Source organism: Sander lucioperca, chromosome 14 (genome assembly GCF_008315115.2).
Source record: "Sander lucioperca isolate FBNREF2018 chromosome 14, SLUC_FBN_1.2, whole genome shotgun sequence".
Lineage (NCBI taxonomy): Eukaryota > Metazoa > Chordata > Actinopteri > Perciformes > Percidae > Sander > Sander lucioperca.
This window is the reverse complement of record NC_050186.1, coordinates 26,918,813-26,990,901: the sequence shown is the minus strand read 5'-3', so window position 1 is coordinate 26,990,901 and position 72,089 is coordinate 26,918,813. Positions and strand designations below refer to the sequence as shown.

Here is a 72,089-nt window from a genome sequence, read left to right as displayed (position 1 = left end):
ATGGACAGCTCTGGCGCCGGCCTAGAGGACGAGGAGGCCGACGGCCCGCCGCACCTCACCCCCCTGCAGAAGCTCACCGCCGACATGTGCAAGGACGACACGACCATCAAGGAACTGACGATTGGCCGCAGGGTGGGCTTCTACAAGGTCCGCGGGGAGATCGGCTCTGGGACCTTCTCCCGGGTCAAACTGGGTTTCCACACTCTAACTAAAGGTAGGTGAACATGCTATCAGACTGTGCAAGGGAAGTTCGATTTTTGCAAACAACATTTCGATTCATTGCATATTACAATAATATTAAAAAGAATGAAGTCACAATCTGGCGTTGATTTGTTTTCTGTCTACTGAGTAATAATTCCAGCATAAGTTGTTAGTTATTATTTTAGCAGAACTCCTTGTTGGCATCCAGCCAGACGGATATTTATTGTCTCTGCATCCCTTCATCTGTCCTCCTCGTAGACAAAGTGGCACTGAAGATCCTGGATAAGACACGGCTGGACGGTCAGGCCCAGCGTCTGCTCTCCAAGGAGATCAGCAGCATGGAGTGCCTGCAGCACCCCAACGTGGTGTGTCTGTACGAGGTGGTGGAGACGCCGAGTCGCCTTTACCTAGTGCTGGAGTACGCAGGAGGAGGAGACCTCTTCAACCAGATATTCACCCAGGGAAAACTGTCCGACAACGCCAGCAAGGTCACCTTCGCCCAGATCCTTTCTGCCATCAAATATTTGGTTAGTAACATAGAAAGAAAAACAAAAATTTCACCAGCAAATAGGCACTGCAGATTCTGACCCTTGGTTCGATCCCCAGTCCTGGCTGGGCCTTTTTGTGTGGAGTTTGTATGTTCTTCCAGACTTTCTTTGACATACTATACTATGACTTTTTTTTTATCTCTTTTTTCGAAATACTATACCATGACTTTTTTCACTTTTTTTCCGATATACTATACTATGATTTTTTTCGACATACTATTCTATAGTCTATATCCACGGCGTACCTCTTCCGGGATTGCTCCATTGCCGCCGGAAATTCCGCCGGATTTCACTCTTTTCGGCCAGATGTCGGGTACCTTCCGCTTTCTCTGTGTTGTAATTCTAAAAACTCTGGTGGTTTTTCTGAGGACTATGGTTAACTGCTCCTCAGATCTCTGCAGGGTAAATCCAGACAGCTAGCTAGACTATCTGTCCAATCTGAGTTTTCTGTTGCACAACTAAAACAAACTTTGAACGTACACATTACTTCCCGAAGCTATTCTGCTATTCTCTAACACGATTGTGATTGGTTTAAAGTAGGGCTGTCAAAATAACGCGTTAATTTCGATTAATTAATCTGAGAAAAAATAACGCGTGTTAATCCATTCCAGCTGTTCTAGCCACCATTGGACTGTAAAATGAAGGAGGGAGACGAGAATGTGTTGCCTGGATCATTGATTGGACATTTACTTGTAAAAATCTTCTTCCTGCCAACCCTGACTACCGAGATCTGGTGCCACTGATATGTCTGCACTTTTCTCTCTGATGCTCTGAAGACGATACAGGCAACATAAACACCGCTGCACGTGACGCTAGTTAACACTATACTCGACAGCAGCTAACGTTAGCCTACCGCTAGCTAGTAGCTGGATTAAAAACGGTTAAAATGCTGACAGCTTAAACGGTGTAAAGTTAGACTGTGTTTTAGCCATCGGAAAAACAACACAGACGGTGCGTTCAATGAAACTGGTAAACTACAGCCTCGTGGTGCATTTGAAGTTATTGTAAATGTCCTTTTCCCACCTGGTGGTTGTTTTTGTCGTTCAACAGCAATTTACTAGTGAAATAAGTTATTGTTATTGTTATACATTATTATTAAATCATTTAATTTTGACCATATGGCCTTAGCAATAAACAAGCCGTTCTTTAATGTCACCGACTGTTGTTTAGTACCCTTTTTTTTTCTTTTCTTTTTTTACTTTCTTAAAAGATTAATTAATTACAGAGTATGTAATTAATTAGATTCATTTTTTTAATCAATTGACAGCCCTAGTTTAAAGAAATGCCCATAAACCAGAGCAAGTTTTTCTCCCATCCCGGAATGGCCCATCCCAACCTCCTCCGCAGCACTGTGCAGGAAGTTCTGGCAATGCGAGACTAACTATACTATGACTTTTTAATCACTTTTTTGACATACTATACTATGACTTTTTAATCACTTTTTTGACATACTATACTATGACTTTTTAATCACTTTTTTGACATACTATACTATGACTTTTTAATCACTTTTTTCGACATACTATACTATGACTTTACCAGACATTTTTTGAGGCATACCTGGCTTAAAACAGCAGCAGTCTCAGTTTTATAATTTAGAGGGAATTTCTATCAGTAGGGATTAGTTCTCTGGACTGGACTGGTTTAAAACATGTCTGATCACTAATTGAATTCTAATCAATCGCTATTATTAAGCTGTAAAGTTCCCGAAATCCCAGAATCTTAGCAATTTAGCTGATGAGGTTATCATAATCAATAGAAATGATGGCCAAGACTGTCAAATTACGATCCGGATTATAATCGAGAGGTAAAGCCCCTCCCCTTCCAGTGGACCCCATACAGTAGTAAACAACGAGAGACAAAACATTTGTTGATCTCGTTTAAATTGTGCCATGAATTACACATATGATGTATATACAGTATATATATATATATATATATATATATATATATAAAGTCCCAGTTTGTTGTAGGTTTGTCGTAGTACCACTTAGGTTTGTATGAAACGGCTTGCACAATCTACGTCATCTTGCTTTCTGCTCGGCTTGCTCGCTATTTAGCTAGTTTAGCTACGTTCCACAACACATGTAACGTTCATCTTACCGGATGGGTTTTATCCAGCGACTCTTTACCAGCCAGAAAAGCAAAAGAATGAGCAAGATGTCCGCTGCTCGTGTGAGTCACGTTAACGTGTGTTTTGTGTCACTTTGTGCCACTTGTGCGACTTTACAGCGGTTTTACGACAAACTAAGCCTTTCCTGACTTGCTGATTATTTATTTGAAATTGACAAACATCACAGGTGTTATTCATGGCTCAATTCAAACAGGATCAAATAATTATTTGCCTCACCTGTTCACTAGCGTTTATATTTTTTCTGAAAGAAGGTCTCATGGTGGTCCACCGGAAGGGGAAGAACTTTGCCTCTCTAGACACAGGAAATCTATCATGTCAGATTTGTTTGATATTTAGAAATATCCAACCAAGCTCGTGTGTTTTGCTGTGCAGCACAACAACAGCATCATTCACCGGGACCTGAAGGCCGAGAACGTTCTGATTAGCAGCAGCGGCTGCGTGAAGGTGGCCGACTTTGGATTCAGCACGCGGCTTTCGAACCGCGACGACACCCTCGACACTTTCTGTGGCTCGCCGCCCTACGCCGCCCCAGAGCTCTTCAGGGACGAGTGCTACCTGGGGCCCCCGGTGGACGTGTGGGCCATGGGGGTGCTGCTTTTCTTCATGGTGACCGGAACTATGCCGTTCCGCGCCGAGACCATGGGGAAGCTGCGGTGCTGCATCCTGAAGTGCGCCTACACCGTCCCTCCCTGGGTACCCGGCCCCTGCCAGAGGCTCATCAAGGGAATCTTGAAGGCGGTCCCCGCTGAGCGCTATGCCGTCGACCAGATGCTGGGCTGTGATTGGCTCCTAGCTGTGGAGTTTCCCTGGTCGTTGGTGGCGCCCGAACCGGCGAGCCCTCAGCAGAGCCTGCTGGACTCGGAGCGCGAGGACCTGGAGGAGGAGGTCCGGAGCTCGCTGGAGGAGCTCGGCTTCAGCACAGTGAAGCGGTGGAACGATCTGCCCAAAGAAAGCCGCAGCCCCGTCACCGGCGTTTATCGGATCCTGCTGCGCCGAGCCCAGAGGAGGAGGGGCTGCGACAGTCCCCCCGTGGTCCGAGGGATGGTGAGGGACCCCAGGAGGGAGGGGCTCCGGGCCTACAGGGGCCTCAGACACACCTCCAAGTTTTGTGTGCTTTCATGACAAAGTGGTAGAGTTCCGCACAGTTTTTATACAGACTTTTTTTTTTTTTTTTTTATACCAACATGATATTATTGGCAATAGGGATGTTTTTATTTTACATTTTTTTTATTTTTTTTACAGGAAAGTGTGTAGTTTTTACTGAAACATATATTTTTTTACAATTTTGTAGGATTTTATAAATATGTTTCACTTCCTTCAATGCAGCTTTTTGGGTTAACTAAGGTATACATGTATGTACTGTATGTTAAAGTGCCCATATTATGAAAAAATCACTTTTTCTGGGATTTGGGGTGTTATTTTGTGTCTCTGGTGCTTCCACACACATACAAACTTTGAAAAAAATCCACCCATGCTGTTTAGAGTGAGATACAGTTTCTGAATGTGTCCTGCCTTCAGTCTCTGGGTGAGCTGTTCAAAATCAGCACGGCTTGTGACGTCACAAGCCGAAACGAGCAGGCTAACCGCAACCATTAGCTCATAGCGTTAGCATGCTACCTCGTTCTCAATAGCAAAGCACTGCTACAACACACAAGTTCACCATAATCTACAAAAGAACTACTTACATGTGCGCCCTCATTTAGAAGTCTCCCAGCTAATCCTGCCTTGTAACTGAGCGAAGTTGTAGAAACAGCCTTTCTTTTACTGTCTATGGAGCTAGCTAGCTGACATGATCTACATCTGAGCTACTGGGCATGTGCAGTGCAATCAAAGATAGTACAGAAGAAGAAGAAGAAAAGAGGTCTCACTCTGTAGCTAAAACAGAGACCAGCTGAAAAGAGGATCTGCAGCAGTGAGAGAGAGCACTGCAGTACAACACAAATATGGTGTTTTTTGAAAATTAAACCATGTAAACCTATTCTGGTACAACCTTAAAATACAATTATGAACCTGAAAATGAGCATAATATGGCTGCTTTAAAGTGCCTGATGAAATTAAATAAAAGTAAAAGTTGTGAAAGAATCCATGATTTTTCCTTCTCAATTTAATATGATTTGAGTTGTCTGACTGAACTGTTTTTACGAGGATGTTGTGGGCCCTAAAATAAATGTATCATGAAACTAGACGACCTAAGGAATCCATTGGTTCCAATCATGCCATGCCAGTTTGTCGGGAAGATGGCTAAATAACGCTCCAAAATTTGGCGAGGGAAAAACTGTCAATGCCAACATTTAAAAGGGGTCCCTTGCCCTCTTACCTCAGGATATCTGAATGAAAAAGGGTTCTATGGGTACACAAGTCACAAGAGTGATCAAATGGTTATATGTTGCAACAAATCTCTCTAACAAATGATATCAACATCTTCTGCACAGAACTTTTGAGATTTAAGCATGAAAATGGCCATCATAAGAGTAATCAGAAAAAGGTTACATATATGTGGGCTGGACTGCTGTTTAGAATTATTATCCCAGTCGGGCCCTGCCTGAAGAGCTAAAAGTATCCAGTGTTTTAAAGAAGAAAAGCTATGTCAGAAAGAAACAACTTGTGTTTCCTCTCAGATATATAAAATAATCACAAATGCTCTTTAAAAGCTCCCAGAGCCAAACAGCATAAAAAAAAACAATTAGTTTACAATGATATTTTCTGTGCAATAACTCTTTTCATGCAAAATATGTGTGCACCTGATTTTGCCTTTTCAATCGTTTGGGGTTCACAGAGTGGGTTTAGTAAATATCAACATTGTATGCCTGTTACACTCAAACAAATCCTGTCTCTTGGAAAGTGAAAAGACTCCTATTGTGTAAGAAAAACGAAATAGTGGTGAGTCCGTGGTGTAAAAAAAAAAAAGGTGATGTGTCACGCAGCTGTCTGTCCATGTTGAGGCGCCGAGCAGGTGGCTGCCGCTGCACCCAAACACAGCTCAGCTCGCGTCTTTGTGCCTTGTTTGCCAAAGTTTCACTAAGTGCCTGCCAGTAAATAACAGTCCCGACAGCAGCTGGCAGGACACCAGACGATACTCGGGACCCCTTTCTTTCTCTCTCTCTCTCTCTCTCTCTCTCTCTCTCTCTCTCTCTCTCTCTCTCTCTCTCTCTCTCCCCATCGCCACAACCGGCCCAAACCAGCCAGACCCAAGCCCCGGCTGCCCCCCCGCCCATCCCCTAACGACAGATAGGCTAAGTTTAGTCACCAAAACGACTAGTTAAGTTTAGGGGGAACATCGTGGTTTGAATTAAAATACTCCCGAGGAACGAACATGCGTGTCCTGGGTGAAAGTATTAAGAATATATTATTATATTAGCCTAGATTTTTTAAGATTTAGCGTAATTTTGCCTAACTTCCGACCGTAGCTGTAACCCTTCTATCCAGAACCCCCCCCCCTCTGGCACTGGAAAACTGAGTGACCCCACACACACATACACACATACACACACACACACACACACACACACACACACACACCCGGCTCCTCCCAGCTCTGCCCTGGCCGACCCCCACCTGCAGGAAGCGGCAGATGGCGCGGCGTGGCCGCGGAGACATCTGCAGGCCGAACAATAGGCGCTGTGTGCGGACCGCTGGAGCTGATAGGCCCGGAGCGGAGCTATTGTGCGGGGCGCCATACACATGCAGATGAGGTCTGCTGGAGGAGGGACGCAAAGGGAGTTCTTTTTTATTATTTTTAACTGCATGGACAACAGCCAGCAGATGACAGGCCTTAGCGCCTCCAATGCAAATCTGCTGAGTTTAAAACTTTTGTTTAGATTTTTTTTTTTTTTTATAACCACCCCTTCCCTCAATCCCTCCCTCCCCTCCTCTCTGACCCCCTGACACACCTCCTCCATCCAAACACACACATGCACACAACTCACCATAACAACCCAGTTTTGCAAGAGAAAAGAAAAAAAAACGCATCACAACAGACATGTTATTTTTTTGTTTTGTTTTATTTAGCATTTTCCACTTACAATTTCAAACAGAAAGATATAACTTCCTTTGTTTCAAACATTGCTCCAACAGGATTTGGAACATCCAGAGTCAAATCTTTTTCATTTGCTTTACATGGCTGTCTTCGGTACATAAGTAAATGTTTATAAGACAATCTTAACAAATTCTCATCTCATTTTTAACATTAACTTCATTTAGCCATTTTCTAAAGTGAAACCTTTAGAGAATAAACTTTGTTATCCATCGTTTTTTTTTTAAGTTTTAGAATAATATTTATAATTGTTACATTTCTAAAGTGAAACCTTTAGAGAATAAACTTTTCTGCGATGTTTTTTTTTTTTTTTACGTTTTAGAATATTATTTGTCATTGTTAAATTTCTAAAGTGAAACCTTTAGAGCATTAAGACAATTCTGGAAAGTGGGAAACATTTCCGCTGTTTGCAACTGTTGTCGTGTTGCTCAGCGATAAGAGGACGTCTTTTAAAAAAGTCCCTTTTTTTAAGAACGCCTCTGTCTCAGCACCGCTTCTTCTCCTGCTGCGCGTGCTTCGGGGTGCGACGTTTGCTCTGCTGGGGGGGGGGGTACCCCCCACAGGACGCACAACTCGCATCTCCTTCCTCTCCAAACCTCATCCGCACAAAGAATGAGGGTCGATGCGTCGCTCTCGTGGCATACCTGACTCTCGTTCACATAAAGAATGAGAGCCATCTTGGCATGGAAGGGACGAGAGGCGACGGTTCACGGGGGCCCCCCTGGGGCCGGCGCCGTGCTGCCTGGACGGGGGAATCCTCCTCAGGAGTGTCCAGGGATGGGCAGAAACAGGCTCGTCCTGTTCATCAGGATGAGTATTTCCAGATGAGAAGCTTTACAGCATCTGAGCAAAAAAAGATCGAGAGGAGCCCGGATCAACGCTCGGGGAGGCTGATCTCAGGAACCCAGTCGTTCAGACGGCGGCTCTCCTCACAGAACAGGTGCAGCTTCTCCAGAGCAGGGTCCTCCCAAGACCCATCAGCTGGGTTCTGTTCACACAGGGAGAGGAAAGAGGCTTTAGTCACACAGTTCCGTCAGAAAGCATCACATAGAAACCCCTTCTGAAGTGATTTAGAGTCACGTAAAGTTTGTTATCTGAGCTCTACATACCGTGATGAGGACGCAGTGGGCATCTTCGAGCGGCTCCGCCTTGTCGCCGACAATCTCAGCCAGACGCTGCATGTCGCTCACTCTGACGATGCTGATGTCGTTGTCGAAGCAGAAGGACTGGATGAGGGTGAAGTGGATCTGCAGAGCGATGTCACACTGGAACTCCTCGTCCATTGCCAGGACGCAGAAAGACACACTGTCCGGGTCACTGTGGAGACAATAAGAAAAGAACTATGAGATTTCGTGCCAAAATGATCCAAACTATCTGATATGATTGATTGAAAATGCAGTAAACTGTACATCTTCAGCTGAGAGTTTCATACTTACAGATTCATAACTTTTGCGCACTCGTAGACACCGACGGTGAGGGAGTCGTTGTCTTTAGCGGACACCAGGACCTCCTCCAGGGCTTGGCCGGTGCACTGAGCACGCTCGGCGGGTTTCTGGATCAGAACTTCCTCGAGAGTCATGATGATGAACAGGATGAAGATATTCCGCAAAGGGAGAGCTTAAGAAACGTTTGGTCAGAGAGTAGAAATCCGAAAGGGAGCAGAGTGCTTTCAGATCTGCAGCCTCTCTCTTTTATACTCTCCAGCTCGTGCGGAGCAGTGAAAGCGCTGCGCCCTGATTGGCTCACGCTGAATGGTGTATTGGTATGATAATGCTATTGTCACACTCCGGCTCGTGGCAGATTGATGGGGGTCATCGAGCCGCGCACGCTCCCCCTCTGAGGGCACGTAGCAGCCTGGCCTGAAAACTAAAAATAGCTTAATTAAAAAAACTAAGTTTGATCACTCTGCAGAACTTGATGCAAATTAGAGAAAACACAGCCAGCCGGTGATTCGAATTGCATGCAGACATGCATGCATGTGATGCTGAACATCAAGTGCATTTTTACATGCATTTAAAAGAACTCTTAAAACGCACAGACGCTTATTGTTGTCCTTTTTGTAAACGCAAAAACGATTTATAGACTAGTTTTAGCCTCATTTAAAGCCACATTTCAAACTTCAAAACATTAAATATGAACTAAAACTGAAAGAAAACTCTAAAAACTTTCTTGCATTTGAGGTTTTTGGGGACAGTATTCCAGCTGCACCATGGAGAAAGTGTGACTGGCCCCCTCCCCCCTGCAGCAGAGAGAAAGGGCAGGTGGATGATGCCATCTGTGGACTAGAGGCTGACCATAAAACGGCCCCATTGTGCGCACAGAAGCCCTCTATTATCGCAGTCCCCCATACAAATGCAAATGACCAGCGCGTGCCAGAACGCTGTGCGTGCTGCGCAATCTGCGCTACTGGCCCATGCTGACCACGTGGACATCATCAGCTGTCCAGCAAATCCTTGCTCGGTTTTTATTTATTTACTCTGGGGAGTTCCGGGGCCACACGGACTGAATTCTATAGGACAACTTGTTTATAGAAAAGTTGATTGCACATGTGTTCGTTATTTGGTGTGTAGATGCAGCAAATGTCTTCTGTGATTTCATTTAAAGCTATTTCTATTAACTTTGTGTTCATTTTCAGTCACTTTTACGCACGACGGAACTTGTACGCACTGCTCTGTTTGGTTCTATTCAGTTTGGTTTAGTGGTTTAGTATTTAGTGTGTACATCGACTAAATGTCTGTGCCTTTAAATAAACTATTGTTTCTTACAATCATCTATTCATTTCCGATCACTTTTTTACGCACGACGAAACTTTTACGCACGGCTCTCGGTTCCACTGGCAGAGCAGTGTGTCCCTAACAGCTCGTGCTGTCTCTAGTTTATCTGCATAATAATTCCAAAACCCATCTTGCATCAGGTCAGGCCTGCTGCCACTGCTGCGTAAACAGAGGATGGAGGAGGGGCTGGAGTGGAGAGGCTGTGCAGGAGACACAGGTTGGCGGTGATTGATTCAGCGCTATTGTTCTGCAGAAGGCAGAGCGGCAGATGGAGTACTGTCACTACGAAGGGACCCCCCCCCCCCTCCTCTCCTCTCTCCTAAACCCAGGTCAACCCCGACCCCAGGGCCCGCCCATCTTTTGTCTACAAGTCTCCACATTCGCTGCTCTGTTGTCTGAGTTTTGATTAAATTTGAATGCCAAAGGGAAGAGCTCATGGTCTAAACTTTGACAATGAAAAGTGTTATCTCCAAAAGATGGCATGGCAGATCTTTAAAATCATTTTCAGTTTGAGCAGTAAACGCGCGCAACAATGCCGAATGTGTGTTTTTGTCCAACAACAAAAGTCTTATCTGTGCATTGCTGCAGCAACAACATTATTTGTTGATTTTCTACATCGCTTTCAGTTGCTGTCCACGTGCTGCAAAGTCATCAGCACATCAGCTGGCCGAGAGGCTTCTTACATTTGGGCCAAAGTTTGGTTTGCATGCAGCTGATGGAGACTCAACCCCTGAGCTATATTAGGAAGGATCAGCTTGCATGGCCACAGGCCAGGCGCGTGCAAATCGATACCGACCTATTGTTGCTGAAGCACATCTGCCAGACGGAGACCTCCCCGGCAGCGCGCGACAGGTGTTGGTGCTACAAAGCTCTTTTTCTGGTGACCTGCGGCGAGAAGCCCTGGATCTCTCTGTAAGGATAGACAGCTGAAGGATAAGATGCTTAGATTTGGCTTTGTGGTGTGTGCAAACATGACTCGAGTTTAGAGGAAATAGGCGAATAGTAAAATTATTATAACCTTTATTTGTTCAGGGAGGAATATTGACAATGACGCCCTGGTTACAGAACAAATAAAAAATAATAAAAACAATCCCCAAATGACAGTAAATAATATGATCATAAAAAACAATATCATAAAACAATACCAACATTAGGCCTACAATATGTAAAACCTATGAAAGAACAAGGAAAAAGAGATGTATAAGAAGTACAAAAATATATAGCCTAATATTTTTAATTCATCAAATACGTGTTTTTGAGCCATAAAACACCATAAGTGTGATTAAGCTCAACTTCTGCGTTCGGATTTTGTTTTTACCTCAAAACTTTTAAATCATATTTCGAGCGGATTGAACTGCCAGGACGCCTAGCAGGTGCTGTCTGACTTCCTTTGTCCCCCCCCCCTCCCTTCCCTTCACCTTCCCCCCGGGGACAGATGGTGTCTCTCGGTTGCCATGGAGAGTGATGCGCACAGAGAGATAAAGCACGCAGGCATCTCCAGATGCCACGCGCCTAAAGTGAGTACCGGCTTTAGGCATGCAAAGCAGCGGCGCGTGCCACTGCCCAATCTACAAAAAAAAACAAAAAAAAACGGTGCGTGCAGTGAAAATTCGTCATGAGTTATAAAAAGTCTGTCTGACATCCAATGCAATTAAGATGGATGGTATCTTAGCATTATGACACATAAAGCAGTACCAAACTGCAGGTACCAACCACTGAATTTACCAAATCTCCAAAATGTTATTTTTATGGCAGATGATCTGGACAAAAGTGGCCTTTGCAAACATTCTGTAACTTCTAGAGGCATTTGAAGGACCATGCCAGTGTTTTTGCAAATTTTAGCGGACCATGTGTACTTGTGTGTGCATGCTGTATAACATTTTGAATATATTTCTCCAGGTAGCCTTGGTTTCCATTACACTACGGGGACATTCAGAGGTAAAATCTGACCAACTTTAACCTTATGCTGCGTTCCAGGTAACCCGAAACCCGTGTTTTCACAACCTTCTACCTGTGAAAGTGCCCTGAAACGGCAGTCAAACCCGTAACTTACTACCCGTGAACTCGTACCACACACATAAACAACAACGGCGACCCCTGTTGATGCTGTACAGACGCCGGTGATTAATGGTGAGAAATAGAAATAAATGGACATAAATAGGCAACGTAAAGTTATTCCGCACATTGTAATCACAACAATACACATACGATTGTGTACTACTACAGGTTATGTTTATTAAATGAAGCCCAAAATATGTTGCCGACTGGAAATCGCTAGTATCAGCTAGCTAGCTAGCTAACGTCAACGGTAGGTAGCCACTAGCTAACGCTAACGCTAACGCTAACGCTAGCTAGAAGGGTTTGTCGTGACTTTGCCTGGAACGCTACCAAGTCGTGAGTCGTGACTTGAAGTCGTAACTTACGGGCTAAAAATTGTGTCTGGAACGCAGCATTAGATAAGGCACTTCAAGAACAGTCAGAGAACAATATTGAATTCAGACTTTATTGTGGAGGTTTTACAGAAAAATAAAAACACAATGCAGTGAAAAAGTCATTTATTTTGACATTAAATATAGCTGAAGTAAAAACCTTCAAGAATTCGAAGAACATGTTGTGTTTTGCTGTTGTTTTGTTGCACATTTCCAGATTTAAGGTCAGATTTGCAGATGCATTTCCATACCACCGTCCAGTCAGGCATTAATTTTCTGTACAGTAGGAAATCAAACAACCGACTCTTAAAAGTTGAATCCATCGCAGTGAACATCAAATCCGCAAAAAAAAGGGCCACAGGTGAACATTTTATTTAAGTTCTGAGTCAGAATTAAAGTCAGAATTCGGACTTTAAATTAAAATCCAAATACACATGTGGCCCTAATCCTCTTCCATAGAAATCAATGGCTGCATGGAATGTAAAAATAAATAAATAAAGATATCTAAAATCTACAACACACAACGGCATGGCTGCAAAATGTTCAGCTGAAAAGTACTGTAGATATGAACGTAGAAGATCTTGTACAGTATGGTCCTCGTTTGAATTGGTTAGCTTCTAGAACTCTGAGGACTTTGACGACAACGGTGTGGTCTTCCTGTGTGGTTTAATTATCCCTGTAAGATGAGGAGGGTTTCTACATCAGATCCTTTGAACCAAAGCTTCCCCCGACTTTCTAAGACTTTTCTATAGGCACGCGTCCCCGAGGGCGGGGCGGGGGCTACAGGCCTCTTGTAGCCATTGTGCCCCCAAAACGGCCAATCAGAGAGTGAGCGTGTGCCGGGCTCTGCAGTATAAAATGCTGGCAGATTTTCAGAGGCAGCACACAAAACACTCCTCTCTGGACTTTTTGGACCACATCAGCTGAACTGAATCTAAAAACATCACCATGCAGTCTCCTGGGAAATCTCTGAAGGAAGCTCTGCTCTGGGCTCAGAGCGAGGATCGACTCACCGCTGGAGTCTATGAGAGCGCTAAGATCATGACTGAGTAAGTACACTAAACGTGACTTCAATGGATGTCAGGATGTAAGATCCCTTTATTGCCATTGCATTTGCAAACAATGAGATTCAGGCGCACCACCTGAGATGGTGCTCAAAAATATAATATAAAAAATAACTCCTGTTGCGATTTCACACTATGCATCCAATTGAATTGACTTGAATTATACTTTAAACATACTGTACATTAAATGTACATTCAATATACCTATCTCACATGCACACACATGCAACTCACATACACAATTGTCAACGTATGCATGTTAAAAGGGTAAAAAAAGTGTTGTGTGTTGCACCATTTGTAATGCCATAGGACTATAAAATAGGTCCTATGTTGTAATAATATAGGATTATTAAATAAAATAGGAAATAGGCATCCTCTCCTCTTCTGAAACAGCCAACATGATTAACATTAAACAGCAGCTGCTAACGAGAGATTTCTTTTCTTATTGTCTCCACAGTGACCCGGACAGTGTGTCTTTCTGCGTCCTGGCCATGGACGAGGAGTTCCAGTGTGACATCGCTCTGCAGATCCACTTCACCCTCATCCAGTCCTTCTGCTTCGACAACGACATCAGCATCGTCAGAGTGAGCGACATGCAGCGTCTGGCTGAGATTGTCGGCGACAAGGCGGAGCCGCTCGAAGATGCCCACTGCGTCCTCATCACGGTATGTAGAGCTCAGATAACAAACTTTACGTGACTCTAAATCACTTCAGAAGGGGTTTCTATGTGATGCTTTCTGACGGAACTGTGTGACTAAAGCCTCTTTCCTCTCCCTGTGTGAACAGAACCCAGCTGATGGGTCTTGGGAGGACCCTGCTCTGGAGAAGCTGCACCTGTTCTGTGAGGAGAGCCGCCGTCTGAACGACTGGGTTCCTGAGATCAGCCTCCCCGAGCGTTGATCCGGGCTCCTCTCGATCTTTTTTTGCTCAGATGCTGTAAAGCTTCTCATCTGGAAATACTCATCCTGATGAACAGGACGAGCCTGTTTCTGCCCATCCCTGGACACTCCTGAGGAGGATTCCCCCGTCCAGGCAGCACGGCGCCGGCCCCAGGGGGGCCCCCGTGAACCGTCGCCTCTCGTCCCTTCCATGCCAAGATGGCTCTCATTCTTTATGTGAACGAGAGTCAGGTATGCCACGAGAGCGACGCATCGACCCTCATTCTTTGTGCGGATGAGGTTTGGAGAGGAAGGAGATGCGAGTTGTGCGTCCTGTGGGGGGTTCCCCCCCCCCAGCAGAGCAAACGTCGCACCCCGAAGCACGCGCAGCAGGAGAAGAAGCGGTGCTGAGACAGAGGCGTTCTTAAAAAAAGGGACTTTTTTAAAAGACGTCCTCTTATCGCTGAGCAACACGACAACAGTTGCAAACAGCGGAAATGTTTCCCACTTTCCAGAATTGTCTTAATGCTCTAAAGGTTTCACTTTAGAAATTTAACAATGACAAATAATATTCTAAAACGTAAAAAAAAAAAAAAACATCGCAAAAAAGTTTATTCTCTAAAGGTTTCACTTTAGAAAATGTTAATGTAAAAATGAGATGAGAATTTGTTAAGATTGTCTTATAAACATTTACAGACATGTCAAGCAAATGAAAGATTTGACTCTGGATGTTCCAAATCCTGTTGGAGCAATATGAAATTTAACAATGACAAAAAAAAAAAAAACACAGAAAACACAGAAAAGGTGTTAAAATTAAAATAATTATGAAAGTGTGTGAATCTGAAATATAAAATAATATGAAGAAAAATAAATGAAAATGTAGTACACTTTTCACTCCCGCTTTATTGCGGCTATGTTAAATGAAATAATATGTTTACTGGATATCTGAGTTTTTGTGAGATGAAAACAACATAAATAAAATGGTTGAATTCAACATTGCCTTCTGACTTTTTCATCGAAAGGTTGAAGTCTGTACACCTTTGACTCTCTGAGCCCTTTTTGGGGAGTTCTTTAAACGTTTCCTGTACTTTAACATCTTGACCAACACTGCTGCAATCAGTCTGCAATTTCAAACAACAGCAAACACATCAGGTCTTTATGTTTCTACCTCTTTGCACGTTCACATCCATTCAGCTTTGGAGAGTCTTTGATTTGGAATACTCTAAAGTATTTGCTGCCTTGAAGTGTATGCTTTAACAAATCAATGCTGTTGTTTGGAGGCAAGGCATGAAATATAGTGCAGTGTGTGACATTTATGTATTTCAGAATTATTATTTAAGTACAGGAAGAGGATTAGGAGAAGCAGAGGATGGGAAACACGTATTCGAGTTCTGACTGTAAAGTCAGAACTCAGACACATTTTTCACATTGGCCCTAATCCTCTTCCGTATGTTAGGAATGAGAGCAAAGACAGTACTATACATCTAGTGATAGACACATTTCAATTTGTCCAACTTTTTTTATTTAAATTTTAACAATAACTGACATACAACAGCAAAAGCAGCAAAGCATAGTTAAAACAGTAAACACTGTCTACATTAAAACAATGTAGACCCATGCACACTGACGTGTGTGTCTGTGTGGGTGCGTGCGTGGATTGAAAACAAAAAAAAAGGGGCAGCTGGCGTCAAGTGGAGCAGTCCAGAAGGAGCTCAGTCCTCCAAGTCAGGAGATAAGCTGAGGGAGTCAACGAGTTCTAGGAAAGGGTTCCATGTCTCTAGGAATGTTGAGATAGAGCCTTTCAGAGAACAAACTGTAGAGCACTTCTTTAATCCAGCGGTCGTGTGTAGGGGGGCGGGAAAGCTTCCAGTTGAGCAAGATCAGTCTCATATGTGTGTACATATGAGTGTGGTTGGCATTAGACTGGTTACACCTGTTACAGGCGTCCCGGACAGTGGAGTATATTTTATATCATTTTTTCCCTCCTCTTTTTATGGAGACGGATGTCATCTGAGGGCTGCGCAACAGACGAGTGACAGTTCTGTCATTCAGCTGATTAGATTAACGGACCACACACGGTGGCAGCTCATTGCTCTTCCAATTTATAAACCTTTTTTATTTTCTCATAAACATTCCCACCATAACCACTGCCTAAATTAAGATGACATATTATGCAAGCACAGTTGCAAAACCAGGCTTCCTTTTACAAGTTTGAAGGGATTAAAATGTGATATTTTACTTTCTTGCCGAAAGTTAGGGAAAAAAAAGATTCACTCTCTTGTCTCTAAATATGCAGCTATGAGGCAGCAGGTGGTTAGTGTAGCTTAGCTTAGCATTAGAGCTAGAAACAGTCAGCGGTGCTGACACAGAGACTCTGGGACAAAAGTGCCTTTACTTAAGCAAAAAAGGTTGATTTTTATTGACCTAATCTGGGCTGTACTTTAGCATTATGCTAATTCCGCTGCTCACTGTCAACACAGAGGAGCAAAATATTCCAGAATCCTGCAGCAACTTAGCATCTGAAGCAACTAAAGCCGCCTACTTGTGATAGGCGGCAAAACCGCTTTGCGCCGGACGTTCCATTGATTTCCTGTGGGGAGAGCGGTGGCGGCCAACTACGCACTGCGCGGATTTGCCGCTGTGCGCTACGCTCAAAGTTCAAATTATTTCAACTTTGACCTAGTTGCCGCTGACCTTTCGAAAGCGCAACCAATGAGATGACAGCATGTCGTTACCTAGCAACGGCAAATAGCTGCCTTTGCTCTGCACCCTACCTAAAAATTGCATATCATGTGTAGGCGGCTTTAGCATCTGATAAGATGTTCTGATCACAATGACTCTGCGCTGACTTTGTGACTCAAGATCACATTACACCTGTTCTTGCCTCCCTTCATTGGCTTAGAATACATTTTAAAATTCTGTTGTTCGTTTTTTAAAGCTATTTATGGTCAAGTCCCAAGCTTATATCGCTGAACTACTGAAGCCGCATGCTCCTCTGAGGTCATTAAGGTCTGCTGACCAGCTACTCCTTGTTGTCCCTAGAACGCGGCTCAAAAATAGGGGCGATCGAGCATTCTCGGTCGTGGCCCCAAGGCTGTGGAATGAATTGCCTCTACATGTCAGATTGGCCCCCAGCCTTCACATTTTTAAATCACGAGTTGTATTCTGCATTTTCATTTTCCAGTTTGTTACTTGTTTTAAATGTTCGTTTTGTTACTCGTGTGTTTATAATCTGTCCTAAATCATGTCAATGTCCAGCACTTTGGTCAACCTGGCTGTTTTAAATGTACTTTACAAATAAAGTTGGATTGGATTGGATGATGGTGCTCGCATTGGAAGGGACGCTGCAGCTTAATGAAGGTGATCTTTTGCTCCCGGCACACGCTGGTTTTTGTCTTTTCTTTCTCTCGTTTGTGATTCAGAACCTTTAAGAGGCTTTTGTGTCTTTGGATTCAAACTCTAAAGTCACTCTGACCCGCCCGCATGTTATCTGTCACTGCAAACTGTGGTGGAGTCAACAGCTGCTGCAGCCCCCACGCCCCACTGTGACACACATCACTCCTCTCTCTCTTTCTCTCTTTCTATTAAAGTACTCATTACAACTTGATATAATGCAATGTTTCACCAGAATAAAAACAACAGACCAAAGAAAAAGAAGAGCGACTGATTCTGAGTCTACACAGTTGTGACTATGACTAAAACCTGCTCCAGCTTCACCATTCACTTGTGCTAACACTAACCCTCAAAAAAATTGACCAAGCAGGTCCGGCTGAAACGCAATTACCCCTTTAAATCTCCACGGCAACCAACCCAGCACTCACTCCATCTGCTATCCAATTAAATGATGAGGATAAAGGGAGAGAGAGGAGGAGGAGGAGTAGGAGGAGGAAGAAGAGGCAGTGTGCCTGGCACAAGCCTGCTGCCATTCATCCATTCAGGACCAAATCATGAGTGAGAGCAACATCCCCCCAACACCAACACAACACAGTCCCTGCAGGATGGAGCTACACCCACTGACAGTAACAGCAAACCTAAAGGGTAACTTTGCTATTTTTTCAACCTGGACCCATGTTTTTGTGTCTAAGTGACTGATGGGAACAACAATCTTTGCAGTCGGCAGCAGCGACAACTAAGCTACAAGCTACAATGTAACACTAATGAGCAATCGCGTTTTGCCACTGACATGCTCAGATTATAATTCTAAGTGTCTGAAAACATTATGGAAAGGATCCCTGCAGAGGTCGAACTAGGGATGCACCGAATCCAGATTTTTGGGGTTCGGCCAAAAACCGAATCCACTGGTTAAGATTCCACCGAATCCTACTCCCATCCTCAGTCCATTAACACAGTAAACACATTAATGAATTAAGCAACGTCCACAGTAGTGTATTTTTCATTTTATTTTTATTTTCGACTTGAATGGCCTTCTTTTGACTGAAAGTACTGCCAAACAACAACTTTTTCTGCTCACGAGTTCCATTTTCACTTTCTCACAGCCTACTGCATTGAACGGTCCACCTACGTAAACACCTTCCCGTAATCAACGGCGCCGTAATCAACGGCGCCGTCATTACGTCAACTAGCGTAGGGTTTGGTTCGGTGGAAAAGAATTCTAAGGTTGGGCAGAAACCAAACCCCGTCAAAAAGCCCAATATTCGGCCAAATCCGAAACGGAATCTTGGGTTCAGTGCATCCCTACATGAAATCGCTTTCGGCAAAATCACCAGACTCCATTTAAATTAACTGTAATTTTATCATCGTAAAACACACTTCATTCAAAGTCAACAGAAACAAAATCAAAAGCCGTTTTGGTTTGTTTCCAACAATCACCACTCTGGTTTGGTTGAAATAAACCCTTAATTCACCCATTTACATGTGAACATATGCTGGCTCTTTATACGCTCAAAGTACTGTTTATTTAAATGGAGTCTGGTGAGTTTGGCAATTGGGATTTTGGAGCCGTTTCTGGTTAAACAAAAAGGATCTTACTCTTTAACAAAAAGGTTGACCTCTGCAGGGATCCTTTCCATAATGTTGTCAGACACTCAGAATCTGAGTCTGTCAGTGGCAAAAACAGCACTTTTAGTGGACGGAAATTGGAAATTGGCCATTTGCCCTGTAGCATTACATTGTAGCTTGGTTCACGGCTGCCGGTCACAGTATTCTCGCTCAATACTGGACCAATTTCAAAGATTTTTGTTCACATTAGTCACTAAAGGCTGATTTATGCTTCTGTGTCGAATCAATGGCGTACCCCTGCAGACCACTCTGCGTCGCTGCGAACCCCCCTCCGAGCTTTCCGCCGTAGCTCGACGTGCACCTCCAAAAATGTGTAACTTTGCGTCGAGGCGACGCAGACTGCAAGGACTGTGATTGGTCAACTTGTCCTGTGTGTTGATAGTCGGTGTTTCAAGCAGCCTACTGTGGGGAGTAGCAACATGCTAGTTCACTGACATAAGCTTTGCAAATAAACTCAAGACATATTTGGGTTATGATGACGGGGTTATCCGTTTGTAAAGTGTCTATATGTCAGTAACGTTTTGAAATTAGCACTTCGCCAGCAAGTAGTACTTTGTGGGCAGTTGTGCTAAAGTTTGCTTGCTAACATAACATAAACTGGCTGGCAGACACCTGGCAAATAACCTCAGACTTATCATCCCCTAGCGTTGTGAATGCACCGCGATGCAAAGCAACCCAGACGCAGAACTCCGAAAGGGTCACGACGGCGAAGGAGCGACGGCGAAGGAGCGACGGCGTAGCTACGGTTGACGCAGAAGCATAAAACAGCCTTTAGTCACCAATGCATGGGAAAATAGGGTCCAGGTTGGAAAATACCGAAATTATCCTTTAAGCACATCTGTAAATATGTGCTATAAGGTGAGATGAGAACATCAATACCATTCTCATGTTTGTAAGTGAAGTAGCCTACAGAGGTGGATTCAGGCCATGGTTAGCTGAGCTTAGCATAAAGACTGGAAGCAAGGGGAAACGGCTAGCCTGGCTCTGTTTGAATAAAAAAAAAAGAAAATAAGCCTGCCAACACAGCTTAGAAAGCTCACAGAGTAACTGTACACCAGCAGAAAAGTAAAAATGCTTGAATTGTCTGTCTGAACTGGCTCACCCTGAGCAACCTCGGCTGCCCTCTGTGTCAACCCCAGTCATAAAGAGCTCTGCTGCTGCAGCCACATGCTGCTTCTCAAGTGTCCTTTCAACATAAGAGCCTCCTCCTCCTCGCAAAACCTTCTCTGTGTGCCATAGAGCTGCAGCAGATGGTACTGACGGGCTGCAGGCTGAGTGTGTGTGTGTGTGTGTGTGGGCGTGCTCTCAGTTTGTTGGTGTTTTGGTTGAGCAGGTTGCCTAGGGTACTGGCATCAGCATCCCCTCCACAGCTCAAATTAATTTTTTAGCAACAATTTCTTTTTATATATCTATTTATTGTTAGTGCCGCACACATATTTACACTGAAATATTCAAACTCCATTTCCCACTGTTTTTAAATCCACAGCACACAACTCCCATATATATATATATATATATATATATATATATATATATATAATTTTTTTAACTTGTTTGTCGGAACAAGGTGAGTTTTTAAAGATGGATTCACAGTTGAAGAGTTTCAAAGGTTAATGTCTGCTGACTCGCTCTGTCTGATAACTATGCTAATATAGTTTTTAACTATGCTAATATCACCCTCCTTTATTACCATAAGCCTGCTGCTGCTGCAGGTCACAGCTGACTCGGGGTCAGACCCAGACCCAGACCCAGACACACACACACACACACACACACACACACACACACACACACACACACACACACACACACACACACACACACGCGTGTAACTGTGCATGTACATTCAGTCAGATCTGTGTATATGCAGTCATCAGCTGTCGATGCTAATTTCTGTGTCTGATATCCATCAGTTAGGCCTGTGTCAGCTCGTGATGAATCTAATCACTAATCACAGTGACAAACCTGCAGCCCCTCAGGACACTCCTCTCTTACTCAAAGACATTGTAGTATTCCTTCAAATGCTTTGGTTTTCATTTGTTTTCATAATTCAAAACATTCACAAAATAATCCAAACATTATCATTTTGCTATTAAAGTGAGAACGTGTATATACAATTCTAAAGTCTTCAAAATAAAAATTGTGTATTTTGAATACCAAGGCATTATTCCAAGCTAATTAGATAGTTAGTTGGAAGTAAAAGTACATTTGTTTGTAGCCTATTTGATTTTATCTTCACAGGTAACCAGAGTGTAAATAAATATGAAGACCAAGTGTTTGGGTTTGTTTACGTCCACAGTTGCAGCTTGTAAACACAAAGTGGGCTCAGAGAGCGAACACACACACACACACACACACACACACACACACACACACACACACACACACACAGCCAGCTGTTGCCAAAACACTGGTCTGCTTCTCCATTCAATGTGGGGGCTCTCAAGGGCATTGTTCAGAAACAGCAGCAGCAGTGTGTGTGTGTGTGTGTGTGTGTGTGTGTGTGTGTGTGTTTTTGAGATAGCCAATACGGCAGGATATGAATCTTGAGTTTTAAAGTTCATTATTGGTAACAGTAGTTTGACCCCTTAAAAATAAATAAAATAATAAATCTAACTGAAGTTCCACTCACGTTTTGCACTAAGCTTTTTTGCAGAGCTTTTGAACCCATATCACACAAGATGAAGATAAGATAAGATGAAGGCTTTGCAGATTGTTGTGCATGCAAGATGCAAATGAGACCAGAATCTCAATCACGATCTGCATTTCACACATCAGCTGGGTTCTGTTTACCATGGTCTCCACACTTGAGACTGAGTCACTTAGATGTATCTGTGTGTATATGTAGTCTGTGTGTGTGTGTGTGTGTGTGTGTGTAGAACCAGGAACCAGATCAGATGGCTAAGTGTGCTTGTACTGCCCCCCCCCCACACACACACTGCACTCCCTCACCAAAACAAAACTCAGACAAAAGCGACAGCCAACATTTCTACACCCTCATCAATGGGCACAAAGAGCAGAGAAACGACGGGAGGGGCCCTGCACAAAAGGTGCGCCGAGACCCCGGCCCTCTCTCCTCCTTTGTGCTGGAGAATGGCGAGGTCCAGGAGCAGCTGCTGTTGGCTGCACGGGACATTCGAGACGGTCCCTTTCACCCAAAAAACAAAGTCTGGAGCTGTGAGTGTGCAGGCTGCATGGCTGCAGGGGCGAGGAGGGAGGGAGGGAGGGAGGGGGGAGGCTGTATACAAAACGAAAGGCACACTTTGCCTGATCACCTTAGAGCTGACTCCCCATTCATCCTGCAGATCAGCATCAGGGTGGGGGGTGGGGGGTTTAAAGTGAAGGAGGAAACCTTTAAAGTTGACGTGTCACATCAGTCACAGCACAAAGGAGTCCCCGAGGTCTGCCATATGGAGCAGGCACATCATCTGTTCAGGAAGCACTCAAAAGAAATCTATAGCCCGAGCCAATAGGAGTGCAAGCTTTGCACCTTTCTCTACCCAGCGACACATCTCTGGTTTGTGATTGGACGTTAGAGGTGTTGTCATTAACACAGTGTCTCAATTAGCCGGATAGGTAGGAGGGCACTTTGTAGATTTTAGTGCTTCAGGATGCTTTGTGTGTTTGATTTCCTCTCTAAAATGTGTCTAAAATCAGTTGTTTAGCATGTTTTCAAGGCAGGTTTCCACGATTCATTTTTGGCATCACTTTTATTTGAAATGCTCTGTTTCTCACAATAATAATCTTTGTTTGCTTTTCTCAATCGATAGTAGACATCAAACAACTGCCAAATGTCATTCAAAGCTATATATGACTTGAGAATATATTTGGGTAACACATAATATCTTTGTTGAACATCAAAGCATGTAAACCTATTCTAGTAGACCCTAAGAGTACAAATATGACGCGGAAAAGGAGTATAATAGGACTTTTTGCTCCGCTGTATTCTCCTCAGATACCAAATAAAAGAGTAATTTCATGACAGAACGGAATAAATCAATAAGAAAAAAAAACAATGCATCTAGCAAGACTAAAACCAAGCTCCAGAATTAGAAACATATCACTTCTTCATTTAAAAATAGAAATTTAGGCTGGCAGCTTATTCTGAAACCCACTGTCACTACATCAATAAATCTGATTGTTTTCTTATGGACATTCATAGCATACATCTGCCTCGTTTAAAAAAATAAATTAAAAAAATGACAATGTTATTTGATGCACCTAAAGAAGACACATGTTTCTGCATAAGGAGGCAGTTTGGGGTTGTGGATGGGTCAAACCAACACAGGACTTTCACCCAGGAGACAGGGCTTTGTGTCCCGTTTGAAAATAAAACTAGACAGCAGGTTTATGAACGTGATATTCAGCGCCACGTGCGTAACTGGAAGTGAAGAAACGTCTGATTTTTTTTTTTTTTCCAAACCACAATCTATTTTCATAACTTAACTAGAGGGTAGGAATAAATGACTCATATCGTTGCATGGTTTGGAGGACTTGTTGGAGAGGACAGCACTGTTACAGCGCCCCTCGGTGGCATTAGACTTCACTGACCCATGTGGAGGAAACTCACCATCCAGCTGCACAACAAACAGTATAGAGGTATAGTGGACAATAATGAAAAAACTATGTGAAAATGAATAAAACTAAAATTTTGTTTTTTAGGCCTATACATAGCCTACTTAATAGCATTTCCGGTAACAAGCTTTTGATTTGATTAGGATCCCCATTAGCTGACGCAGAACATCAGCTACTCTTCCTGGGGTCCACACAAAAATAGAAAACATTACACAACATATAAGACATTTTCAGACAAAACAGCCACATGATATAAACAAATTTAAATAAGAGCAGTATAACTAGCATTATTCCTTCTTGCAAATATAACTATACATATTCCTCTTCATATACTCTTATAAACATTTCAATCAGGAGAGACTTTGTTGCTGATATGCAAAGATGTATTGTACATGAGCATAACATGAAATGTACAGTCTTTGGGGATTAGACTCCATCGTTAAAAATATTTTAAAGGGGTAGAGAAGCCAGACATACACCCCCCCGATGGAGCCTAGACACTAGTGATGGTGGAGAAGGAACCCAGAGACCGAACGAAGGAGCTGTCTGCCGGAAAGGGAGTCAGGGTGTCGTGGTTGACGATGACCGGAGGTGGAAGGGGAGGAGCAAGGTTGCACGTTTGCCTGAAAAGACAGCTGATAGCAAGGAGAGAAGACATTTAAAGCAGGGTGTCATGCTGTGATTGGATCATGAATTTCGTGGCCAATTTTGGTTGGTTTACTGAAAAGTGAACGCCTCTTACCAGCTAAATAGTTTTAGGAAGAGATAGTGGTGATTGAAGTTATTTAGAAGTCTTCCTGAAAGAATTTTTCGAAACAGTATCCTGACTGAACATTGACATATACCCTTCTGTGATTATCCTACCTTTATTATTAGTCTGAATAATTCATAGTTTCTGTTTTTTTTTATCTCCAGGATTAGGTATAATTTGCTATAAATGTGGTTTATTGACCATGAATTTCAAAAATAAGTGTAAAACTGGTAATAAGTTGGTGTTAGTGGTGTTCATACATGGTAGTGAAAGGAAGTGTAAAACGGGGGGAAAAGGGGGCCAAAAACATTGAAAAAAGCGCCAAAAGGGTCTAGAGTGCATGGTCCAATGGAAGACAACACAAGGGTTAACAACCGCTCCAGTCACTTTGATGGCGTGAGAGTAGGTAGATAAGAAAGGGGCATCAGAGGAAGGGAGGATTGGTTAAAGGTAAGTTCACGCAGATACATCTTAAGGAAGGGAAACAGTGTGACAACTTATGATACAAATTGATGATACCAATTAAAAATGGATGAGAGAGGCTTGAGTTTTTACAGGATGGAATGTAACCGATTCACAACACCACCAAAACCACGTGTCAAATTCAAGGTCCGAGGGCCAAATGCGGCCCCATGCAAATTTTAGGTTTAGGAATTTGGCAGATTTACCGACTTTGAGACTGAGAAACTCCCACAGAACCAGAGAGTATTTTAATATTCAGGCGATGAAATCATCAATCATTGTTTTGCATGATTTGCTAATCTCTATGATGGCTAAGGAACTCTTTGCTGACTTTGTAGGGGTTTATGTCAAACGAAGTGCGACATAAGCAACAAAACGATGCAGAAACCAACAATAAAAAAAAGAGTGATTAAAACGTCTGAGAATGCCACAAAAAAGTTGGAAAAAGCAACAAAAGTGACCAAAAAAAGCAACATTCAGTAATACAGTCAAAGATATTTTACTTTTTTCGATGTATGATGTGAATTTAACTCTACATGTCTGGCCCTTGATGTGATTCTCTTTTCCAATGTGGCCCTAAATGAAAATGAGTTTGACACCCCTGACCTAAACCTTGAAAAAAGTAAATGCATAGGTAACACTTCATAGTAAGGGTACAATAATTATCATGAATGAATGCATGAAAAAGCATGAATTCATTCATGTCATACATCACTAATAATGTACAAGAATTAATGCATGACTTAATAACAGGAACAATGTGTAAATGAATGCAACAATTAAGATATTTCAATCATCATATCTGATTTACTGATGATGTTCATGTCTTCTACTTTGGTATATCTGTAGTTAAAGTGACTAAAAAACAGGCTAAAAAAAGCTGAATTGTAGTGTTGTAATGATTAACTAAACATATGTTTGTGGTTCTTCAAATAAAGTGCTGACCCGGTCCATCTTTAACATTGATAAATGAGCTATCCTGCATTAAGTCATGCATGAGATACTGTTAATCCTACATTACTGATAGTTCATGAAGTACTACGTGAATGAATTAGTGCCTTCAAAATGTATTTGAATGCACTAATTCATTCACGTAGTACTCAGGACGTCATGCATGAATTCATGATTATTCATGTGCCCTTACTATAAAGTGTTACCAATGTATCCATTTGCTTTGTGACCCCTTAAAATCAAGCAGTCTATTTGTGATCAAAGGTTGAATCTGTCGAGAGCAGTGTGTCATTTTCCTCTGCAACACATCTTAGCAGTGGTGAGAGAGCTTTTCAGATCCTTTACTTAAGCAAAAGTACCAACACAACTATATAAAAATTCTCAAAATCCTACCAAAGTGAAAGTAGGCTACAGCTAGCTAGATAGATAGATAGATAGATAGATACTTTATTCATCCCAAGGGAAATTGTAGGCATCCAGTAGATTAGACAACCATAACACAACAAACACATACACACATATATCTCACATACATAAAATCACTCAGTACAGTATACTGAAGTAAGAGTTCTCGTATACTGTATATTCCTAACCCATTAATCCTCTTTTAATTGAATACACATGATTGAGTCCGAAGTGTTTGAATTTATGAATGAGGGGGAAAGTCTTCACACCATGAATGAGTGGATCTTGTCCGTGTATGGTGTGCCATCCAGTGGTGTAACAGTGGTACTGCAGGCTGTATGGCTTCATCTTCACATGGCTCCATTAATTCAGCCTGTTGAACATAGAGCAACAGCTCCACCTGGTGGCCCGGAGCTGCTGCTGCATCACATCCTGAATCTAACTGCTGACATCACATCATCATTTGGTAACCCATCTATTGGAAAAATGTGGTTGAGACGTCAAAGTTGATTAGAATCAGAGTTATTAAAGGAATCTATTTAAAAACAACTACATCAAATAATCAAATACAAACAGATCAGCCTAGCTTTACCCCTAAAATAGCCCCACATCATCACATACCCTTCACCATACCTAGAGATTGGCATGGTTTTATTTCAGTTAATAGCTGGTTTGATTTGCATTGAGAGATGATTTTATGGAAAGTACCCCATGCCAATCTCTAGGTATGGTGAAGGGTATGTGATGATGGGGGGCTACTTTTACTCCAAAGGCCAAGGGAACTTTATCAGGATGCATAGTATCCTAGATCCATGACATAACTGGCCTTTAAAAATAAAAATCTGCCTGCCTCTATGGGAATTTAACATAGGGGTGTACTTACTTATGCCCCCTGTATTTTAAGGAAGAACATTTATTTATTTACGATACATTATTCATTCACAAAGAAAATTGGTGTCCTTAAAGGTTGGAATTTTCCTCATTTTTTTAATTAAGGCATTAAGATCAATTTCCAAAAGATGTTTTTTTTTATTCCTCTGTTTAGTCAACTTTAGCATGGGTTCATAAACTTATGAGCACAACTTGTATAACAAGATTTTCTGAACAGAGAAAGCCTTGGAGAAAGAATTTCAACCCATACTGTGATCTAATGAATTAGACCTTAATAACCTACTTTATGAAATCAGATATGTCAACCTTTAAGCCGTGGTCAGACTGTTAAAGGAACAGCACTGCTTTCCCAAGGCCCATCATTGCACACCGACCGCCATCCCCAGAGGGGATATCCGAATTCGTAATTGAGATAAAAAAAAGATCCTACTTAAACATAACCTCATAAATAATAAATGACGATGATGAGCATTCAATTCAGCTAAGAAAATGAATAAGCCGCATGCTTTTTATCCAGTAAATGTGTTCAGTTGAACACAAAGCACAAAATATTAGATTACACATTTGTCTATTTTTATTTCATTCCATTATAACAGAATTTATTTTGCTTTAGATTGTGATTTTGAATGCTGTTCTAATGCATTTTTTTTTGGGGGGGGAAGAGGCCGGGTTATCCTGATTTTTAATCCCTGGTCTAAGATCCAAGAATGTTGGATCGTACATTTCCCATAATGCCACTCCCTGCCTGGTGAAAAGTTAAATCTTTCAAACTCCACGCCCCCCAGTTTGTAATGCAGTAAACACTGTAAACATTTGTAGTTTCCAAGCCCAAGACGAGATCATTCTGATGACATCACTATGACATCATCATTATTTTCTCAAACTTGAGAAAGCTCCTCCAGAGTAAATGTTTGGACAGTATACTTTACTAAAAAATATGGTCTTGTCACTTTGTTCCCCAGCTGTTCCTAACACAAACAATTGTAATATAGTAATCTTTTGTCAATATACCTTTCAGCCACACTGATTAAGATGCAAAGAATAAAAAAAACCTAAATAGTTTCCATCTCTGGACAAGGACTGGCCACATAGCCTGACAAGCCAGACCCACATCAAGATGTTGGGTCTGGGAACACACCATTGGCAGGGCTCAATCCGAGGGGCGGGATAAACGGTTGTCTTTCAAATTCCCTCTGCATGGATAGCGCAACAACCAACCAGAGCAACGCTAGTTGATAGATTAAACTTTTGCCGTATCCGGTCGGCAAAACTCCGAACACATCTTCCTTTTTTAAGAATGACTTCAGTGCCATTCTTTGTTCTTTTCTCAAAGAAAAGCTTAACTCCAAGTCTTCCAGAGTCGCGGCCAAAAGCCGATTCAAAAGACCACTGTTCGCCAGCAGCAGCAGCCATCTTCTTTATTTTCAAGTAGCAGGGAATTCACGCGGAACCGTCGCAACTCAGCCGTCATTATGTTAAGCCCGCCCACTGACTCTATACACGATGTGATTGGCCTGACTAGACTTTGGTTTTTCCAGCTTGCAAGCCAGTTGCTAGGGTGCGTCTAGATTTCTAGGCTACTAGCCAGAGCCTTGGAGTGACTTGCTCTCCTTACTAACTTAAGATTCCTTTTTCTGAGCATCCAATTAGAATTGGAACAGTAGAATTTTGGTTTGTGTTGCTGATGTCAGCTGCTGCAGGAAGCGGGCAAACGTGCATCAGACCACCCACACAGGAGGCTCAGACGAGGAAGCATCGGTCCGCCTGGGTTTTTAGCTCACAGCGAGTGTTTACTGAGTCAATAGAGGATCTGTGTGTGGTCGCAGGACCACGTCAGATCTTCATCCACGTTTCCATCTCAAAAATCTGCCGTTCAGAGAGAGGGGCCAGGCAACAACACTAAAAGGCATTAACATGTTCAAGCACTTCAGTTTGTATGCAGTCCATTAAACTGAGGACAGACGGATGAGTGAGCTTAAAGCACCATGAGACTCTGCTGACGTTTTGCTCGACTTGAGAAACACAGTTCAGACCGTGAAGTGCTGGCGACTCTCCCTTCCCCCCCGTCTGCCAGACGTCCAGCAGCTTTTCTTCCAATAGATTCTCAGCACCAGGAAAATGGATGTGCACTAAGAACATGTTAGGTCACTGCATGTGCACTCATGACTCTGTTTCAAAAGACATACTATCCCACAGGATATAAAAGAGAGGAGGGGAATGCCATGTTCTCATAACTTTGCGGCAATCTTTTTAGTTTAAGTTCTAAATATCAAGGTTTTGGCACAATCAAATCCAGCAGTTAACTGACTGACATGAGAACCTCAGCGTAAGTTCATCCAGGAAGACTTCCTCCCCTTTGTAGTCAGCCACCTCATCAACAAGGCCCCAGACCCCCAATGACATTGACTTACACCCCCCGCCCCCCCCACACTAGGTGGTGAACCTTCCCAGGAGTGGCTGGCCGACCAAAATTACCCCAAGAGCGCAGCGACCACTCATCCAAGAGGTCACATAAGACCCCACAACAACATCCAAAGAACTGCAGGCCTCATTTGCCTCAGTTAAGGTCAGTGTTCATGACTCCACCATAAGAAAGAGACTGGGCAGAAGAGTTCCAAGACGAAAACCACGGCTGAGCAAAAAGAACATTAAAGCAACACTAGAGAACTTTTCCCGCTTCGGTCCCCCTACAGGTTGGAAGCGGAATTGTCTCATTATGTCTCATTCGAACTACAGATCCGCTACCTGATCTGGCAAACTTGCATAATATAATGTAATGGACAATTCCGCTTCCAACCTGTAGGGGGACCGAAGCAGGAAAAGTTCTCTAGTGTCTTCAGCGTGTTTGTAGAACGCACCAGGGAGAGCAGCAGCTACACGGGGTATGAAGATGACATAGCACTAAGAGTGAGTACGGTAGCGAGTAGTATGAAAGGCCGAAAATCTGCGGGAGGTTGGTTGGGGTGGTGGATGGGTCAAACCACACAGGACTTTCACCCAGGAGACCGGGGATTGTGTCCCGCGTGTCACGTTTCCTAAACCCAACCATCCCGTTCTTCTTTTCCTAAACCCAACTGTCCCATTCTTGCCGCGTTTCATGGAAACGTAAGCCCACCCACGACCTTTTCCTTAACCTAACTGCGTCAAAAGTGACGCCAGTAGTCCCGACCAAGCGCGTTTAGATATGACGCTAAAGGAGACTTTTATCGTCAATAACTACGCCAAAGGCACCTGACCAAACGTCCGTATTTTACACGATGGGAGTGAGAATCTGTTGGCATTGTTATCATTAGAGGCTTTACATGTCTCACAGAAGTTTTTTTTATGTGTGTGTACAGGATTACAGCTGCCGGCGCCACTGTTGGTGAGTGTGAAGTGCAAACAACGAATAAAGATATCCTAAAACAATATAACCAAACCAACGGAGCAACAGGTAGAGCTGGCAGAGAGAGAGAGAGCAGAGTAGCACTGCAGCCAGGCTTAAATAACCTGGGAACGCTCAGGTGTTCCAGATGACACTAACGAGCACAGGTGAATCCCATTAACACAGCAGTGCTCGTCACAGTATGGGAAGGGCTGCTTTCCATCCATTGCTGTTATACCAATTAGGGCTGCTCCATTACGGAAAAAAATCATAATCACCATTATTTTGGTCAATATTGAAGTCGCGATTACTTAATACATTGACTTTTGGAAAGATGTTGCATTTATTAAACTTTAAAAAACAACAACAGTGAAACAGTTGAACAAATCACCAGCGAAAACACGGTGAACTGTGAAATTTCCCTTCATTCTGTTACCATTTGAACTTTTTTTCATTTAAAACACAAGACAAAATAAGTAAGAGTTTACTTACAAAATGTGTTGTGCAAAATATGAATGAATGAATGAATGAATGAATAATTTTATTATTGTCATGCATACAAAAAATATGCCCAGCCCAAATGGGTTTACAAGACACCTTTATTTATAACAAAGGACCAGATACCAAAATAGCAACATAGATTAAACAAATACACCTCATTTTTTTTTTTGCCATACCACAAAAGTCACCAACTTCTTTATATTAAATCTAAACAACCACTCCATGTGGTCATCATCAGTATACAGATTTTGAATAAAAGTTTTTCTGGATTATATTGTTTTGTGATTGTAAATCGTAATTACCAATACAATTTGATTAATTGCACAGCTCTATTACCAATAGTAGGAATGCTAGGAGTTGGGAGGGGGCACATCATGATAAACAGTCGGTGGCCCCAATTCTCCAGTGGCATTTTGCCTTTAAACCATTGCAGAAGACACAACATGACGTCATTAAAAGAAGCAACATTAAACTCCAAACAGATGAAAACCATGTGGGAAATGTGATGCAAATTCAGTTTGTTTCATGTCTTAATCCGAGGAAGGTTACAGTCTCCTCATCGCTCCACTGATTTGATGTGTTTGTCTGCCGCCATTTTTCTCTCTCCAGTAGAAGCTTCTGTGGATGTTTAAGTCACATGCTTCATGTAAATCATGATTTATTCCCTGAGACTGTTTCCATTGCACTTTGTTGCATTTTGCTTATACCGCAATTTTTCATCATCACCCAAGCGAAAACCTTTTTTTGCAATATTTTAACTTTTCGAATTTCCATTCGGGGGTTTTTCAAGCGCAAATTGGAAATGCACATCAAAACGGGTGGATGGAAACACACTTACTGTTCAGCTGCCAAAATAGTGGATGAAAATGGTAATACGGTCTTCGGAGTGACCTTCTACTGTTACCATGTGCTCACATTAGTAAGTTTTATAGGCAGCAGTGAGTGCTTTGTGGACTTTTTTTGCCTCGCTACATACTGTAGGCTACAGGCTGCTCTACCTTCTAATTGGTGGAGATGTTGGGGCCGTATACAGAGACCTGCACTCACTAGCTTGGGCTGCAAAAACACTAAGCAACCTCCTCCGTGTTTTTCAGAAAAGAAAATTTACAAAGATTTATAAATATTAAAATACAGTAAAAATGACAATGTGCTGCTGGCTTGAATGATATAAATGTAGTGATTTCCAAATGAAGCTTGACGAACCATTAGTTGATACTCTTAAATCAATGAAAAAGGTTTAATGAATGGCAATTCAGTGGGCTTTCAGCTAACACAGTGGTTCTCAAACTTGTTACACCACGTACCACTTCAGAAAATATTAGGCTTTCTAAGTACCACCCATGTTAAAATTGGCCAACCCCTATTCAGCTATGGACAGTTCACGCAGGAGGCAGATTTATTTCTAAAAACATTATTTATTGTTGTCAGCCACAGCCATGCTGTACTTCCTCCGCCCCGCTCCAACTGAATCCAAATTTAAAGTGGCTTTCAGTTTGTGTTGATTTCAGCGGCCCCTTTGGACAAAAGCGGTAGTGTTTTTACCACACTGTCGTAAAGGTCTAGGAGTTAGCGTTACGGGGAGGTCATATACTTGCAATGAATATTTTGCTCAGACAAAAAAATCGTTCATTTACAATAAGAGAATACGTTTCAGAGGCATCGTTGCATTTCAAGTGTTGCATACTGTAACTTAAGGCCGTTTTATGATTGTGCGGAGGCTCCACGCAGAGCTTTCGGCGTAGCCTACGTAGTGTGGAGTGTGTGGTAGAGGGAGAAGTGAGAGAGTGACGGCAATTAGCTTCGGAGCGAGTACCGACTCTAGAGTCATAGTGAGAGAAACAAAGTGTCTCCCCTGTGCTTTCTGACCACGGTGGGAAATCTGTAGCAGGAAAAGTTAACCCTCTCCTTGATTTCATGTAGTTTATGGAGAAGGAGAACCAGGAAATGAGTAGGGGGAAATGCAACGCTACCAAGCCACGGCCGAGCGAGGTGCGTCGCCGCGACGTGTAGTTACATTTTTTGAGAGGTGCACGTCAGGCTTGGGCGTAGGGTCCGGCGTAGATGCAGAGGAGTCTGTGGGGGTACGGCCTTCAATTCGACGCAGAAGCATAAAACGGCCTTCAGTCTATACTTTGGATGTATCGTGAGCTAAACCGGGTAACGTTGTCACTGTCATTGTGTCACGAGCCAGAGCATTAAGAGATTGTTGTAGCAACCAACGTAATAATAACTTTGATTAATAAAGCGCATTTCATGAAACCCAAGGTCGCTTTACACAAGTAACGTTACAGGGGGACAAGAAAATAGTAAGCCAACACAAACATGGACTGAAAGGAATAAAACGTCCGCGCTAAATGGAAGGGGGATGTAATTTAATGTTGGCTACTGACGTACAACCACATCGCACAATCTAAAGTTATTTCATGAACGAAATAGACATTACTTAGGGCTATTCGGGGACGTTTTTGAATCATTTACAATCCCGTAACTGTCTCCATCTGTTGAAAGCCCGACCGAGTGTGACTCGGGTTTCACACGTCGTCTTTCACGTTCCCTCTTAGCGTTTAGTTGTTTTCGTTTAATTTACTTCTTTTCTGTGATGGTCCTGCCCCAGTATCAGCCATAACTATAGCAGATAACTTCTAAAATAACATTAAAATACAATTAGGCCTATATAAATAAATCTCCTGCTACCTTTTACCTACATACTCACTAACACACAAAGAAATCTGCGACGCATCAGAATGTGTGCTCTGTAGCGCCGTCTACCTGCCCTAAATCATTTTGTGACAGAGGCTTTACTAAAAACTATATGATAATAGCGTTCTTTTCACCCTTAGTCTCTTTTGCTGTTACAGGTCATTTATGATCATACGATGGAACATTACAAAGTTTCAGAAACATTTAAAAGTCACATACAGTCACTTCAAGGTAACTCGGGTCATATCTCCTTACTGTTTTGCATTGTTTGCTGCTAGCAGGTGCTGCGGAGACTTCACCGCTGCTGCTTAAGTAGCAACTAAGATCCTCAATACTAAAGAGAGCGCATTTCAAGCAGCGTCAATGGTGTGAAACGGTACACACTTTGTGTCTCCTGAAGGGGCGTGGCCTCGTTTGAACGTGTAGTAAACATCACGTGGATGAATGAAAAGTTATATTTGAATAATTTATTAATATGTTCTCTCGCTAACTAGATATTTACAGTGCTAAAAGACACATTTAGCATCACGGAGATTAGTTTTGCAAGGGTGTTCACGTGCACTTCTCCCGTTGGAATCAATACACTCAGGACCTGCCGCTACTCTACTAAAGAGGCGTGGCCGTGGCGGAGCCCATGTGACACAGATACAGGAAACTACTCTGAGTTGGGGCGTCTCGGTTGTAAACCGTCCCTAGTAGCAACTAGCACTTGCGCTCGTCCACCTTAGTTTCAACAGTGCTGCTCAAAATATTCTCTTCCTAATAGTTCCTGTTTTAAAGATAAACAGTATACTATATATCAGAGATTCCATCTGCATACCACTAGAGGGAGCTTGCGTACCACCAGTGGTAGTTGTACCATAGTTTGAGAACTGGTGAGCTAACACATTCTCACTCCTATCTCTTCAAATACTGACACTTGCTAAGACCCCTTGGCGTCACTTTTGACTTTTGACCAGCTGCTGTCCCTGTTGCGTCCCATACAGACGCTAAAGAGTGCGTTGTGTGTCGGTAACTGACGCCTGGGCCGCTGACCAAGAGTCAGTATGGGACGATTTGGAAGCGTAGACTGTAGAAATATCGGATGAAGCTTCCTGGTCTGAAAAGTGAAGCCAAAGTGAAAGCGCCTAAAACCTGCATTCTATCTCATTTTCCACTGGTTTACAGAAATCTGTCTCTATGCAAGTCTGTGATAAAATGACTGTACTTCTCACTTGATTTATTACCTCAATAAACATTTTCATAATGAGTTTATGGTCTCAATTGTTACTTTCACGTCTTCTTCAACACAGCATGATGTTCATTTAGTAAATTATGATCCCATTTATTTAAGAAATTGACGATAAAGCAGGGGATGCTTGAGGGCTGTGGCTACATGCAGACCTTTCAATCACGACAGAGGCTTAGCAATGCTAACCATGGATCTGTGGACATAAAAGTAGAATAAAAAATCGTAATGTCCAGTTTCAAAAAACCAAGATGGCCCGTATGGCCAAACTCAAGGCTTCAAAACGGCAGTCCACAAACCATTGGGTGTGATCCCACTATTTTTACAGTCTACGAATGTGAGTGAGAATGGCTTGTTTCATCCCTTTGTTGAACAGAGAGCGACATCTATTTGGCTCAGAAAATAAAATGCTTCATAAAGCTATGTATATTTAAACAGCTGCTGCACACACACACACACACACACACACACACACACACACACACACACTTCTGAAACCAACCTTATACCTTCTCAACAAACTATGCTCTCGTCATATTTTCATTAGGTGGGCTATTGATAATTGAATTAATACTTTTTATTTAAGTAAAGTTCTTTTGCTCATCGCTCCCACAACTTCTTCCTCTTTTTTATCTCTGTTGTTTCTTCTGATTCTGTCTCCATCTCCATTTTTTCCCTTTGGCTTCCTCTTTTAACCCCCTCTCTCTGTCTGTGCCAGGGCCAACACGGAACAGACTGGAAGTCATTTCAGGAAGAAATTAACACAGGAGTCTAATACTCTAATGCTCCCACACAGCAAATTGGATTTGTGCGCTTCACTGACTACGAGTATCAGTGTGTTGCAGGACACAAAGCCCTCTGCAGCAAGTGAGAAGAAGCACAGACTCAGGGGAGAGACAGCGGTGCTTGAACACAGCTAAACTCTCTGCAAAAAGAAGTGTGTGCTTACTTTTGTGTAACCTTTAGAATTCATTTACACTTTGTGGCCAAAAGTATGTGGACACATTTTATAGTATAAAACCATGTGCATTAATCGGCTGCTTTAACTATCTCCACTGTTATGGGATGGTTGTGTTCCAGTTCATTCCAAAGGTGTTGGATAGGGTTGAGGTCAGGGCTCTGTGCAGGTCAGTAAAGGCAAAACCATTTATTTGTGGCATGGGGGCATTGGCCTGTTGAAACAGCAAAGAGTCTTCCCTAAACTGCTGCTTCAACGTTGGAAACACACTATCGTGTAAGATATCCAGCGGTGGAAGAAGTATTCAGATCCCTTACTTAAGTAAATTACTAATACCACACTGTACAAAATACTCTGTTACAAGTAAAAGTCCTGCAATGAAAATGTTACTTAAGTAAAAGTATGTATCAGCAGGAACAAGTACTTAAAGGTCCAGTGTGTAATTGGTTTAACTGTTCATTATCAAAATCTGTGTTGCACGTTCACAAACAAAAAAGTCCTTTTTCATGAACATTTACCACCACCATCAATTCCAAGTATTCCTTTTGGCTTGAAATTTTACATTTGCATGAACTGGGGTAGACGCTCCATATTCATGCGCCATCTTGAAATACGTTAGCCGGTAAGGGACATACAGGACATACTGCTCCACCTTTCGCATTTTCACTGTCACATGATAAACTCACAGGTGCTGCTAATGCTGCTAATGGGTATCGTAGCTTCCCGGCCCCGGGCAAGTTTGAAGAAGGAAACATGGAGGACCACACGTATTCAAAATCCAAATTTCAGGAACAGGAGTCTTCTTCTTCACCCAGAAAAAGATAAAGGATGTTGAAAAGAGCAAGAGACCGTCTTTTTGAAGCGTGAAGGCTACCGTAGCTGTAATACGTACTTTGAACTGCGTGGCGCGAGAGAGTTGATTGCGATATATGATCTCAACGCTAGATGGGAGAAATTCCCACACATTTGACCTTTAAAGTATTCAAAGTAAAAGTACTCAGTGCAAAAAATCCTCAATTTTTTTAGAAACTGGAAACGATCCAAACAGTTCTGTCAATAAACTAAGTGTTTAATGGTCTAATCATTTCAGCTGGACTTGTAGGCTGATATATTATTGTTGGGTAGTAAACTGCATGTGTTTTGTGTACAAAAATCCTAATCTGTAAAGTAACTAAAGCTGTCAGATGAATGTAGCGGAGTAAAAAGTACAATGGCTCTCTCTGAAATGTAGCAGAGTAGAAGTAGAAAGTGGCATGAAAAGAAAAGACTCAAGTAAAGTACAAGTCTCAAATTTGTACTTAAGTACAGTACTTGAGTCAATGTCTGAAAATATTATTGTATGCTACCATTTACATTCCCTTTATTGGAGCTGAAGTACCCAAAACATGCAATTCAGCCCCAGTCCAGAGTACACAGTTGGTTAATTTAAATTGCACATTGTAAGATGTAAAACACATCCTCATTTAAATGTTGGCATGCAATTGATTCTTTTATGTAGTTTCAACGGGACAAACCGAAAGAGAAATTGTCATTTTTAATTCGTTTGTCATCAGCAAACCACGTGTGTGATGGAAATGTTTAAAAAAAAAAAAAAAAAAAAAAAAACTGTAATTATATATATATATATATATATATATATTTATTTTTTAAACAGATTTCCATCACACACATGGTTTGCTATTAGAGCTGCCAGGGGTAATCGATTAGTTTTTAACTATTTTATCAATCGATTAACCGGTATTTGAGCTTTGGGAAAACATTGATCGACATTTTTCATCATTTTCTGCCATTATACCATAGACAAAATGATCAAATGAGAAACTAATCGACAGATGAATCAAGAATGAAAATATTCGTTAGTTGCAGCAGTTGCAGCCCTATTCAATTTCAAAAAGAGTTAAAACTTACTTTGGGGGGGGTCAAGGTCAAACATTTTGGATATGATTAGGCATCATGGCTGTTTTTTTATTATTTATTATTATTGCAAAACAGTAAAAACTGTATTTCCTGCCAAAGTAAAACAAAATCCACACACAGCAGGGGTCGTCATAGTGTCACCCATATCAGAAAAATGAGTATTTTTATAGAGAAGCACCAAAACACTTCAACATGGACAACTCTAACTACCAACCCACTGCCAAAACTAAACAGTTTTCTGAAATTCTCCCTTGAGGTCAATCCTGTTACAGCTAAACATAGCTCAGCAGCTCACCCCTCATTTCCCATCTCATACTGCTGTAATGTGTTTCATTACTTTGTTGCCCTGCAGCTCGGATGTTAATTAGGTTTGTTAGAAAAACCCATAAAACATCAACACACAGCTATGTGTGCTTGGAATAGAAGACGTGGACTAGGTAGGGGTAAAAGAGACAGCAAATATGCTATCCATCCATCCCATCCATCCATCCATCCATCCCTCATAAAGGTATCCATTGAATTGAATCAAAGCTGTAATAAAACACATGGATGGATTTGATATGCTGTACTACAACTAGTAGTTTGTTGTTGTTGTTTTTTTTTACATCTTTTCTTCAGGAACTGAACTGAAAAGACACGTTTCCATGGTTTTCCAAAGCAATAAATAAATCGGCCATGGTCCAGTGATCTATATACTCGTACGCTCCTGCAGTGACACCAGAGAACATGTTCTCAGCCAAGCGCTCCTCAATAACAACAGTACAAATCTGTAATAAATGGAGACGGAGTTGTGAAGGAATGTTATCACTGCGATCTCTGAATGGAAACGCTTTACTGGAAAAGGTTTTTAATCTGTTTGTGTCATTGGTCAGAAAATGGGGGCACTGTAAACGTTGAGAGAATGGTGAGTGCTCCAGCAAAGAAGCCCAATCAAAACAGGTGTGCTACATGAGACCATATTAGTATATATATATATATATATATATATATACTGTGATGTTATAAAGTATAACATACTACTATATCTGATGACGGTTGTTTCAGCAGCATTCTAATGAGGGTATTTAATTTTGAAATATATTCCTTTAATAACCCTGATTCTGTGTCGGAGCTGTTGAATCGTCTAAGTAAGATGTGAACTACTATCTGCAGTGGTGACATCTAATCAACTTTCACGTTTCAGCCACATTTTGCCATTGATTGATCAAGTAAGATCATTTTCTATCCTTAAAGTGACTATATGTCACTGTTAAATGTTTCTGAAACTGTGTAATGTTCCATCTGATGATCATAAACGACCTGTAACAGCAAACGTGACTAACAGTGAAAACAACGCTAGTTTAATAAAGTTTTTTTCGAAGTGGTTTACAGCAGGTAGACGGCGCTACAGTAACACATTCTGACGGGTCGCAGATTTCGGTGTATCACCGGAAAAGCCTGTGTTATTGTATCCAACCAGGAAAAGGGTAGCAGGAGATTTCTTTATATAGGCCTAATTGTATTTGAATGTTATTTTAGAAGTTATCTTGCTGTAGTTATGGCTGATACTGGGGCAGGGCCATCACAGGAAAGAAGGAAATTAAACGAAGATCAACTAAAAGCTAAAAGGGAACGTGACGGACGACGTGTGCAACCCGAGTTTTCATAAAACACATTCATTTCATGATTGGCAGGCAGGTAATAAAAGTACAATACCCTACCTGAATGAATTTTCTAACAATTCATAAATAAGTTACCTAAATTACATAAATAAGTTACATAAATTACTGACAAGCTTTATAATTATACATTACACCTTTTGACAGGCAAAATGCATCCAACCTATTCTTAAAAGAATTAATTAAAGGGGAACGCACAACTTCTTCTGGAAGCTTGTTCCATGATTTTACCGCATGTGAAAAAATGATTTCTCTTTTCAGACAGGCATGTTCTAGGGTAAAGTTTGAAAGTGTATAGTATGATACATCATAGTATATGTCATAGAATAATGTGATGAGCTAGTTAGTTAGTACGTGTGTGTTTGTCTTCATATTGTCTGCTGATGACCTTTGACGTGCTTCCATCTGCCCAGCAGCTGGATTTAAAGATGAGCGTGCGATCCATCAGCTGATATTAAACCATGAAAGTCAAAGATTGGATTTACGAGGTTGTAGCAGAGCGGCGGTGATGTGCATGGCATGACGGACACATTATGAACAGCGGCCGCATCGCTGCACTTCTGTTGAGCTCCTTAAACAATTTCCCCACAGCTCATTTTTAACCTGCCACACAGGCATCATCATTTAGCCCCATAATTCCACAAATGCACGCATAATCAAACAAATTAGCCTTTATGCTAATTTCTTATGACTCAATTATGTTAAAAGCCTGGCTTGAATGGCAGTCATAATAACGGTCATAATGCTGGCCAAGATATTACCGGAGAATAATGTGGTAATGGATATCAGAGGAGCAGGCTTCATCTGCTGTATGAAGACGCTGCTGAGTGGGTTAGCAGGAGTAAATAAACACTGATGTGTTTGCTGATGAGCTGTTTTATTGTCCTACAGCACTGCTGAGACGCCACGAGGTCAGAGCAATACACACACATTGATGGATGGTGAAAAAAAACCAGATCTGATTTCATGTGTCTGTGATGATTGAAAGCTGAAAGCCTCATGGCTATTTGTTTTAGTGTTTTTTCACTCATCAACTGGCCTTTTTTCATGTCATCCCCTGATTACATGGGTTTTTACTTTGCATCTTTGTATATTATAGTATACAATACGGTGTCTATGTAAGTAAGTACATAAGTAAGAAAGTAAAGCTTTATTTATATTATATAATATACACTTCTGGTCAAAAGTTTGGGGTCACTAAGAAATGTCCATTCCACTCCATTATAGACAGAATACCAGCTGAGATCAGTTGCATTGTTTTTTTAACCAGGGCAGCAGTTTTCAGATTACATTATGTGCTTACATAATTGCAAAAGGGTTCTCCAATGTTTTCTCAGTTGGCCTTTTAAAATGATATCAGATTAATAAACAGAATGTACCTTTGGAACATTGGATGAATGGTTGCTGATAATGGACAATGTAGATATTGCATTAAAGATCAGCCACTTCTTTCTACAACAGTCCAGAACCCTTTTGCAATTATGTAAGCACATAATGACCCTGCCCTGATTAAAAAAACAATGCAACTGATCTCATTCTGGAAATTTCTAAGTGACCCCAAACTTTTGACCGGTAGTGTATTTAGCACTTTTTAACACAGTTACAGAGTGATACATGGCAATGCATTCTCATGAATGGGTTTGTATGATAATGTATGAAAACTAATGCAGGACAATTAATATATATCCTACGGAATTACGACGACCACTGGGCCGGTCACGTGATGACCGGTCACGTGGCCGGCAGATGGTGTTGCTAAGAACTTGCAATGTATAACTATTATCAGACCGGCCCTGACTGGCCTCGAAACACTACTTGCCCACCGGGAAAAGTCCCGACTCTCCCGATTGCCACTCCACCACTGCTACTGCACCTAATGTAAAAAAACAAATGTTAGATGTAATAGCATATTCTGTACAGAAACTGAATATTTTATGTTTGTCTATTTTCTCACTTTTAACAGCTGAGTAAATAAAGAAACTGAAAAGGGAACATTGGTCAATTCTTCTCTTTTTTAACCAAGCAAAACATCTTTTGCATAAATATACCCTTATAGTCTTTGTTCCTCTACAGCAAATTATAATATATTGCACTTTCAGGGAGACTTGGGCCTAACACATTCAGCCAGTTGGAACAGAAGAACACACCAGAATAGGCCTGTTTAGTAAGCAGGATTTGATGGTCGCATTCCTACACTTATAAAATGCAGTTCAATGTGGAAGTAATCCAAGTATTCAGAATACGTTACTCAGATTGAGTAATGTAACGGAATACGTTACAAATTACATGTTTGGGCATGTATTCTGTATTCTGTAACAGAATAGGTTTTAAAAGTATCCTTCCCAACACTGCATATGCTTCAAATGAAGTGCTTGTTGGATTACCAAAACAGTGTCTTCCTAAATTCTGAACTATTGAGGCTGGGTTGGACAATTTCTGTAACTTTCTGAAACCAATAATTTGACACCTACACCTACTTAAAGCAGGTGTGCAGATTTTTAAAAGTTGCATGGTTTCAACTTCTCTCAAGCTCTCTTTTTCATTCCTCACACACCTTCTCTGTTACTTTACACGTGTGATTCCTGCAACACCACAAATGCCATGAAGAGATACTGTCCAAAAGTATGGGCCCGGAAGTATGCACTGTCATCCTTTTTTATTCATAACCATTACCACGTCTTACTGTGAGCAGGCTTTTTCCTTTAGATGTGCTCGTACAGATTGTACAGACTAGTTTGTTTTGCGAGTGTGTGAAGTGAAGATTGACACCTGGAACTGTAATGCATTGCTTTTGGAGAAAGTTAAATATAGATATATGTTGGTCATGCATAGGCAAAGAGATCAGAACAATTTTTTTTAGGAAAAAGGTCTTGGTTTGGGTCAAAATAAGTATAGTCTCGCATTGCCAGACCTTCCTCCACAGCGCTGCAAAGGAGGGTCTGGCTAGTCCACACAACATCCTGGGATGGGAGAAAAACGTGCTCTGGTTTATTGGCATTTCTTTAAACCAATCACAATCGTATTGGGCGGCGCTAAGTGCCGGACGGAGCAATGGTGCCTCTGCAAAATAGCCTCGGGAAGGAACTTGTTTTTGTGGAACGTGTACGTTCAGATAATCTAGCTAGTAGGGCTGCACGATGTTAGGAAAACATCTAATTGCTATTATTTTCACTGATATTGCGATTGCGATATGATTCACGATATTGGAGGGGATGATCATTTTTGTATCATTATTCTCATTTTCATAGAAACATATAAAGTGTGACTTTTTTGTGAGGATCTGTACCAAACAAAGATTTTTTCTTTAGTCTGTAGGATACAATTTGTAGGCCGGGACGTCTCTGCAGCACCACAATACTTTATTTTAGAATGGTTTGACACACATTTTTGCCTTTAACAAATATTGCGCCCCCCTGCGATTTGGATATTGCACTAGTTCATATTGCGATTTCGATAAAATTGCGATTAATTGTGCAGCCCTACTAACTAGCTGTCTGGATTGACCCTGCAGAGATCTGTGGAGCAGTTAACCATAGTCCTCAGAAATCCACCACAGTTTAAAATGCCAATTTCCGGCGGCAGAACAAGTCTGGAAATGAAACGTCGCTGATATAGACTAAAATAAGCATGTTTGTTCCTTAGTTAAGTACGCAAGTAAATAAGTTAGTTAAGTAAGTCAACGTTGACTTTGACTTTTGGTTTCACACGGGATATGAACAGTGGTTTCCTGGGAAAATCGCTCTTTGTACTACATTTCTTTTTATACAATGTCTACTCACAGCACCACGGTTGAGCAATAGCGTCCAATATTGCTGCAAACGGGTTTACATTGCAGTTACTCGAAAGCCCTGTGCATCTCAAGATGCTAAAGGGTTACTTACAAGCCAGTACAGGTGTGTCTTTTTGCTGAAGGCCATTGGCCAAGCTGTCAGATTTGAGGAGTTGGGAGTGACAAGGGTTTGTTACATACAGTATGTGTGTGTAAAATGTGTTCTTTTTTGGTGTGTAAATGTCAACTACCATCATCCCTATTTCATTTTGTTGCCCCTCTTTTCGGTAGTATAGAACCTAGGATGTCATAGTATTGCTGTTTTGAACATTATTAGAAAACCTTTACCAGCAGTAAGAGAGGCAGCTTTCAGGATTTTTTTCCTTAATTCAAATATAAATTAAGAGAAGAAGAATATTAAAGCATTTCAACATCAGCATTATACAAAGATTAAATCTCTTTTGCTGCGGAGGAAAGAGTACTACAAGGTCTTATTCAAGTTGAGGCATTGTTACTTCACTGATATTCTAAGTAAGTTCTAAGTAAATGTATAAAAAATACTAGTTTTTAATATAACTAATTTATATTATTTAATTGAATCTGTGATAAATGCTTTTGCGATTTCTGTTAGTTACATCACTAATGTCTCCATTCTCCCCTGTTAATGGTTAATAAAAGTTAGTATCATTTTCATCACCTATGGTCATGAAGGCTGGGTCATGACCGAAAGAACGAGATCCAGGGTACAAGCGGCCAAAATGGGTTTCCTCAGGAGGGTGAGAAGCTCAGTCAACCGTGATGATTTTGGAGTAGAGCCGCTGCTCCTTTGCGTCGAAAGGAGCCAGTTGAGGTGGTTCTGGCATCTGGTAAGGATGACCCCTAGGGAGGTGTTCCAGGCACGTCCAGCTGGGAGGAGGCCTCAGGGAAGACCCAGGACTAGGTGGAGAGATTATATCTCCAACCTGGCCTGGAAACGCCTCGGGATCCCCCAGTCGGAGCTGGTTAATGTGGCTCGGGAAAGGGAAATTTGGCATCCCCTGCTGGAGCTGCTGCCCCCGCGACCCGACCCCGGATAAGCGGACGAAGATGGATGGATGGATGGGTGGATCATTTTCAGTTGGATGGGGGCATGACATTTCTTTTTACTTCCAAAGGGGTACATGGCACAACCAGTAAGCTACACTTAAAGGTCTTTAATCAATTGCTTCCATCCCTCATATCCCGCAGGTCCCACTGAGACATCTGAATCCCATGCTCCAGTCTTAATTCCAGGAGACGAGGGGAGGAAGAAACAGTTCTTCTGGCAAACATGGTGATTGATACCTCTGCTTATTGCAGCAATCGTCTCTTTTTCAAAGCCCTGGAATTTTTGGCATCTGAAAACCTCTGTTGGACTCCTGACAGACAGCAATAAAAAAATCAAATCAAATCACGGCCGTTTTCCAAAGGACTGCAGGAGCCAAGACTTTGTGTTGACAGAATAATGAGATATTAAGATACTTGGACATTAGATTTCTTCGGGGAACAATTTTTCTTTGTTTCAGGATGGATTGATAGTGTTTTGGAAAATGTTCATTCACTCCTCCTCGTTGGTCGGGTCAGAGGTCAAAACTGAACACTTGGCAGTTCACTGTGGGGGAAACTTGTGTGATATTTTCCTTCCTCAGTGTGGTTTTCCCGAGACTGTCCTCCCCGGAAAAACTCTCCAATAGGCTGTTTGTTCAAGCAGCAACTATGACCTATATTTACATTTATAGTGACGGCACCCACTAGTGGCCGTAGGAAGTATGATGGAAGAATAGCAGGAAGTGAGCTGACTAAATATAAGAGTGCCAAATTTCCACACAAGTAGGCAGGTTGGGATCCTAGATGGGCAGTGTTGTATGTAACGCGTTAATGTAACATAACTACTTTTTCAGGTAAAAAGTAGTGTAACCCGCTACTACTGAAAATTTGGTAACGAAACATAGTTCCTTTTTCAATTTGGCGCAACGTTACTTTTCCCAGGGACAGATTTGACAGCGACACTGCCTTCTCAGCTGCGCACTCACAAGCTCCACACGGTACATGACAGAGGCTGGTAGCAGAGCAATCATGGCAAGCGAGAAGCAGCCAACGCTAACTTTTGAGAGCGTTTTAACCTTGACGGCGCTCTGAGCGGAGAGCTACGTGACACGTGACACTACAACGTTGAGGACTGGCGGTTAAATCGGTCGTCCTACAAACAGAGCATGCCAGGCAGACACAAAGCTGACAACATCACAGATGGATGCGGTGGAGATGGGCTCATACATAGGCTACATGCAGCGGACCGCTGTGGACTTGTGTCGGTCGCATGGACACGCAAGGATTTCCAGACAAGAGGCTGCATGTGTCTACGACAATGCACGGACCTTCGTGGCTGCACGACCGGTACAAGTTGGTACAGACATTACATAGTATACACTAACACTGTGTAACACCAATGACCTGCTGATGTGCATTCAACCCGCGCTGGACTCGTTCATAATGAATCAGCCGTCACTCTGTGAGTAGAGAATCCAGTCTGCAGTGGAGTTCAGACACCTCACTGAGAAACCATAGATTGGCTTTATGGTCAAAGATAGTTTTTGCATAATTAACTTCAGTTTTTGCCAGAGATGCCTGCTTTTAAAAGTAACGTAAAAGTAACGTAAAAAGTTACTTTCCATAGGGGGTAACTAAGTAAAGTAACGGATTACTTTTTTAAGAAGTAACGAGTAACGAGTAAACACTACTTTTTAAAAGTAACTTCCCCAAAACTGTGGATGGGTCAAACTAACACAGGATTTTCACCTGAGAGCGGGGTAATAAAAGTAAACAGTGAGTTTTTTTAAAGTTATCGAACGTCACGTTCAGCGTCACGTGCGTAACCTTCAGGAAGTGAAGAAACGTCTGATTTTAACCCAAACCACAATCTTTTTCTAAACTTAACTAAGTAGTTCTGGTGCCTACACATAAGCAAACTGCAACCGTTTCACAACGTTAAGGGCTATTTTATGAAACGCTCCTGTGTCCCGTATCAGAGGGTAGGAATAAACAACCTATATTGTCGTTGGTTTGGAGGACTTGTTGGGTTTTCCTGTTGTGTATCAGATCTTTGCCTTGCTAAGCAAGAACAATCAACAGAACACATGGGTCCATACTAGAAATGTTGTTCCGAGATGCTCCGATACTGCCTAAAACGCTGGTATCGGGAAGAACTGGAGTTTATGCACCGATCCGATACCATGTAATAAAGCCCTAAAGAAAATCTACCTTAAAGTAGTTTATTTATGTTCTTTTTCCGTTATAACTGACTGTCAAACTGCATAATAAAAGAAAGTTCTGTGGCATTCATTGTTTGTGTTTGTTCATGTTTCACAAAGAGTTTAACCTGAGCCAGACTGACAACAAAGATAGAAATCATATCACATCCATACAGGGATAGTAGTATACAGTTGTTAAAACATAATAAAACATATGACACACTGGTATCGGATCGGTACTCCGTATCGGCCGATATGCAAGTTCAGGTATCAGAATCGGTATCGGGAAGCAAAAAATGGTATCGGACCATCTCTAGTCCATACCTTTCCATCAGTTAACGTTGTGCTGATAAAAGCGCTGCCTTATATTGTAGGCGAATCGCTGAGCGCCGTGATAGATGGATCCGGAGCGACTGCAGAGTAATTGCATATTTTAGGGCCCTCAGATGAATTATCCAGCGCTGATCCGTCATTATGATACTGAAACTCATGCCGTCATTTGCAGTGAGGAATGTTGCTCAACACTGGTATTTGCACAGCTGCAGGGGATCATAAATTATTGAAGAAGACACACGCTCATTAGTTCAACTCTTTCATCACAAGTTCTCAAACAAGGTAGCCTCCTTCTCCCCTGCATGTTGTCAGGAGGCTGTCCTTTTACTCAACCTGCCATTCTCTAGCTCTCTTGTTTTATTACAGTATATGTACAAGGCTTACAGTATGATCTTCACAATATGTGAGGTTACGATATAAAGGGTGCTCAACACCCACAGTGTGTTCAGAAGCATTTCTGGAGCACGAATAAATTAATATGCAGCTAAATGTTTTACACACAGCTTGTGAAAATAATTTGAACTGTTAGTCTATCTATGTCTCTCTCTCTCTCTCTCTCTCTCTCTCTCTCTCTCTGGCGCACCACCTGTGCCAATTACCGCGAGAGCATGCTGTTTCTGTAAATGTGCTGTCACGTCCATGTCTGAATGATAGCCGAAATATAAAACATAAAAGTCACCTCTGTCTAAATGACACAAAGGCATCACTTTAACATAAAGAGGAAGCCAGCAATGTTACACATTCCATGTCTGAAAAGGGCTTAAGTCTAAGAGTCTACAACAATGTTAGTATGGAAAGAAGAGTGGATGAACCTGGATAACGATCAAATTCCTCGTATAAAATTACTCAAAGGATTGGCGATGCTTCCGCACTACGAGGCCCATAGAGCAGGCGCGCTGCAGACCTGCACCAGTCGTTCCGGCTACTTTCAGTTTAGCGCGGGGCGACCCGCGGCCCTTTACTGCATGTCATCCCTCTCTCTCCCCCCGTTCCTGTCTTCACCTCTTCCTATCAAAAAACAAAACAAAAAATAATCTTAAAAAGAAAAAAAATCTTCTAGACTTCCAAAGTCTAGAAGAAGACTTCCAAATGGTATCGGACCTAATGGAATAAATTCTAATAGTGAAACAAATCATTTTGTGGGGGATGTGGCACCCAAAATAATGTATCAACTGATTTACATATGTCTCTTTCGCCTATGTCTGTACATTCAAGCCATTGGCAAAGGAGTTGCTACAAAGCTAATTAAGACTATCAGCTCCACACAACTCTCTCTTTATTTCTCAGTATGGCTATGTTGTGTGTCACACGCACTATCACCTGCTAGTTGTGATGTCCAAATGAAGCTTCATGAACCATTAGCTGTATTTGTTGACTCAACTAGATGGCACTGGTTTAAAGAAAAGCCTCAAGGAATGGCAATTCAGTGTGCTTTTTAACCCTTTGTTGAACAGATTCATTGGGACATTTCTACTGTCCGGCCCATAACTTAACTGTTTTGCTTCACTTTCACTCCTCTCTACCTGCTCAGCACCAAAACAGCAGACAGGTACTTTAGAGCAGGGGTCTATAACGATTTTTAGGCCAAGAACCTCTAAGCTGAAAGACGGAGCAAGGACCCCTACTACATATTGTATAAAATTAGGTTGCATATTAGCTGGGCCTACAATAAGATGTAGGACGACCTAAAGTCTTTCCACATACCCTTCTATGGTGCATTCAAGGCTAAGCTATTAATTGAATAATTATTGACATTCATGAATTTATACATCATGTTTTTATGTTAAACACATAATGTACATGTGAAAGGCAGAGTGAATCCTTAAGCTTAACTGTACGTCCACACCGCCGCCGACTTGAGCTGCAAAGAAGCTCTGGCCGCCCGGTCAAGGACGCTTGTCAAAAAGTACGGGGAAGCTGTTTGATGCTTTGGCCGCTCTGACGTAGCAGCATTCTATGTTCGATCATGGAAAAAGCACAAGCAGCCACTGCATGGCCAATACATTAGAAACCTTTTATAAATTACATATATAATGACAGAATTTGTATTGGTTGTTGGTCTAACAGCAGTGTGTGTTAGCAGTTAGCTCGCTCGTTAGCCGCTGAACCGCAGCAGAATGCAGGCAGAGCGAGCAGCCGCCAGCTGTTCATCCGTGCGGGACTTCACTGTGAGTGGACTGTTTAGAGACGATGTGACCGGCAGGTAACGTTAACTGGTCCCTATACGCAAATATCATAAATGATAGGGAACCCAGCAATGGCGATGATGAGCTTTTCCTCCTTTTTCTCGAAACTAATGTTTTTGTAGGAACGAAAGTTCTTTCTTTCTTTCTTTCTTTATTTCGGATAGCCCCTTGAGATGTACCATCTCATTTTCAAGTTTACATCGTATGTTTCTCCGGAATCAGCCAGCGCGAAAGACGTCTATTCCGATTGGTTGCTGGCGTTTGCCGCTGCTTGCCGCTGAACCGCGTCATAGCTCATTACCATAAAGTTGACATACTTTCAACTTTCTGATTGACCCTCTGGTCGCTCAAAATGCGACGCCGACAGATTTGCCGCTTCTTGCAGCTGAGAGAAGCCAGCTTCCATTGAAAATGGATGACTTCCGGTGTCTTTACAAGCTCAAGTCGGCGGCGGTGTGTACGTACAGTAACTGTATCTGTGGATGCTACCTTACCTAGAGGACAGTAAGCCTATCATCAATGTTCAAAAGTGTGTATGTAAATAATACACAAATCTTACACACTTATATGGATCATTTTGGAAAGCCCCCATGACTCTGTTCTATTCAAGTGTACTAGTAAGCTTTGACAGTGTGACAGTGGGCCAACATGCACAATACCAGGACCATCAGCCATCATTGATTTTTTATTTATTTATTCTATGTGCTTAAACTAATGTTTCTGCAAAATCTGATAAAATAAATACTTTTGGCGAGTGCGTAGAGAAATCTGACTTTCCTTGACTTTTATTTAATGAATAAATGTGAGTAAAAAAAGTGTTACATTTCAATTTTTGCTTAGTGTACTTTTGTGTCTGGAACATTTGGCGGTATGTATGAAAAAGCTTGGTGAAGAGGCTTTTGTAGCGCTCACTACAATGATGTTTTGCTTCTGGTGTGAATTTCAGGTGTGAAGGAATATCCATGGGCAGATTTGTAAACCAGTCTTGGCCATAAATCTGAGCAGACATATTGGCACTAAAATCAAAATGATACGCTGAATGTGTGTGTGTGTGTGTGTGTGTGTGTGTGTGTTTACCAGGATGTGTGTGAATTGATGCATGTGTGTAACGCTCCTAATGTCTCCCGTCTCTCTTAACGACTCTTCTTTCTCGTTTGGAGCAGGATATGGATCACCTCTGCTCGCTGCCGCTGTTCACCGTCTGATAACTCTGTCCAATTAGATCCCAGAAGCTGCTCACACTCACCGCCTCAGCTCGCTTCTGAGGGTGACAAATATGACAATTACACAAAGTACCAGGTGCTGCTGTTCATTCCTTATTAGATAATCAATCAGGACCAGGGGCAAGGCGCCGGCACTTCCTTAGCCCAGAACGATGAAGGCTGGAAGGTTGTTTTTGCATTTCGGCCTCGGTTTTTAAAAAGACTGGAATGTGCTAGCTGCTGTTGGGTAAAAACAACTAAATAGGCTTTCGAATCTTGCAAAGACCTGTTGTCAATGGGTACCTTTGCATAAAGACCATCAGGATATTTACATCATGCCACCATACAAACAAACAATATATTAGTTAAAAAAGACTAAGAGTCTACAGCATAGACTGTTAAAGAATTGTGGACGTAGTAGTAGTGACGTCACCCATTGGTTTTTTGACTGCTGTTTTGAAGCCTCAAGTTTGGCAATTTGGCCGTCGTCATCTTGATTTTTTGCAACTGGATGTGACGATTTTTGAACAAGAGGGTGGAGCTGGGGAGGAAGACGTGGCCAAGCCAGTGTTATTGTTGCAATGGCGCTGCGCTAAACGCTAAAGAGGATTTTTACACCCTTCTGAAGCGAGTCATCCAGTGGCGATTCACGGGGGGTAAACACGGACCTTCGGCTACTGGTGTCATGCATCTGCATGTTGGGCAGTACAGAAATAGGCAAACTAAACCTTAAGGTACCAGCTAACGCTAGCGGTACCTAGCTAGCTTGGTTGGCAGAATGCTGAACAAGATATTTCTAGGCGACCAACATGTTTCAATTAACTTTGACAAAGTAAAAAAAACACACAGTGAGCCAAAGTTCAAGCCGAAAACATGGAAAACACTCAATAACAACTTCACGTCATATTTTAATAAACACAGAGCTATGGTTAGCATTGCTAAACATCTGTCCTGGTAGACAGGTTGGCATGTCACCAAAGTCAATAGGACATATTGTGCCAGAAACATTAAAGTTTGTACAAAATTTCATTCTGTGCCAATCCATTCGGTAGATGTTGAGAAATCTCACTGTAAAAGGGAAAAGTTTGACCTGCTGGTGGCACCAGAGGAAAAGTCATTAGGATTCATTTTCTGGGGAAAAAGGACAAAGTTGCATGTCAATTCATCCAATAGTTGTTGAGATATTTGATTTGTACTGAAGTTGGTCAGAAGATTTGATTAGGTTAGATTTAAGTGAAGGTGGAAAATAATATATATATAATCTTATGGCACTTTTTTGACTTGGACATTTTTGTGTACAAGTACAACAGAGCAACCTTTTTAAAAGGGATGCACAAGGGTTAAATGTGTCCAAATTACACAAAACACTGTGATTTACTGCATGACACAGACTAATAACACTCTTGTTTAATTGTTCATAATCACTGGGATTAACAAAACAGCAGTACATGTTTTCATATTTGATTGTTCATATTTCAGGCAAGTTAAATTAACCTTCATGTTTGGGGTATCTTTGACACATCTGCTATAAACCTCCAATAACCAGGGAATTATATATACATATATCAGAGCCACGCAATGCCCACCATCACCTTCTAGTCGATCAGAAGAAAGTATTTTCTGCGATCATGGTATAATGATTATTTGTATTTTAATATACAGATTTACAACCCATGAATGAGTACTCAACTGTGTTAAATACAATTGACTTTTTTTTTTTTTTTTCAGAATCTGCTTTATGTCTGTGTCTCAGAAGACTTACTGTGTAATGAGTCCAACAGAAAGCTACAAAGATAACAATGGGGAATTGGCTAAAAGCCACAGAGCTCAGATAATAGAAAAGTATTTCAGCAATATTTATAAGTAAGTAAGAGTCAGAAAGTGGCAGAAAGTTCATTTTTTATTGACACAGCAGGAACATTAGTAGGAACCAGTGGTCGCTGAGTAGAGATTGGATGGTATGTTGGATAAACAACTCCACATGTGGTCCTTTAGTTCAGACCTGTAAATGGATTTGTGGAAAGCTGCTTGTCATTCTGTTAACAAGAATTAGACATCCAGGACAAACAAATTGGAGATAGACTGACCAGCAAGTCACCTCTGTCAGTCCTTAGGTCACTGTTCTACAACTTTTCTTTTCTGCAGTTTTGCATATTGTTTTAGTGTTTGTTTTTTCTTTTTATAATGGTGCTTTGTGTCCCTAAAAAGGTTACAAATATTTACAAATGCTGGTTGAGTTTGGGTTCGGCCAACATGGTGCTTCAAGTTCTTTTTAGCGAAAATATAACGTAAAAATGGATCAAAACATGCACTAAGAGCAGGAACTGGATGTGACAAGTTTAGCTAGCGGCGTTTTTTTTGCCGCCTCCAGCTTCTTTTGAAACAAAATTTGTCTGACGGCTGTGGCAAAAGCCACATACCGAGACTGAAAAACAACACACCTTTGACGTTCTGTGTGTGTGTGTGTGTGTGTCGCGTTAGGTCACGGCAGTTTCCTAACCAGCCACGCTCGCCTCACGCATTAGGTGGTACTAAATCTGCAATAGAAAAAGGAGGACGGGGCACTGTGGTCGAGCCGAGCCGAGCAGAGCAGAGCCGGATACTGGGTAAGCGCCAAAAGTATAAGTGCCACATTTCCATGGGAGGAGGTAGATTTGGGTGGTGGATGGGTCAAACAAACACAGGACTATCTATACTATAAAGTATGAAGTATAAATATGATGTGGAAAAGGAGCGTAATAGGAGCTCTTTAAGTAAAACGTCAGCTGTCCCAGATTCTCTGATTTAAACCAACTATTTGCACATCTCCTCCAGAAAAACCTCCTAGACCTCCACCATTGGGGGTTCAAGGCAGGACATTTAACTTAAATACATCACAGAGGAGACAATATCGAGCCAGCAATGCTTCCTGTTAAAGAGGATTACATCCTATTAAATATGTAAATGAAGCACTTTCACTTTTCCTATTGCTCTGCCATGCACCTCTATCTCTCCCCTCTAATTTCGTTTCACAGTTCCGCTCTCCTCATCACTACTCTAATACTGCTGAGTCATGACTGCCATTGTCATCATAATCATCGCCTCATTAGAATCCTCCTCATCTACATTAACACCTGATTTGATTTACGCTCATCATCACTTGGTGTTTCATAACGTTGATATACCTATTAGAAGTGATGAGAAGGCACCGTTCACTAACAGTTATTTATTTACTTTAATTTACTTACCTGTTGTACTCAGTAAGTGATTATGAGTTGTTCATGGTGAAGTAGTTTTAAAGAGGTGTTGATTCAACCTCATAACATCATTTTGAAGGATTTAGTGTGTGGTGCTGTTGAATGTTATACTTAGAGGTGTTTCAGTTATTTAGCCTACCCTCATTGATAAATAAATTTGTATTTTTAGGGCGTGTCCAAATCCACTTTTGCTAGTTTGACGGCGGAAAAATAGGGTCCGTGTGCATGGTTCAGAAGGGTTGTACTTAGTGTCTTCATTAATTCATAGGTGTGTTTTTGGCGTAACATGCAATAAACCAATCAGAGTCATCTCCCATTCCCTTTAAAAGCCAGGTGCGTTTGTACCTTGGCGCATTGCTATTATGATGGCGGATTTGAACTGTAACATTTTTATTTGTAATCTTTTGCATGTGTGTGTGCTGCTGTGCTTCCCTGCGTGTGTAACAAGCATAGTGTGCGCGCGCTGTGCAGGAGCTTAGGCGCATTTTACTAATTCGCTGTTAAAATAACAATGAAATGCTGCGTTATTGACTTTAGACCAGGTTTTTGTTGGTCAATGGCGTGATCACTTCCCGCTGCCTCAAGATAGCAATACGCCAAGAATGCACCTGAACACACCTCCCTGTAATGGCCCATGGGCGCAAAGATGGGCGCAGGTGCATTTGCTATTTAAATGACGCGGGCGCGGGGCGGGAAATTGCCTGCAATCGGTCTTAAACTAGCAAAGACACTTGCATCGGGTTTTGCGTTGCGCCGCGTGCAAGATAGGGCCCTAAAACTCACTGAACATGGACCAATGAATCCATTTCATCTATTCTTCTAAATCACTCGCATGCGCCTCTCAGGAACAAATCCAATAGTACGAGTGGTTCCTGCATGAGGTCCATTGTCAGGCCTTGTAAAATGTCACTATGAGTGTTGAATTATAATAATAATGTGACAATAAACATGTCCATGTAGTGATAAAAACACACTGTCTTGGGTTGTGGTTGAAAATGTAAAACCTTTTACACCAACACTGACTAGTGTGGCGACAATTTAAACTCTTTCTGAGTTGATTGAACACCAAGGCTTTTTTGCTGTGCATCATTCATTTTATTATTTACACTTGTGCTTTTCCTGCTGTGACATGACAAAATGACTTTCCACATTTCCTTCCTGTCTTTTTGTTCACTTAGTTTACCTTTTTGAAAAAGTTGGAAAGTTCTTTTAATGGCATTAATTACAATGGATATGTGTAATGTGTTACCATGGTTTTACTTCAGGGCCAGTTTGGTAAACATACACCAAATGTTGGCTTTTTCCCCCTCTGTCTAATTCAAATTATAAGTCTTTAGAGTATAATAGATGTCTCATTCCTTTTTAACCATCATTATTCACAGGCCTTTAATCATTGTTTAGTATGTCAAGACTTACTAAAAACATGCTGACACACTTGACTGGCATTCACATGGACACGTTATTTTCCTTTCAGGAATTTCCCCCTCCTGGCGACCCGGAGAGCCTACTCCATGCTCAGGGGATGACCGATACCTGATCTGGTCCAGGAACCTCCAAGATCTTCTTCCCAGCCAAAATGAACCCTATGTTTAATGAAGAAATAACGGTTTGGCCGGGTATGGCGGATCACAGGCAAGCATGTTTTGAGTTAGTTCTCGGCAGGAAGAGATGACATTGATACTGCCGGAGAAATCCAAAGAGAGCAGGAATAACATTTACGGGGGAAGAGAACATCATAGCAGGTTTGGTCGAGCCCTCGCTCACATCAACACAAAAGGGAAGGGTGTGTATTTGATGTGGAATCGCACTGAGAGGACTGGCATCAGTTCAAATGGACAATAACTGCACAGGAAGTGGTCACTGGTGGAGAGACGGACTGATGACTTACAGGTATTTACAATACTGCTTTATGCACAGAACACAAAAAAGCACCTGAAAAGAATTCATCCAGTTATACCTCATTTGGATGGACAACCATTGTCTCTCCAGATTTGATAAATAAAATCTATCAAAATGATTTCTTACATGACAGAGAAGCATAGTGCCCTTACTGGTAATGCTTTTAGTATTGTCTGGCAGCTTCGTTCAGAGAGCAACTCAGGTATGGAGGAGTTGTTAGACCCTTTCATGTACTGTCCACCGTGTCTAGATGTTGGGATATTGAGCATCCATCCATCTTTAATAAACCCCTCAGTTGCTATTTGTGGTCTCTGGGACAAGAAAGGGTGCAAGATCAATCCTAAAATTATTTAAAGCTAAGAGCCACGTGTCAGTAACTCTTGGCTTTTCACCTCTAAGACATAAATGCTAACATTACAAATAACTGGTTGCTTATTGTAATGCGAGAGAGTTTTACACAAATTTTGCTGTTCTAATAAGTGCTATACATTTTTTAGCATAACCTCAAAAAAAAAGATGTTTTCTTTTTTTGGGGCAGCTGTGGTTCAGGTGGTAGAGCGGTCGCTTACCAATCGGAAGGTTGGTAGTTTGAGCCCTGGCCATGCAGTCCCATGTCAAAGTGTCCTTGAGCAAGGCACTGAACCCCAAATTGCTCCCGATGCTGCGTCATCAGTGTGTGAATGTGTGACAGAGATGTTTACAAGTCTTTTTTTGGAAGTCCAAGTCGACTCTCAAGTCTTGGAGCTCGAGTCCAAGTCGAGTCTCAAGTCTTTGAGCGCAAGTCTCAAGTCTTTGAGCTCGAGTCTAAGTCGAGTCTCAAGTCTTTGAGGGGAAAGTTCAAGTCAAGTCTCAAGTCTTTTGCCACAGGTCCAAGTCAAGTCTCTGGCCATCTGATCTGTCCCTAACACTGTATTGTTAAATCTTATGAATTCAAAGCATGTCATGTAGCTACCATCCATGGGAAATTATTTTGCTTGCCACTAATACAATCTGCAGAAAACTGACACGTGTAGTGCTCTGTGGGGGAAATAGCTAAAGTAATACTAAACATTTCTATGATGTTTTTTTTTTTCTGAAATAAAATGTGGGCACTGCAGCCAAGAGTGGATGTGAACTTGTGACGAGAAAAATATCACATATGCTTTAATGGAGCTAGCTTACATTGGGTCTCCAACTTAGGACATCATATAGCCTAATCTTCTGCTACTTAACATCTTAACTTATCTTAACTTAACTTATCCCTCTAGCCCTCGGACCTGGTGAAATATTAACCTAAGTCTGTCACATCATATGGCTACAACTATAAAGATACAATTTGCCTGTTTCCAGCATTAGCACAACACTTTGCGATGGTTAGCTTGTTACCTGTGACGATATATGCTAAATTTAATGTCTCTTTCACATTAGCAAGTGACTGACCTATCTGGGTGCGTTTTGAGATGCCTGATGAAGTTCGACGTTGTTGATCCGGCATCATTTCGGCATCAGTCTGTGTCTCAGATTCGAGTCCCCATCTCTGATGTGTGATAATGTTTTTTTTTCTTCCGATGAGCAGCTGGCACCTTGTATGGCAGCCTCGGCCACACTGTATGAATGTGTGTGTGAATGGGGAATGGTTCCTGTACTATGTAAAAGCTATTTAAGTAGACGTTAAGACTAGAAAAGCGCTATATAAGAATATACATTATGATACATTATTAAATTACTATATTTCAGGCGATAATTGAAAGTTTTGACCTGCTAGTGGCGCTGAGGAAAAAGTCGGGATCACCAAAGTCAATTGGATACAACTTCAGGGAACCATAAAATGTTGGAAGAAAATTTCATGGAAATCTTTCCAATAGTTGAGATATTTCAGTCTGGATCAAAGGGTTGACCATCCCCAGAGCCATGCTGCTCAGTGTTTATACACTAGATAGAGTTCAAACTTGCTTTATGGGACTTCAATCTAGCTTTTGCAGAACAAAATATAAGTGTCACTCCACGCCTAAGACTGTGCTTACTCTACCAATATCTGAGTTCAACGCTGTGTGATCTTCAAGTAATTATTTTGCGGTTGAAAAATGTATTTTCCTCGGTTTCCAGGAGACCTGCAGACGTTTGGTTTTCAAGTTGATTACGCATTTCACAAACTAACATTAAACATTTCCAGTGCGCTGAGTGATTTGACTTTGGATGTCCACATACTGAATATATGAATGTGTTTTGGAACAGACGTCTTGAGGTACTCAGATGAAATATTTGGTTTGGTCGAGGAGATTCATGCATGGGCAGAAACCCCCGGGGGCCCTCTCACTCAATCGGCCCCGCTCCTTATGTCACGACCCCGCTGTGACCCTCATCACTTCTCACTTCCCGCTCTGCATTTTCCCACCGACATAATGACGCACTCCTGATGGCCTCGGAGGTCTTTCTGATACGACCGCCGCCACCTTCTTTAATCTAAACTCAACGGGAAGCCATAGGTCAAAGTCATTTCATAGCTGTTTTCCTACTTGTCCTTTTCAAAATAAACTCCCCTGCTGTTTTAGTGATACAATGGCAAGAATAAAAAGGAAGGCTTGTTCTCAGATAAAAATGAAGTGTTAAAGCGTAGACGTTGTTTAAACTGCAGGTGAAGTGTGTTTATAGGTCAGTGCAGAGGTTCCTTTTGGAGTGACAACCTTGTCAAATAAACATCACGCTAAGTGTTGGGGCTTGTTCCCCCCCTCACAAAAGTCAAACACGCCACGGTCATATTTTATGCTACTAGCGTGCGCCTCTCTGGAGAATTTGTCGTACATGTTAACGGAATTTGAATGACGGCTCATGGAACATGTTTCCTGGAAGAAAAGGCTATATAAGAGCCTTTGTTTTAATGAAGCGCTGTATAATTTAAACGCCTGACAAATTTCATCTTTAACCATAAAGCAAAGAGAGAGAAAAGCTCAAGAGATACACATAACTTCTCCCTAGATATGTATTTAAGGCCATCATACGTGTGTGAGTAATGTTCTGCCTCCACAGAGTTCATCACACTGACTCTCAGGACTTTTATCTCTCGCAATATTTATTGCCCCTTTGCAGGATTCATAACAGTGGTGCCGTGTTGAAATAGATAAATAAAAGTGTAGGCCTTCTAGATGTTATCATACATGTTCTTATTCTGTACCTGCATAACATCATAGCTACGGAGTCACCTTGATATCACCCTGTAGAATGTCTCCTTCGCCTCAGTTTTTAGCATGGCTCTATGGATGGCAATGTCGGTCCATCCATTGCTTTGATCCAGGCTGAAATCTTTCGACAAATATTGGATGAAATGCCACGCAATGTGGTACAGATATCTACAGTGCCAACGGCTTCATTAATCCCCGGACTTTCTGGATCAGGACACATGTTAGCTTGACCAACGCATTGGCCCAAGACAGTCTTTTGGCTGGATGTCCATTCCAACCCGGTCTCACGCCAGGTCGTGAATAGTCACGTTATTTTGATTTATTGATTCGTGTACAGGTCACGATTTTGACATTTATTTCGTGTACACGTCACGATCTTTGAACGTGTACAGGTTACGATTTTCGAACCTGCTCTGGGGGATGCAACAATTGGGAAATGAGGCGCCACACGCCGGCCACAACAACGGGACGGGCCGACACTCGCGGGACGCGATCCCCGGGCAAGGGCACACAACAACGGGTAAATTAAACGCCACAACAACGGGATGGTTGTGGTTAGGAAAAGGAGAACGGGGAAAGGAACCGTCACACGCAGGACATGCCGACAACAGCGGGACGGTTGTGGTTAGGAAAAGGAGAACACGGAAAGGAACTGCAACACGCGGGACACGATCCCCGCTCTCCGGGGTGAAAGTCCTGTGTTGTTTGATCCATCCACCACCCCGACCAACCTCCCTGCGCGGAGTTTCGCGATATCAATACTACTCGCTACCATCATCGTTCTGTGATCACAAAATATGCTTCCCATTGAAATACATTGCTTTAAAATTCGTAATCACCACATGAAAAAAACGACATTATCGTGTCCTGTCCACGAATCAATAGATTCAATAACGTGACCATATCACGAACTGCCATGAGACCAGGCTGTCCATTCATGTTGAATTGTTAATCCGACGCTTTGTTGAAATTACAGTCTCAAAGTCCTCTGTTTCGTTCTCTTTGGCGGCACGGACGTCCCTCTTTTTGGCCGTATGTCTGGTTGCCTTACGCTTTCTTTGTGTTGGCGTTCTAAACTCCGGTGGATTTCTGAGGACTATGGTTAACTGCTCCTCAGATCTCTGCAGGGTAAATCCAGGCAGCTATCTAGACTATCTGTCCAATCTGAGTTTTCTGTTGCACGACTAAAACAACTTTTGAACGTACACCGAAACAAGTTCCTTCCCGAGGCTATTTTGCAGTGACACAGTGGCTCTGCTCATTACTTAGCATCGCTCATGATGATTGTGATTGGTTTAAAGAAATGCCCATCAACCAGAGCACGTTTTTCTCCCATCCCGGAATGCTGGGTGGACTAGCCGGACCCTCCTCTGCAGCGCTGTGGAGGAAGGTCTGGCAAAGCGAGACTACTTAATTGGCAATACATCATTTTCTGATTCAGACTGTCCTAAGCTCCCCTAATGCATCAGACTTCAGAGTTGGAAAACAGGGCTTCCAAAAAGGGCCCAGCGAAAAGATAGTTAACATTTTACCAGTCAATAGGATGACTAATACCATTTTGGACACAATGACATGTTTTTTTGTGCATTTTTTTTAGCTCAGCAATCTGAGTCAAACCAAAGGTCGGATTTGTTTTCAAACATGCGTGTTATCTAAAGTGCTGTAATCAAGCGGCAGTGACCGTTTGTGTGATTGCTGGGTGCCGTTGTTGTTGTTGTTGGCATCGTTTGGCTTTCATTCTCCACTTCTCCCAGACCTGGATCTATATTTAGAGAACAGGACTGTGGTAATGGGATGATAAATGGACTCGTCGAGGCCTAATTTCACGGGGCAGGAAATCACTGGAGAAAAGCTAAACTGTAGAGGCTGTAATTATCCTCAGGGAGAGATCCGTCACAAACTGAAATACAGGAAATGGATGCATCATGATTCATGGTAAAGTAACATGTTGTACATTTAATCTTCCACAGTGATACCACCTTCCCGTGCCTGCGCCCCTTTGTGTGCTTTTTAAGAGATATAGTATTCAAATGACCTCATCTCATTCCACTTCTCAGGAGACACTGTTGGTCACTCAGCACTGTTTCCTCTGCAGCTGCAGCTTCACTGCATGAAACGCACATGCATTATATGTAAACAGTGTTTGTGGAGTGATATATTGTCTTGCCCGGTGTAGTGTTTGTGGAGTGATATATTGTCTTGCCCGGTGTACGTTTTTCTTTTGCACCGAGTGAGATTATTTTGCTCGACGTGCTTCAGCCTGCACAGTAAAATCCTGTCAGTGTGTTTTTTTTGCGTTTATGTTTCAGAGGAATCTGGAAATAAAAACCTGGTAGGGGAGACCGGGGTCGGGTGACTACAGGTTTTTACAGCTGTACTGTTAGCAGGGAGCGCTGTGACATGAGCATTCTATCAAATACTGTGTGTAGCTACTGCAGTGCCTGGTTACGCAGGTGAAGGGATTTGGTTTTTTTTAATAAACAGTTGCTTAAATTAGTCATTTGTACCCTGAAAGTTGTGCAGCACGTTGATTCAGTTTAGTAATTCATGTGCTTGAATAACCTAATTTGTTCTATTTCATGAATTATTGGTACCTTCAAAATGCTTACTTGATTGTGCTTGAAACTTCGTTGAACGAACTAAAAGATATCCAAGGCCACACGGAAACTGCGGACGCAGAATTTCGCAAAACTTTCTGCAGAATTTTTTTTGCAGAATTTTACGCAGAATTTTCCCGCAGCTTTTAAAACAAATAGAAAAAATGGAAATAAAACTCAGAATGTTGACACATCTCCACCCCAAGCAGAAAAACTGTCTGCTAAATTCTGCAGATTTTCATTCTGGATCACCGCTGAAAAAAAAAATCTCCGTTTGAGTCTGATGAAATTGGCAGGATCAAAGGTTTAGGCTGGTCTTATTTTATATTGCCGTGAAAAGACCAAAACCATCAATGAGCCACACTTGGTGACATGTTCCTTTGTTACAATGAACACAGCCAATGTGGTTTATCTTAACTCAATCCCACATACACCATCCTGCTGCTGTAAATACTCACTAGAGCTCCAAGTGTGGATTAATCCGCCGCTGTAAGTAGTCCTCAAAAAAAAAAAAAAAAGCTGTTTAAAAGTTCCTAAAAATACAGCTATATTTGTGACCTGTTTTTAAAGATCAGTGCCACAGACTGGGTAGGGAAGTCAAAAAGTGTTGAGAGATGGACTAACACAGTGTTAGTTTTAGTCTATTCATGGGACTTGGTTACAAAGATACAGTGGTGCTCATAAGTTTATGAACCCATGCTAAAGTTGACTAAAAAGAGGAATAAAAAAACATCTTTTGGAAATTGATCTTAATGCCTTAATTAAAAAAAATGTGGACAAATTCAACCTTTAAGGACACCAATTGTATTTGTGAATGAATAATGTATTGTAAATAAATAAATAAATAAATAAATGTTCTTCCTTAAAATACAGGGGGCATAAGTAAGTACACCCCTATGTTAAATTCCCATAGAGGCAGGCAGATTTTGATTTTTAAAGGCCAGTTATTTCATGGATCCAGGATACTATGCATCCTGATAAAGTTACCTTGGCCTTTGGAATTAAAATAGCCCCACATCATCACATACCCTTCACCATACCTACAGATTGGCATGGTTTTATTTCAATTAGCCTAATAGCTGGTTGGATTTGCATTGAGAGATGATTTTATGGAAAGTACCCCATGCCAATCTCTAGGTATGGTGAAGGGTATGTGATGATGTGGGGCTATTTGAATTCCAAAGGCCAAGGGAACTTTATCAGGATGCATAGTATCCTGGATCCATGAAATAACTGGCCTTTAAAAATCAAAATCTGCCTGCCTCTATGGGAATTTAACATAAGGGTATGTATACTTATGCACCCTGTATTTTTGGGAAGAACATTTATTTATTGGCGATACATTATTCATTCACAAAGAAAATTGGTGACCTTAACAGTTGAATTTTTCCTCATTTTTTTTAAATTAAGGCATTAACATCAATTTCCAAAAGATGATTTTTTTTTTTTATTTTTCTTTTTAGTCAACTTTAGCATGGGTTCATAAACTTATGAGCACCACTGTATGAAATAACAGCAACTTTATATTTTAGCAGCTAAACCCTGAAGGATATTAATGCATCTCAGATGAAGTTATGACAGTATTAAATCAAAACGTTCCACTGCAAGAGAGTTGAGTCACCAAGGACAAAGGTATAATGTTGATCACCCTAGATTTTCAGAGAATTAATTAAGGAATTTGAGGGTGGAGATCACCATCATAATTTAATTAAATCAACCCAAATGACTAAATGGAGGGCATTGGAATAAGTATATCTAGCACACTAGTAATTTAGAGAAGTAATGACTTACTATTCTGAATTTCATCCAAAGTAATCTACAGTACATGATACCTACCAAGCTAAGCTACTGTTCTGGGGTCACTTTATTAAGACGTTTTTAAAATTATGACCATATTCTTTTTTTTTCGTTTTGCAAGGTTAAATGAATGTAGTGATAGTGTCATGTTATGACTTATTGAATATTTAATACAAAAATAATCTTTAATTATCTTTATTGTTGTTTATATTTTGTAATGGACACTACATGAGCATCAATTTTATTTATGTGTAAAAGGAAGGTCTCAAGAATATATCATTTTGTGTAAATCTATTTGAAATATCAATGTATTACATTGATTGTCACAAAACAGCCCACAGTCAGGCAACACTGGTGTTTCCCTTTATTCCGTGAAATAGTATTTTTGTTTTGGGAAGTTGTACCCAACATTTTTTAGTATCTGATCATTGTGTGATGCCTCAGTAAGGATGTTTTGTTTTTCTCTCAACCAGTAGAGGGAGCCATTCTTCAGTTTGATCATATCAAGTTTATTCTCTGGGTTTATACACAAGTGTCGATCTAATCTTTGCCAGCTTATGTCAGTTCTGTGGAACAGCTACGGTAAAGAGTTTACTCTGTGTGTGTGTGTGTGTGTGTACTATGTAATTCAAGCGGGTCCGGTCAGAGAGCTGTTTGGCCTTCTGATACTCTGGAGTAAATATGAAAATAAAGCTTCACGCAGGAAAGCCCTAATTAGTCTGTCACTCTAAACTTACCGTTCAACAATAATACCCCCCCCCCCCCCCCACACCACCCCCTTTCAACTCCCCCACCATTGCCTCCCACCTTCCCCCTCCTCACCCTCAGTATTTTCTCCCCCTGTCAGAGTTGGTCATGAGTGTCAGATTTAATCTGGTGCAGGGGTCGACCGAGCCCTGGGGTGCAGGGAGAAACCCATCATTTCGAGTTTGTTTGTTTGTGTGTGTGTGTGTGTGTGTGTGTGTGTGTGTGTGTGTGTGTGTGTGTGATGGATAGAAGAGATAGACGAAAGGATTGGGCCGCTGAGTTTGGCCGCGGAGAAGGAAACAGCCTGACAAATTCAATAAAACACCTCTGAAGTGCGCCCGCCGCGCCTTCTGCTTCACATTGCCCCTCAGAATAAATATGAGTTTGTCTAAATCCACAGCGCAGTGCATTACTGTTGTGTATAATTGTCTCATTTTTTCCGGACCGTTCCTCCGTTCCGTTGTTTCGCAGAGCGAATCCAATTACAGGTGTCACCATCACTCACGGTGGTGGATGGAGCGAATGATGCGCGGATCTGGACGATTGATTGGTTGTTGGGGCGATCGCATCGATTATCCGTGAAACATTCCGACCTATCACTCACTCACTTCAATCACTCACTCCCAAATGAGGCTCCAAAGAGCTAAACTTGAACTGAGGGGGGAAGTGAGACTTTATCTATGATGCTAAAAGTAGACCCCAGAAATTTGTCTTCGGGTTCATTGTGTGTTTTAAAAAAAAAAAAAACATAGTTTTGGAAACCACACACATCAACCAATGTGAAAACAGATGTTGTCATTTTTACTAGAAGTAAATATATAGGGAGTGTTCTTATTTATTTTTAAATAAGAATTGAAATAGGAATTTCCCAATATTTTAGCTTCTTGCTCACCTGGTGTCATGATTGTTGAGGCGGAATCTACATTTGCAGAGCCAAAGAAGCCAACATATGCAAAGAAGAACATACAGTCAGAGTTTGTAGCAGCATTCCAAATTTGAAAGAGATTTTAAGGAAATGCTGATCAACTGGCCCCATCAATAAAAATACTTGGGTAGTGGTATCTAACCAACAGAATTGGCTGTTTGCGGATGGTAAACCGTTGGGCGATTATGTTATTCCTTGATGCTACACTAGCAAATCCTACTGGTTGGACTGGTCACCTGCATAGAGGGGGCAGGTGAAAAGGCAACAAGTCCTTCAACCTATACGACCACATGGGCTGTTGGTTCCTACCATCTCATACGACCCATAGGAGCGTATCCTAAATTAGCGCTGTGGCAGGAGATCAACACGTCCCCATACCTAAACATAACGGTCACAGTTTGAATGGACCTTTTTCACAGCAGACATTTTGACTTGACATAGTAGGAAAAGCACAGCTGAAATTGATAACCTTAACGATGGCTCAATTCCATCAAGTGTCCCAGTAAGCTATTTCAGTGAGTCAGCATGCACAATACCAGGGCCTCTCCTAAGTGGAATGCAGCCATCAGTAATGGTTTTGAATACACTTGTGCTTTTCCTACTATGACATGTCAACATGTCTGCCGTGAAAAAGGTCTATAGGTTCAGGCCAGTGGTTCCAAAACTTTTTTTGGCTGGGCCCCCCCTTTTGTAGATACAAATATTCCATGTTAGATCAAGCCTACTTAACCTATTTTCATTAATATATAGTTTTACTAATATTTTATTACAATGTTACACAGCTCTGTTTTTATTTCACACATGCTTTGGCAAAGTAAATGTCTGATGCTTGTCCATGCTTTGCTGGAAGTGCAGCAGAACCATGCATTAGGCCAGGGGTCTTAAACGTCTTTTAGGCCAGGGACCCCTAAGCTGAAAGAGAGACTGAGTAGGGACCCCCTACTGCATATACTGTTTACAAGTTGCATATTAAATTGGGCAGAATGGATGAACAGAAATGGATATTATTCATGCATCATGTTTTTATGTTAAACATACATCTGGAAGGCACAGTGACTCCTTACGCTTAACGGTATGGCTACCATTACCTATAGTAAGCTTATCTTCAATGTGTAAATCATTTTCTTTTCACAAAAAGGCCAATTTATCTATGCTATTACAATTTTGCATTCAAATTAATGTATATTTTCAGACTTATTTTAACTTTTGAAAATACATTTTTTACATAATTTGGTGCCCCCCCCCCTCACTAACTTTGACGACCCCCTAGGGGTCCCGGACCCCCTGTTGTAGATCACTGGTTTAGGCAAATGGTTAAATAAGAATGTTTGGTGTGCAACATAGCCTTATGTAGTGTAAAATAGTTACATACGTAAATTAGCTTACAAGTTAACTTACGTCGGTAACTTAAAATTAGTTAACTTTGACTTTTGGTCTCACAGCCATCCATTGGCCCCGTCTTCCTCCCTACGCGGACTTGGTTGCTTTTTATACTATGTCACCTGACTTCCTCCTTTGCTCCCGTCAATAATGAATAAGGCCACTAGAAGATGCCACCACAATAAACATAAATAGTTGTCGTAACAACTTGCTTGTACAAATGACCTATAGGGTTGTTTTTGGGGGAGGACAGTCTGAAAAAGTGTGGTTGAGACACAATGGGTGGTGTGGTTATAGAAAAACAATTATAAAACACAATAGGAATATTTTGAAACAGTGTCAGAATCATACAAGACTTACACAGTTACTTTCTAGTGTTCAATCTTTCATCTGCATGTCAGATAGATGTCTCTGCAGATACTTTTTGAAAGATGTTCTTTAAAATTGTAACTTAATTGTAAGTAATTGCTGTGAAATTGGGGAGAAAGGAAGTTCAGCAATTGGAAATCTGCAATTCATTAGCAAAAAATGTCAGATGGCCACCACATTGACAACATTCAATGTCTCCTGTTGTTCATCATGTAGGTTTTTGAATCACAGAAGTTTGAACTAAAGTTGGACACAGTGAAGCGTGATAGCGGGAAGAAAAAACATAAATTGTTCCCAGCGTCTTTGTCCGCAAAAAGGCGAAAAAAACATGGATCCATTTTGTGAACTAAGCAAAAACATAACAGTGTGAGTCTGTTTCTTGGGGTCACAGTTAAGTGGTGGGGTTAGAGGTGCAGAGAACTGATGCACTGCCCTGAGTGTCAGGGGCCGAGGGCACGACTCCTTCTAATCAATGGGCACCAGCTTTCAGGATGAGCGTGTGGACCACAAACACATTAGATCCTCCGAGATGGGAATCAAACTGACACTAATAACCCCCCAACTTCACGTGGAGTCAATTTCATGTTTTTTTCAAGTGTTTATGTTTCCAAATGAATTAGCTGCTTCCTTCAGCGACTCCCATCACTTTAACAGGACTGGTCCAATTCAAATCTTGTGAATAAATGGCAAATGATACAATAAAACAATATCAAACCACAACAAATAACACATGAGAGGAAAAAAGGGGATTGTGATTATAAATCATTGCCTCATGAAGGTATTACAAAAACTTTTTAGATTATGTCAGTAATATTATGATTTGTGTCTCATTTTTTTTTTAAAGCTATTTTAATCTGTTTCTATTAACAATGGATCAAAATATTATGTGTGTATGTGAAAGGTGGCGCTCTTACTGATTCTCGCCCTAACCCTAACCCTAAACCTTTCCTCTCAGCTTTAGGAAGCATTTTAGCCTCTTTCAGCTCATTGTTTTGTTTTCAGGGCTCACGACTGGATGCGGAACGTCTGCGGAACGTCTGCGGAACGTCTGCGGAACGTCTGCGGAACGTTGACGGAGTCATTAGGTTTCCATTAAAGTCAATGTGTGTATTACCACTGACTGCAGAACGTCTGCGTCCCTACTCCGTCCCAGTTCCGTCAGTCCGCAGCCCTCCGGAGCAGATACGCAGAGCTTCTATTTTTGACGGACGACGGAGAGCTCCGCAGCAATTCTTCACAATTCAGATTGTGCGGGACAGGAAGTCGAGCACAGAAACAAAATAAAACATCGGGTTAATTTTCAAAATAAAATACACCGTGCTCACGGCGGGTCATATTTTCCTGCACTACACCTTGAAAACACAGCACAGAGTTGTTTCCCCTCTACTCCTCTGGATGGAAACAAACTGTTGTTGGTTTTGTGGTTGTGTTTATAGAAACTACATCCTGTTATATCGCGCGAACATACGTCAATTCGCGAGATGTCGTGGTCGGCTGGCCGCAGCCGTTACGCTACAAATCCGGACCTGGTGGGTATTGACGGACGGCGGAGCACGCAGCCGTTCCGCAGCGGAGCCGATTCGCAGACGTTCTGCATCCTGTGGAAATCCACGGTTAGCGCTCTCATCAACCTTATTTCCAGAAGCAGCAAACAGCAGACAGACAAAGTTAGCAGCTCATTATTGAAGCATTTAGCAGCTAAATAGACAGATACTTTCCTCAGGAGTTGGTAGAGACCAAACACAGAGCTAAAAGAGACTGGATATTGGATTTGCATTCATCATCCTGACACAACCCTACTCCAAATAAATGCTAGTTTTTCTCTGTGTGCTCGATGTGTAATAATGTTGCTTTTTTTCGAACACATTCTCTATATCAGCTTTATATTTTGACAATAAATTGATGTTGTGTTTCCAGCTTGCTGTGCTGAACCCAAGAGGCCAAAATAATATTTTTTTCCCCTTTTTTTCGTCACAGGTGTAAGTATTTAACCTGACGCACCTGTTGCACCCTCATAATGAGGTGCCAGGAATACGTCCATCTTCATTTTGCAACGTTTGATAGAAAAAAAACGCCACGGTTCAGTAAAAGCATGTTTCTTTCTTTTTGTACGTACACAATGCTCTTCTGCTTCTCTTAAAGAGATAATTCTTCCCTTTTAAAGGGCAAGTATAACATTTTTCCTCCTACACAGTCCGTCTGCATTTTTACGCATGCATAAAGAGATTATGAATTAACAAAAGTACATACAGCAACTTATTTTAAGTGAGAGTAGTGGTATGATGAAATTGACCAGAATAACAAACGTTTTTTAGTGCGCTACACACCCAATGGTTTGTTAACACAGAACCATCTGAGAAACCATCAGTGGAAACTGTTTGGGTAAAGGGCAGGCACTTTCAAAAAAATACCTGGCATGTGATCTGTCTATCACGTTGTTGTGCCATAGTTTGTCAAACAGTGGCGGCCGTCACACACCTAACTCACGCTGCCAGTAGCTCCTCATCGGACACTGACAAAAATCCATCTTGGATTTTTGGCTCGATGGTGTTTTAAGCCCCCAACGTCAACTTCAAGGCAGCGCTGCGACCGTCGACTTTAAGGCACCTAACCTTAAACCTAACCCTAACCACTGCCTAATCCTAGTGACGATGTTGGGGGCTTAAAACACCAATCACCAGATTTTTGTGGGATGTGATCCCGCGATTCTTGTGAGAATCGAGCTGCCGTGCAAAAATAAGTAAGTATTGGACCACTGTACAAAAGTCCTTTTGTGAATCACAATATTTTCTCGCAGTCTCAGTTTAAATACAAAAATGAATACAAATATCAAAACAAACTAAAGACATTTATCTACACAAAGCACGATGGGATGACACTATTTTGTTTTGAGATGTTTTAAACATTCTTTTGAATTTCTGAATCACATGAAATACAAACATGAACACGTGATTTTAGGGCTATATAAAAAAACAAAACAATTAACATGACTTGGTTAACTATCAAGCAGGATAGTGATTGTCATTCATATATTCTTATTGCATATACATGTCAACTTTTCAATTATCTGTTGTGCTAAACAATCATTTTATGTTTTAAAACTAACTTATTTTCTGCTGCCTGATTTCACGTTGCAGGAAAACTCATTTCCAGTGAGAGCGGGGAAACCTTTGTGAATGTAAACTTAATTAGAATAATAGGGTTACTCCGTCTGGATACTCCAAAAGCTTCAATTTGTTTCTCCTTCATATTTTTCACTCAGAGATTTCATTTCTCTCCTCCACCTGTGAATTGTGCTCAATGTGCATAAACTACCTTGAACTGTTGATAATCAATGTTCTCCCATAAAAACCCGGTTCCCCGGGGCGAGGCGTGCTGGTGTCTTATTTATGCAATCCAATATGCGTGCAGAGAGAGAGTGGACTGCGGGTCTCGGGGGGTATCAGTAATCGTCTGGAATAACTTCCAATTAATGAGCCAGATGGTGTTTCCACAGTAACACCTGGGATGTCCAGGCGCTCAGCAAGGCAGGAATTAATTCCACTTAGAGTAATATTTCAAAAAAGTGTTATCCCCCTACATCCCTGTCTCTTCTTTTTTCCACTGCTGGCTGCTTAAAGCTGTAATAAATATCCTTTGCACTTCGTTAACAGAGCGAAGTTGGATTCTCCTGCACAGGCCTCCTCTCTGGTTTCTAAGGCTGTTTTCAGTACCTGGCAGGGGTGGAAGAAGTATTCTGAGCCTTTACTCAAGTAAAAAGTAGTAATACCACACTGTAAAAAATATTCTGTTAAAAGTAAAAGTCCGGCATTGAAAAGGTTACTTTTGTAAAAGTATGTAAGTATCATCAGGAAAAGGTACTTAAAGTGTTAAAAGTAAAAGTACTCAATACAGAAAAATCCTTACATTTTAGAAAACAATACAAACAGTTCTGTTAATCAGGCTAATCATTTCAGCTGTAGCAAACTGTAGGCCTTCGTATTGTTGGGTAGTTTAACTTATAATAAACCATCATATTGTATAAACATGTGTTTTGTGTCAAAAATCATAATCTGTAAAGTAGTGATTTAAAGGTGCCCTGCCACACAAAACCGATTTTACTTGTATTTTTTGAAATATGTTAGGTCCATATATGTTTGTGTTATGTCGTGAATGTGAAAATGAACTGCTACCTCCTCTGTCAGCTCTAGCCACTGAAAAGAAATAAGCGGAGAAATCAGGCCAATTACAAAATCTGGTCAGTCTGACGTGGTGTTGCCTGAGCTCATTACTATTCATGAGCTCGCCCAGTTGCGCTGGGTAAAGGATGCTGATAGCCAGGCTCTCATTGGCTAGCTGTTAGCCAATCAGAGTCAAGCAGCTTAGCTCGTTCAATATTAATGAGAACTGGCACAAATCTTCCTGCAGGCTTTCTATACCACGCTAGAATGGCTTGAAACAATGTAACCGAGGCATTTTTTTCCACAAAAAATGTTACAGAGTCCATGGTAGAACTTCAGACATGACCACAAAGTAATGAAATACGTGTGGCAGGGCACCTTTAAGGTGTCAGATGAATGTAGTGGAAAAAGTATAATATTTCTCTCTGAAATGTAGCGAAGTAGAAGTAGAAAGTGGAATGAAAAGAAAAGACTCAAGTAAAGTACAAGTACCTTATATGTGTACTTAAGTACAGTACTGGAGTGTATGTACTTAGTTACATTCCACTGGTCCTTAGTAATCCTGCTGAAAGACATTACTGTCTGGGACAACTTCCAAGCAACCACAAGGGCAAGAAAATGGAAAATGGCAAATTCTATGTGTTGATCTGTTTATAACTTAATATGCCACTCAGGCTCCTGCAGCGCGGAGAGAGGGCTCTGGCCCGGTGCACACGGGCTAAATCATGTTAGTTAGGCAAACACTGCAACATGACGGGATTGACCAGGAATGTGAGCGGAGGCACAGCAGCCAGCGGCCACTGGGCTCCTCTACTCACCGTATTTTGTCTTGAAATTATCGACCCCATTGGTCACTTGTTGTGAATGAGTCTCTATGGGGCTGTTAGGACAGGGGGACACCGTTTAGGTAAAAGATTGTGTGCCACTGACTTCATGCTGTTCATTTAATCAGTGCTTTTAAGTTAAGTTGAGTTACATCTGATTATTTAAGAATATATGGTGGCCTTAAGGTGCAAAACCAAAACATTTTAGAAGAACGATAAAGCATTAGAAATCGGAAAACCTTGTTGTTATTTTGTTGAATAGTCCTGAATATTGTAGTTACTGTGTCATCTTTTTTTACATTTGGCTGGGTGGGCAACCCAATCACCCGAGAATCTGTTGGGGTGGGTGGTGATGACGAAGGGGAGGGGGGGGGATATGTTCATGTTGCAAATTGTATGTTTTGTGTGTTGTGTTAAAGTTAAATAAAAATTGTTAATCATGAAAAAAGATATCAGAAAACCATTTTGAAAAGTGAACAAAAAAACTGTTTTGCAAAACAAAACAAAAAAATGAAAACCACTTTGCAAAACATTACACAGAGCAATGAAACAAACAAAACCAAGTAAATTAAATGAAAAGTTACACACAACAAAAACAAAAAAAGGAAAGAAACACGTATTATAGAGTTGAGCAGGAGACTCATTTGTTCACACACAAAAAGACAGAAAAACATTTCACAAAGCAAAGTCACAAAACTGAGAAAGAATCGTGTTAAAAGACATGTTTCCCAAGTCAGTGCAAAAACATAAAAATGCCAACAAATAATTGGTCAGCAACTACACACAATCTTAAGTATGGG

The 72,089-nt window shown here is 41.5% G+C and overlaps 3 protein-coding genes and 1 long non-coding RNA gene across 6 annotated transcripts in view; 2 read left to right on the top strand and 2 right to left on the bottom strand.

The window, feature by feature from the left end:
* The window catches only part of si:ch211-22d5.2 (serine/threonine-protein kinase NIM1), a 5,930-nt gene extending 1,882 nt beyond the window's left edge, over positions 1-4,048 (top strand). For all 3 annotated transcript variants that reach the window (XM_031277591.2, XM_031277589.2, XM_031277588.2), the window contains 3 exons: positions 1-214; positions 460-728; positions 3,256-4,048. The exon at positions 1-214 is cut by the window's left edge and continues 78 nt beyond it. In XM_031277591.2, coding sequence (XP_031133451.1) covers positions 1-214; positions 460-728; positions 3,256-4,005 — 1,233 coding nt within the window. In that variant the 3' untranslated portion in view covers positions 4,006-4,048. The remainder of the gene's footprint in view (positions 215-459; positions 729-3,255) is intronic.
* A 2,897-nt stretch (positions 4,049-6,945) lies between these two features.
* Positions 6,946-8,600, bottom strand: gadd45gb.1 (growth arrest and DNA-damage-inducible, gamma b, tandem duplicate 1). The gene is made up of 3 exons (XM_031277612.2): positions 8,353-8,600; positions 8,026-8,233; positions 6,946-7,904 (listed from the first exon to the last, which is right to left on the bottom strand). Exons 1-3 carry the CDS (start codon positions 8,493-8,495, stop codon positions 7,791-7,793), a joined length of 465 nt encoding a protein of 154 aa, XP_031133472.1. The 5' UTR covers positions 8,496-8,600; the 3' UTR covers positions 6,946-7,790.
* A 4,026-nt stretch (positions 8,601-12,626) lies between these two features.
* On the top strand, positions 12,627-14,645 carry LOC116034856 (growth arrest and DNA damage-inducible protein GADD45 gamma-like). Its single transcript, XM_031277613.2, has 3 exons — positions 12,627-13,168; positions 13,641-13,848; positions 13,970-14,645. Exons 1-3 carry the CDS (start codon positions 13,068-13,070, stop codon positions 14,081-14,083), a joined length of 423 nt encoding a protein of 140 aa, XP_031133473.1. The 5' UTR covers positions 12,627-13,067; the 3' UTR covers positions 14,084-14,645.
* Positions 14,646-40,111: 25,466 nt separating this feature from the next.
* On the bottom strand, positions 40,112-71,778 carry LOC116034800. The gene is made up of 4 exons (XR_004101207.1): positions 71,768-71,778; positions 61,241-61,341; positions 54,850-54,859; positions 40,112-40,125 (listed from the first exon to the last, which is right to left on the bottom strand). It is a non-coding gene; the product is annotated as an uncharacterized LOC116034800 (long non-coding RNA).
* Between the last annotated feature and the right edge of the window lie 311 nt (positions 71,779-72,089).

Coding starts and splice junctions, on each gene's coding strand:
- gadd45gb.1 (XM_031277612.2), bottom strand. CDS start 8,495: ATGACTCTCGAGGAAGTTCTGATCCAGAAACCCGCCGAGCGTGCTCAG. Junction 8,234..8,352: donor TGCGCAAAAGTTATGAATCT/GTAAGTATGAAA, acceptor TTGTCTCCACAG/TGACCCGGACAGTGTGTCTT. Junction 7,905..8,025: donor CCCACTGCGTCCTCATCACG/GTATGTAGAGCT, acceptor CTGTGTGAACAG/AACCCAGCTGATGGGTCTTG.
- LOC116034856 (XM_031277613.2), top strand. CDS start 13,068: ATGCAGTCTCCTGGGAAATCTCTGAAGGAAGCTCTGCTCTGGGCTCAG. Junction 13,169..13,640: donor AGCGCTAAGATCATGACTGA/GTAAGTACACTA, acceptor TTGTCTCCACAG/TGACCCGGACAGTGTGTCTT. Junction 13,849..13,969: donor CCCACTGCGTCCTCATCACG/GTATGTAGAGCT, acceptor CTGTGTGAACAG/AACCCAGCTGATGGGTCTTG.